This window comes from Malaya genurostris, chromosome 2 (genome assembly GCF_030247185.1).
Source record: "Malaya genurostris strain Urasoe2022 chromosome 2, Malgen_1.1, whole genome shotgun sequence".
In the NCBI taxonomy this organism is placed as follows: Eukaryota; Metazoa; Arthropoda; class Insecta; order Diptera; family Culicidae; genus Malaya; species Malaya genurostris.
Window position 1 is genome coordinate 29,901,270 of NC_080571.1, and position 72,089 is coordinate 29,973,358.

A 72,089-nucleotide genomic window follows, 5' to 3' on the forward strand; every position below is an offset into this window, starting at 1 on the left:
TTTTATTGTGAATATACGGGTAAAAAGGAATTATTACTGAACATTTTAAAATTTCTCCGGATTTTTTAGTGAAATTGTCATCCAAAGAACACTCACACACAAAATAGTTTAATAATTCAGAAAGGCATTGATTATATAATTCAGGAAGGCATTGATTATACTCTGTACACAGGACTCTGAATCCTGGATTTCAGACACCGGACTTTGAACTCGCGACTCTAGACTCTATACACTAAACTGTGGACTCTGAGTTCGGCATTCTTCACACTTGAAAAACCTTTGCTTCTAAGTATAAGGTAATCTGGGCTAGGGATTCGCTGCTCGTGATTTGTGCCTCCGTAATATGAGATGAGGTCAATGCTGATCAGACTCGGGATTCTGGACTCTAAATTCTTCACCCTCTCCTTTACTCTGCAACAGAGCTAGTAAAAGTCATTTTCATTGACTCAACGTACACGAAAATGACGAGAAATAACCTCCACTTGCAAATTAAGGGAGTAGGGTCTAAATGATGAATTTTTGAGAATTCTTTTTAGAATTACCGCTCAACAAAATAAATTCAAGTGTTTTGCATGATAAAAAGCATTATTTGAATAACATTTTGTAATTTTATCGTTAAAAACTAGTGAGAAATAAGTCGGCGAAGAAGTATTTTCAAGGACGCTTCGTAAAAATCATGATTGGCGATGTCCACTGTATTTTAGCGCAGACTAATCAGAAGTGAACAAACCAAATCAGCATAGTTAGCGTTTTTCTAGACCCTAACATTTTTTTAATTTAATTTTACTTTTCTGAACTTTTGGTGGTTGTTTAAAGTGAAAACTACGACAATAGATTTCTACTTCGATTGACTTCAAAACTTGACAAAACATTCTTGAAATGTTTCATTATAATAAACTAGCTGAATGACCCGGCGTTGCTCGGATATCCAAACCTCCAACCTAGTTAGGTGTGGTGAGTTTGAGTTGTTTTGGAGTTACGTTCGATTATATTAACAATTTGAACTTTGCTCCTCCTTTGGATAAGACTCTTACTTTATCCACCCGCTCCCACTCTCTTCTTTAAAATACTCTTAGGATCATCTGAAGCGCAAATAATATCTGTACTCAGCAAGAAGTATCGTTTTATGGAAAATTCTATAAACTTCACATTAAACTTAATTTTTTATAGGCACTCATTATATCCACCCCCCACAAATATCCTTAAATCCATATTTGAGTTTTTCAAAATGTATGTATGGTTTTAAAAAGTAACAATTCTCTTTAAATAAGATAAATTTCGACATGGCCTCCTCAAATTAAGAACGCTTGCTACACACTCCTCCCTCCCCTGAGAATGTTCTAGTGATCATCTCTGAAGAGCAAGAAGTACCTATGCCAAGTTTGATTGCAATACATTCAGTAGTTTTGGAGTTATGCCGTTAAAAACATTACACCCCCTTTTTAAAGGTACATCCAACCCCCATATAATCATACCTACGGAATGCAAAATGTTTCTATGGTTTTCAAAAAGTATCGATTCTCGTCAAATTAGACACATTTTTTCATGACCCCCCTCTGTTAAGGACACTTGCTACGCTCCCTTCCCCACGAAAATACCCTTATGACCATCTCTTAAGAGCAATAAGTGTCTGTACCAAGTTTGATAGCAATCCGTTAATTAGTTCCGGAGTTATCACATTACAAACATTACACCCCCCCCCCTTTTTAAAGGCACTTGCTACATCCACCACCCATATAATCAAATCTAATATATGCAAACTGTTTCTATGGTCTAAAAAAAGTATCGACTCTCGTCAAATTAGACCAATTTTTTCATGACCCCCCCCCCCCCCTGTTAAGGACACTTACTACGATCCCTCTCCCATTAAAATACCCTTATGGCCTTCTCAGAAGAGCATAAAGTATCTGTGACCAGTTTGGTGGCAATCCGTTCAGTAGTTTCGGAATTATGCCGTTTTAAACATTACACCCCCCCTATTTAAAGGCACTTGCTACATCCACCTCCCATATAGTCATATCTGAGGTATGCAAAATGGTTTTACGGTCTTCAAAACGTATCGATTCTTGTCAAGTTATATGAATTTTTCCATGACACCCCCCCCCCCTTGTTTATGACACTTGCTACGCTCCCTCCCATATAAATATACTCCCTAAACCATCTCTGAAATACAAGAAGTACCTGTGCCAAGTTTGGTGGTAATCCGTTCAGTAGTTCCGAAGTTATCGCGTTTCAAACATACAAACTTACATCCATTTTTATATATATAGATTAAATATGATTTCGAAAGTTTTAGGTCCTACGTGCTCCCTGGAGTAATACCTTATGCTCAAAAAAGAACCGAAATTTTCATTTTAAAATTCCCACGCTTGTCCAATCGGTAAACTTCTATTCTCTCACCGTTGGAAACACTTTTATACACATTCTGTCAAATTTTGACGCATATCGTACGATTAGTTTTTGTTTGGCGTCTATACAAAGAAGTTGAAAAATTTTCGTGTGGCGATTTTTATAATGGATGAAAATTTAGAACAACGGCTCACCTTCGAAGGTCCATTCGGTGTAAGATGGAATTGCCTTACGTAGTTGCATACGTACCACTCGCACGCCATTCCGGATACCGGCGAAAAATTCCGCCATACTCCTCCTTCGAAGGAAAGGATTTCACCGTAGCAAATCCAATTGCATCTCTTTCAAGTTTAAACATAATATACACACAGTTAGACGCCTTGTTGAATTGAATCTCAGTTACATCATTAGCGTCTACATGCATTCGTTCTTTAAGTAAGATTTCAATTTCATTCGCGGCTGATCTAACTTTACAGCGCTTGAAATCAATACAAATTGAATTTGGTCTTGTAGGCCAAGTTTCAGGCTTTGCAAAATCGTTTTTGCCCATTTTGTACACTCTATTGTTCACTACACTGTATTGTTTTTGTTTCTGTCGTCTCGACCGCAAACAATTTTCGACTGTGTCGGATGAGATGCGAGCACGAACTGGAAAACAGCTTTTGATAACATAGATACCGTTATGTGGCATTAGCAGTTCTAACACATAAACTACTACGCACTGATGAGTCGACGACGAAACGTAAAACAAATGCAAAAATGGGTATGTGCATCTAGCATACGTTTGGGGGTAAAAAGGTAAGCTTGTTTTCCCCTTCAAATTTCTAAGGATTAGAATTTACATGCTACGCGACTACTAGGTTAAAGCCGGGTCAAAATAAATGATAAATTTTTTTATATACTCTACTAGGTTATACGACTGAATTACATGCCAAACACTCGAACCCAATCCGATACAGAACGCATGTCAAATTAGTCAGTGCACGATTGTTGTTTTATAAGGATTCCTTGATTGATATTTTCATTCTAAATCCACGCTATGGTTTCTCATGTCCATCTAATTCACATGCCCTCAACGCAAATATAGGGAAGGAGAAATTTTTATTGAACCCGGGTGACCTAAAACACCCGACCTTGCTAGTGGCCAACAGCATAACGGAAATTACCTAAATCCCACAGGAACACGCAAAATCCGGCTTTCGTCGTTCGGCATCGCGATGAAACCCGGTAACCGAATTGCATAATTTTTTGTTTCGTTATGAGCAGACACTGCCGGTATCGAAATTAGCCCGCGACTTCTGGTCAATATTTCCGCGGACTAGTTAATAGAAATGGGGTAGAGATGTCGATTGTGGAACACGGGATAAACTCACAAACGTTTCGATATGAAACTAGTTGGTATTTATTTTGAAAGTGTTTGAATTTAAGTTCAATTCTGATTAATTCAATTCGTATGTGAAAAATTTCTTCCACTTTCAAAACCTATAAAAGAAAGTAGTCGACACTACCCTACCGACCGGGAAGCAGCACGTGCTGAATCGGAACGCACGCCGGACTGTCTGGATACGAATGTAGGCTCGGAAGTCCCACAAGTTTCTCGACCTGCTTGGACAGCCAGGGACGATTTGTGTTCTTGACACAATGATGCAATGTCCGGCCGGGATTGACGGTGACTGAACTGAACTGAACTGAACATCACCGGACTAATGCGGATAATCAAAGACGTGGTCAGTATTAGGAGGCAGGATTTTGTGGGTTTCGTGAGCAATTGCGTGACATGTTGGTATCGATTATTTGCTGTTTTCATATTTCAATTTGTACGAGCTACTGAAGTGGACTCGGTTTAATTGTTTTTTTTTTTGAATTTGTATTTAGTTCCAACGTTAACTAAATCGCACCACAAAAAATACTCTGCAAAACTCTCCCATTCAACGAATCATACTCAAACTATCAGGGCATCAAATCAAAAATATCAATTTCAATTTGGAGGCAAGTCTTTATGAAGACCTGCCCTGGAGTACTCTGCATTCCACAAGAGCAAACTGCTTACCAAATCATGTATTGCTGGCAAACTTTGACATCTTTTGCTTTCTATCGTCTTCTGGGACACCGAACTACTGATGGGTAGTGAAAAACATTAGCTCCAGGAGGCTGCCAAAAGTCTGTTTTCACGTGCGTCTCGTCATCCATCATGAGACAATGCGGTTTCGTCAATATCTGGGTGTACTTTGTACGAGAGTAGTCCTCCGGTTTGGCAGTTTTTTCGCCACATCTCTTACAGAACATTTTCGATTCATCTGGAAAGCTTGAACTACTCGCTTGTGATCGTTTTCACTAGATGGGAATCCATTTTGGCCATCGCTTTTTTCCTTCCACTAAACAGTCAAACTTACATTAACTTATCGTTTAACACAAATTCCAGCTCTCTGCCGATGGCACGATGAGAGAGATCCGGATTTTCAAGGTACTTGTTCAAATCTCTGCAACGATTGAGCTAGTTTCGCATAAAATTCTAATTGAAAATACCCAATGGGCAAAAAGTTACAACCATTCGGAAGTGGGAGAATCGGTGCATCAAAATTCAATCATCCATTCGGCAGTTAGTTGAATTTTATATGTTAAAATTTACTCTGATTGATTCAGAGTTTGGTCATATAAAGCGGTTGAAAAGTTCATTCGATATCATTTGATGAGTGATTAGTTCAAATACTTTAATATAAGGTATCCATTAGAGTGGCACAAAATTTTGTTTCCTTATACTAATCGTATTCCTTATGAAAAAGAAATAAGAACTATTTTTGCTTGAATCGGTATTTTTGCACCTGAAGTTTCAAGTTTGTATGAAATTAAGTATGTGAAAACTGACTATTTGCACAAAAATCATCTTCAAATCACCCTATGGACTGTAAAAATCAGTGCATGTGTTTTTTTTCGCAGGAAATTTAACGAGGAAGAAAACTTTTGAAGACCGCAAAACAATTCTTCAGTTGTAGAAAAAGGTATTAATAGAAAACCAACACAAGGTTCGAACAATGGCTCATTCCTTAATAAATCTGGCACAACTGCTACTAGTCGTCCGTAATACGTGAAATTCTTGGGAGATGAAAATTGATCTACAATACCTTCTTCTCCTAGTTTAAATACTCCTGCATTTAGCCCAAGTAACCAAAAGTACGTGAAAAAGATTTGTCTTAAGCAACATACAAAGCATTCTGAAGAGTCCGTTTTTAAGGAATTGCTCATACTTGATTGTTCACCCGACGCAACAGAACAAACTTTGAAGCAGTTCCTAATACAGTTTTTAAACAGCGAGACAGTATCCTCAGAACTTTTGCTGTGCGTTCAAGTTGCCAAAAAGTGATACGCGAATTTTAGAGCTCTAACAAAGTGAATATTTTTCAGGCACTGTGGAACTTTTTGTTGCTTAGATAGACGACGTATTTGGGATTGATCTTACCAATTTGAATAAAAAAAACTTCACAGAACATGAAATAAAAAATTGCAGTCTCTATCCATTATTGTAACCATCTTGAACATTGATCTAGTTGCCACTTATTACGTGCGCTTTGTGTAATCTTATTCATCCGAAAGCAAAATGAAAGAAAAATCTCTTAGTTTGGCTTTAGAGCTTCTACAACTCAATCTTTTCATTGATTCATTAAAAAAATTTTCAGTGCAAATTTCAATAATTTTTGTTGTTGCAATATTGGAATAGCAAAGGGGTGTTACCGATATTTCATGTAATAATACCATGATTTAGCATTAGGTAGCACAATGAATAAAAAAAAAATGGAAATAAAATTTGTATCGTCTTTTTCTCGACATGCCGATTTTTCATATGGGACTGATGTGCAAGTATGGGCAGTACAGCGGTCATACAGTCATATGCATTCCGCCATTAATTCATTTATGTCGTATTCACTTGATTCTAAACCTAACCCAGTTTCCAACCCAACTTTTGTCAAACCTTTTGTTTAAAGTCAGTTTCGAACCTAGTTTCAACGTTGTTGAACTGAAAATCGTGTCAGTTTCGAACCTGGTTTTTATATCAGGTTTGTTCAAGCACCCGTTGCTAAGTGTGAACCCAACTCAGTTTCGTAAAAAGTGTCTGTTTGATGAAACTACCCTGGGTCAGTTAAAACAGTCCTGTGCATTCCGCCATCCGGTAATTTTTCAAGCAATAATTTCGATACCCAATTAAGCACGTGGCTCGAAATAACAAATCGCATGGATCAAGTTTGCATGTGAAATCTCCACACAAAACTACTCGTTGCGCGCCAAACGATTTTTTCAACGATCTAGTATTCTTTTCTTCGACGACCAAACACTTATGCAACTCGTTGCGCGCCAAACATCAATCGTAGATCTAGCAATCATTGACGACTTTATAAACGGAAAATTCCATTGTCCATACAAAACAACTTTATGAATTTTTCCCACTTTTCCGGTAAGTTTTCCTAATTTTTCTGATATACGAACCCGGTGGGGGTAAAAACTGATCAAACAAAAAAAGAATCATGTAAATTCGTCCATCCGTTCTAATGTGATGCGATTACAGAGAATGATCTCTGCATTTTTATATAACAGATCGGATGAAAAGTTCGTATCGTTTCTATGAGAGGGCGCCACTAGAATTAAATCCATACCATTTTCAGTTAGTACCAACCTTCAAAAGATACGTGTATAAATTTGACAGCTGTCTGATTATTAGTTTGTGAGATATTGCATTTTGAGTGAAGCTACTTTTGTTATTGTGAAAAAAAATGGAAAAAAGGAATTTCGTGTGTTGAAACACTACTTTTTGATGAAAAAAAGTGCCGCCGATACCAAAAAATGGCTTGGTGAGTGTTATCCGGGCGAAGCAACAATTCGTAAGTGGTTTGCAAAATTTCGTACAAGTCATATGAGCACCGAAGACGATGAACGCAGTGGACGTCCAAAAGAGGCTGTTACCGATGAAAACGTGAAAAACATCCACAAAATGATTTTCAATGACCGTAAAGTGAAGTTGACCGAGATAGCTGACACCCTAAAGATATCAAAGGAACGTGTTGGACATATTATTCACGAATATTTGGATATGAGAAAGCTTTGTGCAAAATGGGTGCCGCGTGAGCTCACAATCGATCAAAAACAACAACGAATTGATGATTCTGAGCAGCGTTTGGAGCTGTTATATCGAAATAAAACCGATTTTTTTCGACGATATATAACAATGGACGAAACATGGCTCCATCACTTCACTCCGGAGTCCAATCGACAGTCAGCTGAGTGGATTGCATGCGATGAACCGAACCCAAAGCATGGAAAGACTCAACAATCGGCCGGTAAGGTTATGGCGTCTGTATTTTGGGATTCGCATGATATAATTTTCATCGACTACCTTGAAAAGGGAAAAACCATCAACAGTGACTATTATATAGCGTTATTAGAGCGTTTGAAGGACGAAATTAAAAAAAACGGCCTCATTTGAAGAAGAAAAAAGTTTTGTTTCATCAAGACAATGCACCGTGTCACAAGCAATGGTGGTAAAGCATCGATTCCGAACACGCAAAACGTGTTCGTTCCGAACCAAAAAGCGAACCACCATCGCGAGTATGAATTTGCCGATACCATCGTTCGAGTAAGCATCGCCGAACAAAGAAGCGATGCTGATGGTGAAAGAACCGATGCTTTAGTTTGTGAGCCTATCGTTACTAGTATGTTCATGAACATCCGATTCGAGTACTATAGGCTGTTGTTTTGGATGAACCGAACTTTGTCAGCTGCGGCTGGAAGATTCAGTGTTTGGGTAGCTTAGCAGAGTATGGCAATTTTGTACATTTCCAGCGAGCGTAGGGTTGCTCAATATGATGAATTGACAATGTTTTAACATTTGCAAATTCGATATTGAATAAATTGGTGAGTCAATAGCAATTAAAATTGAGTAATTTTGGGCATTTACAACGAGCGTAGGGTGCCTGTATATGGAAAATAGAAAATTTTTTGACTAATCTCATTTCGATGCTCTATTGATTGGTGAATAAATAGCAGTTCGAATTGGAAAATTTTTTACATTTTCAGCGAGCGGGGGTGGCGCAATATGAAAATTTGTAATTTTTTTGATTTTTGCTAATTTAATGTTTTATTGAATATTGATTCAAAAGCAATTAAAATTTAACAATTTTGGACATTTTTAGCGACCGTAGGGTGGTTCTATTTAAAAATCGACAAAAATTGTATCTTAGACTAATTCTATGGTCTGTTGATTCTGGAAATAATTTTTTACATTTTTATCGAGCGTAGGGTGGTTCAATATGAAAATTTGCATATATTTAGACTTTTGCTGATTTCATGTTCCATTTAATAGTGAATCAAGAGCAATGTAAATTTGATAATTTTGGACATTTTCGACGAGCGTAGGGTGGTGCTTTTTGGAAAATTTTTAAATTTTTGACTAATGTCGATTCAATGTCCTATTAATTGATGAATCAATAGCAGTTCCAATAGGATTTCCAATTTACAGCGAGCGTAGTGTGGTCCTATTTGAGAAAGATTAGTATTTGAATTTGCAGATACGATGCTTTATTGATTGATGAATGAATTAAATTCGAATAGAATAATTTTATACATATCTTGTGGGCGTGGAATGGCTTAATATAAAAATTTGGGAATACTTTACCTGTTGCTAATTCAATGTTTAATAGATAGCAATTGGAATATTAGAATTTCAAGCATTTTATTCGGTGGTAAGGCAGCTTTATATGAGAAATTGCGAATTATTTTTCCAAATCGGATGCTGTATTGATTAATATATAAATAGTAGTGGTGGTGAACCATCGGATTTAAACATGCAAATCGTCAAAGTGCCTATGATTTTGATTGTAATTTTTAACGCGCTATTGCTTTGCTCATCAACTGAAATAGAATTTAGTTTTGATGCTATAGGTAGGCATTTCATCGAACCATAAATAATAAAACTACGCATCGAATAGAGCTTCGCCGATGGTCTGTCAACTGAATGGTTTGGTACATATTGCTTCGCCGAACAGAAGGCGAACTTTACCATAAACCGAATGAACAGCTTTTGCATATTTTTGCAAGGAAAACATTTCTAAACAAATATGTATAAAGCATTGGTGCTCGGTTCCCGCTTTACCGCTGGCATGAAATTGTAAATAGTTTATGAATTACAATTTCTATATTAAGCCATCCAGCGCTCGCTGAGAGTATCCAAAATTAACAAACGTCGCTCGCCCGCTAGAAACATCCAAAATCATCCAATTCTACCTGCTACTATCTATTGAACATTAAAATACCAAATTGAATCTATTGAACATTAAAATACCGAAAATCAAAATATTTTCAAATTTTTATATTAAACCACCCTACGATCGCTGAAAATGTTCATCATGAAAATCATCTTATTTGAACTGCTATTAATTCATCAATCAATAGAGCATCCAATTGACATTGGTCAAAAACTTTACCATTATACAGATAGAACCATCCTATGGTCCCTGAAAATCTCAAAAATGAGCCATTTGTAATTGTTATTAATTCACTATTAAATGAAACATTTTATCAGCAAAAGTCAAAATACTTACAAGTTGTCATATTGCGCCATCCTACACTCACCGAAAATGCCCAAAATTATTCAATTCGAACTGCTATTGATCCAACAATTACAAACCATCGAATTGGTATTAGTAAAAAAATTTACAATTTTTCAAATAGAAAAACCCTACGGTGCAGATAATTTCCAAAGATTTTTTACTATTTAATAAATCATCGAATTAGTAAAAAAAAATCAAAATTTTCAAATTTCGCCACTCTACGCTCTCTGAAAATGTCTAAAATTATCCAAGTTGAACTGCTATTGATTCATCAATCAATACAACATCAAATTTAAATACGCTCGTTGAAAATACCTGAAATTACTTAATTTTCTTTGCTATTGACTCACCAGTTTATTAAACATCGAATTTGCAAGAGTAAAAAAAAATCCCTTTTCATATTGAGCCACTCTACGATTGCTGAAATGTTAGAAAATATTCAATTCTTATTGTTATAGATTCTATAACCAAAACCATAAAATTTGAAAAAAATCCAAAACTTACTATTTTCCATATCCAGCCACCCTACGCACACTGATAATGTCCAAAATAATACCATTTGAATTGCTATTGATCGATTTATCAAACGAACAAAACAATTTTTTTGTGCTGATCACGTGTGCATTGATAATTTCAAAACCAGGATGCGAGAATTGAAATCAACAAACCATCGTATCGAACGCGGTTTACTCGGCCCTCGCCGATGGTCCGCCAACCGAACGGTTCGAAACAGATTGCTTCGCCAAACACCGAGCACAGAACACCTTCGCATTAACCGAGGGAATAGTTTTCGAACCTATCGCATGCTTACACTCGGTGAACATTTTTGAGTAAATTTGCAGAAGCATCGGCGTTCGGTTCGCAATTTACCACCACTGGTCACAAGTCGATGAAAACCATACTGAAATTGAACGAATTGGGCTTCGAATTGCTCCCTCATCCACCGTATTCTCCAGATTTGGCCCCAGTGATTTTTTCCTGTTCTCAGACCTCAAGAGAATGCTCGCTGGTAAAAAATTTAGAAGCAATGAAGAGGTAATCGCTGAAACTGAGGCCTATTTTGAGGCAAAGGACAAATCGTACTACAAAAATTGTATCGAAAAGTTGGAAGATCATAGCGATATCGCTGTATCGCCTCTGATGGCAATTATTACATATTGATTATTACAAATTGATTACCTCTGAGTAGTGTACAAAGTATATGTGCTTTCCAAAAAATATCGATTTCCACCTTTGGTACATGTGTCAAACATGATGGGGATTTATTAGGATGTTTCGTATTTACTATTTAGACTGAAACTCATAGGCGATAAAGATTATTGTCCCTTAGTTCTTTGAACTCTCCGGAAACATGAAACTAGATCTTGTTAAGTTATTTAAAAAATTACAATAAATATCCCTCCACTCTTTTGATAATCTGTGCAATGAATATCTGCCAAGTTTGGTGATAGTTTACAGAGTTGTTATGGAACTTTGCCGATATATACAAACAATTTGGCCTCCAGCTTCATTATTTGCGGCACTCGTTATCCTTTCACGCGCATACCTATACTTACGACCATCTTTAAATATTTTTATAGCAACCAATGAACAGCAGTACAACTTTTGCCAAGTTAGGTGTGGTAATTTATTGATTTGTTTTGGAGTTATGGTCGATCATATAAACAAATTGAACTTAGCACCGCCCTTGGATGAAACCCTTGCTTTATCCACCCCTCCCACCTTAAAAATACTCTCAGAATCATGTGAAGTGCAAATAATATTTGTACTTTGCAAGATATATGTTTTGTTTTTGGAAAATTATACCAACTTCACATTGAACTTCTTTTTTTGGAGGCACTCATTATATCCATTATAACCACAAATACCCTTGAGACAATATTTGAGTTTTGCAAAAAGTATGTATGGTATCAATAACCCCCTCCCCCTTTCCTTCCGAAAATGGCCTTATGACCAACTCTGAAGAGCAAAAAGTATCTATGCCAAGTTTGGTGGCAATTCGTTCAGCAGTTCCGGAGTGATGCCCTTACGAACATACAAAATTACATCCCGGCTCAACCGATTTTCGCAAACTCAGATACAAATTCCATGAAACTGTCTGATAAATTCTTCTAATTCGCAGAACTTGTTAGTTGGTTTGATATAAAAACTTAATTCGACACTACTGGTCCCCCCTTTTCCTGTTCCGGAAGCACCGAAAGTGGTGAAGATATACTCCAAAAATAAAATTCACTTCGATTTCACAGCGCTGCTTCAGCCGATTTTCACAAATCTTGATTTAAATATAGCACATATTATCTTTAAAGCTACTGTGAAATTTCATCCGGATCCGACCTCCGGTTCCTCAGTTACAGGGCGATGAGTGTCAAAGTTTTCAAATCGTCATATAGAATGACAATATATACAACATCGGTACGTGGTGGAACGGTGGAAACACAAAACGAACGATGCGTGCTTTGTTCTATTCCGAACACGCTATAAAGAAAACGAAACGGTTACGGATGTCTGCTACTGGTGTGTGATATTGGGAAAAGACGGTGCTGCGATTGATAAAAATTTTAGCTATTTTATGATTAGGTCGACCGAAAGAATAAAAGACTGTAAAGCTGAGGTAAAATAAATTATATGAAAAATAAATTTAAAAAATGTCAATGAATTGAAGTTTTTGTTTGAAAAAATATGCAATTTACACAGCCGGTCACCATTTCATCAAAAATATGATCAGGAATTTAGGATAATATTTTGAACAGTGTGAGATAACCACAAACAACTCAAATATTAAGTTTTCTCAAATTTTGAAAACAACGCGGAAAACTCTTTACTTTTGCTTGGTTTTTTCGCGCAAGGACGACGATTTTGAGGTAGTCAGGCACATATCTTCAACTGACTGCGTATAAAAGGGTAACCGTGGTCGAAATTCGATCATTTCTTCTTGTACGTTGAATGGAAGCGGACGTCGTGGGAATGATTTAATCAACCAGCAGCTTCTGAAAGTGCACCTTCTGCGTGGTTAAAAACCTCAAACGCTCAGGTCGCAACTCTCATTTGGACTTCAGTCGTCAGGTGGAGCAGTCGTCAATGAAAGCAGACTTTTTGCGTTGTATAAAGCCTCAAACGCTCAGGTCGTGCTCTCATTTGGACTTCAATCTTCAGGTGGAGCAGTCGTCAATGAAACAGAACTTCTAAATTCAGTTCTTGAACTCAGGTCCAGTTCCTTATTCTAGAATTCTATTCGGTTCTTTTTAGAACCATAATAATACTCTCAAAGAATTATGCGAAATTTTACTTTACTGTACTCTATACGGCCCATTTTTATAATAAAGAACTATCTAGTTATTTCATTATATTTGATTGCGTTTCAGAATGTTTAATGTAACTAATCTGTAATTTAGTCTAGGTGCATCGTTTGAAATTCTAGTAGTGAAAAAGGGGAAAGTTGCACAATTCACACAATCGATCAAATACCAATTTGAATTCGGAAGTATAAAGAAAGTGTGTCAGTTTTATTCGTATTCACGAAATCCAGTTATGTCTCTGATATTACACACCCGTACTTTTTTTTAAATTAATTCAAATTAACTGCAGAGTAAAATTTTGAATTTGAAACGAAAGGTAATAAAAACGATCCAAAAAATTTTAAACGTCGAAATGAATCCTAACTGTTTTTTTTTAATATCGTGTGTTGTGTCATAGTTGGGATTAGGCCCTTTTTAAGGAAAATTCTGACATTTTGAGCCTGAGAGTGTAATAGTGCAATATTTTGGTTTTGATTGCTGTCGCCATTGCTGATTTATGGAATGAAAAAAGGACCAACGATAGGATGAATATAAAACCTTTGAGATGATATTAGGAGCACAGTAGTGAACATATCAGAAGTGTTTTTAGCTGATTTTTTAATTATCATTTTAATTTCCAAGGAATGTGAATCAATTCCCAATGTGGAGTAAGCAAATTAAGCAAAATTATGAAAAATTCGTAGTGATTTTGGTGGCTAAACCAGGTTTTTAGGGTAACGTCCTTACAAATGCGATGAAATAGGAAGCCCTTACCCTAATTTTACTTTAGTATCGAGGATTTTTTTTTTTTCATAAATACGTTTATTTCTTAAGGCAGTTTACATAAGTTTTTCTTCGCCGTAGCATCACTTTTACATAATATTCTTATCCTAATTTAATTCTAACATAGTCACAACGTTTTGCATTTATTAAAACATATTCTCTTATTACTTAAATATCATCTTAGGTAACTCGTCATTAATTATGAAATCTACTCGGAAATATTATTTGAACCAAACGATTAACTTCTATAAATTATAAAATAAGCTGTTATTTTCAGACATTTTGTTGATAATTTCATAAACTGTTTCGAGTTTGTTTGTATCATTACATTATTTTTATTCTAATTTAGCTATTGGTTGAACTCATGGACGCAGCTGGGATCAGAACTAAGTCTTGAAAGGGGCCTTTATTAAATTGAAACTCCAGTTTTCTTTATGAAATGATAAATAAGTTTCATGTATGAAAGGTCACGACAAGCAAGAATGTCTCGAACTGGGATATTGGATAGTCTACCTTGGGTACGCAAAGAATTTATTAGTTGAGATCTGACATCACGATACTCCACGCATGTCCAAACGACATGATCAATATCTCGATAACCTTCGCCACAAGCACAATGATTAGTCTCGGAGAGCCCAATTCGAAGGAGATGTGCATCTAACGTGTAGTGATTGGACATGAGTCTGGACATCACACGAATGAAATCCCTACTCACATCCAGTCCCCTGAACCATGACTTTGTCGATATTTTCGGAATAATTGAGTGCATCCACCGACCCAGATCATCTTTATCCCAAGAAGCTTGCCAGCTGGCAAGTGTTCTTTGGCGAGACGAGCTATAGAATTCGTTGAAAGCAATTGGTCACTCATAAATTTCACCCTCAATAGCACCACGTTTGGCTAAAATATCGGCTCTTTCATTGCCAGGAATGGAGCAATGAGCCGGGACCCAGACTATAGTGATTAGATAATTATTGTTCAATATGTCGTTCGGGCACTGTTTTATTTTGCCCAGGAAAAACGGTTCAGTCTTGCCAGTCATGTTTGAGCGAATGGCTTCAATTGCACTCAGACTATCTGTGAAGAGGAAATAATGGTTTGGAGATAATGTGACGATTACACTCAAACTATAATGAACTGCTGCTAGCTCTGCTATATAAACAGATGCAGGTTCTTGAAGCCTAAATGAGGCCGAAACATTATTGTTGAACATACCAAACCCTGTCGCTTCTTCAATTCGCGATCCGTCCGTGTAAAACATTTTCTCAGAGTCAATATGCCTGAACTTACTTGAAAATATTTTTGGGATTTCCGTCGAGCGTAGATGGTCCGGAATTCCACGCACTTCACGCTGCATGGAAGTATCGAAAAATAAAGTTGAGTCAGGGACATTTAGGAGGCTGACACGGATAGGAATATATCTTGAAGGGTTGATTTCCTGTGACATATGGTTAAAATATACTGTCATGAATTTTGTTTGAGATCGAAGCTCGACTAGTCGTTCGAAATTATTAATTACCATGGGATTCAGCACCTCACATCTTATTAGCAGGCGTGATGAAAGCTCCCAAAATCGATCTTTTAATGGAAAAACTCCCGCCAGAACTTCAAGACTCATTGTATGTGTCGAATGCATGCACCCTAAAGCAATTCGCAAACAACGATACTGAATTCGCTCCAGTTTGATAATATGAGAGTTTGCAGCGGAACGAAAGCAAACGCATCCATATTCCATCACTGAAAGTATCGTTGTCTGATACAATTTTATTAGATCTTCCGGATGAGCACCCCACCAAGATCCTGTTATTGTTCGAAGAAAATTTACTCTTTGTTGGCATTTTGTTATCAGAAACCTAATGTGTCCTCCCCACGTGCATTTGGAATCGAACCACACCCCGAGGTATTTAAAAGTTAAAACCTGTTGGATCATTCTTCCCATCATATGGAGCTGAAGCTGCGCGGGATCATGCTTTCTTGAAAAGACGACTAACTCTGTTTTCTCCGCAGAGAATTCGATACCAAGATGAACAGCCCAATCGGACAAGTTATCTAAGGTATCTTGCAATGGTTTATGCAGATCAATAGCTTTGGGCCCAGTAACTGAAACCACGCCATCATCTGCCAATTGTCTTAGTGTACATGGGGTTACTAGACAGCTGTCAATGTCATTTACGTAAAAATTATAGAGGAGCGGACTGAGGCATGAGCCTTGCGGGAGACCCATGTAACTATTTCTGAGTGTTGCCAAATCGCCATGTGAAAAATGCATGTGTTTCTCTGACAAAAGGTTGTGCAAATAATTATTTATAACCGCTGGGAGTCCATTTTGGTGAAGCTTGTCTGAAAGAACATCAATGGAAACTGAATCAAATGCTCCTTTAATGTCTAAAAATACAGATGCCATTTGTTGCTTTTGAGCGAAGGCAATTTGGATGTCAGACGAAAGTAATGCAAGGCAATCATTCGTCCCTTTATTTCTACGGAAGCCAAACTGAGTATCTGACAACAAACCGTTCGTCTCGACGTCGTAGAATAATTTTTTCGAACAATTTTCTGATGCAGGACAACATCGCAATGGGTCTATATGAGTTGTGATTGGAAGCTGGTTTCCCCGGTTTTTGAATGGCGATAACTTTCACTTGTCTCCAGTCAGGTGGAACAATATTTTGCTCAAGAAACTTGTTGAACAATTCCAACAAACGTCTTTTTGCGAGGTTGGGCAGATTCTTCACCAAGTTGAATTTAATTCTGTCCAACCCTGGAGCGTTATTGTTACAAGACAAGAGTGCTATAGAAAATTCCATCATTGAAAATGGGTTATTAATAAAACCATTATTTGGAGGAGATTCCCGTATAATGCTCTGCGTAGGAACAGAATTTGGGCAAACTTTCCTAGCAAAGTCAAATATCCATCGGTTCGAGTATTCATCACTCTCATTGCCCACGTTACGATTTCTCATTCGTCTGGCCGTGTTCCAAAGAGTGCTCATTGAGGTATCTCTTGACAAACCTTCGACAAAATGTCTCCAATAGCTACATTTTTTGGCTCGAAGTATGCTCTTGTACTTGGTTTTTAAAACCATAAGTTTTTCAAAATTCTGAGGAGTTCCTCCACAGACTAACAGACATGACAGTATGAGTAAATTCTTATAAAAATTATTTTTCGTGATGCACTAGTTCCACCTATATTGTACTGCGCGAACTATTTACTATCTGTACACCCCTTGTGTTATGTAAAAGTTTTTTTACTCGTTGGTTTCCCCTCGTTTGTCAACACCGATCAGCTGCTTGCAGGGATGCCTGATTTCATCAAAATATTTGAAAATGAATCGTCACAATAAATTATTGGATTACGTTGATAATATATTTCACTTATTCGCGATGTTGGAAGGTAACCATTTATTTGACTCAACGTTGTTCATCTAGACTATTTTTTATTGTGTTGGTAGTTTTCACCCGAAACTAAGTGGCGGCAGACCAGAAGCAAGTAAATATTGTAACAAAACGGGTTCGATTTTGTATTGCGTTGGAGGATGAGAAGTAGGCACAATTATGTATATAGTTTTGGCAATATGTAATAAAATCTGTATCCTGCATGAAATTCGCATGGACGTATACAAATCAATACATTACAGGTAATTCTGTATGAATGGCAACTCTGTTGGTAAATGAAAAAAAATAAACACAGTCTAGATGACAGACAGGATGTTTTTGATAGGGTAACGTGGCGCCATCATGACACATGTGAGTACTGTCCCAAATAAAGAAATATTCGAAATGACCGTTGAAATGATTGAAGAATCTAATTTGAGTGTCCTGTCTGTTAGTCTGTGGTTCCTCCTCCCCGTTTTAGAAACGTCTTGCAAGCATTTTGTTTTGCGAGTTTAGCCTCTGAGCACTCTTTGTCCCACCAGGGGGATAGTATCGAGGATTGTATTCGACGAATGATCGTGATCTGTGATATCTTTTCCACATTTGCTAAAACTGTCTTGTCATATGCATTTTCCCGTCCACTGCCTAGTAGGCTAGTGCATCATTCTGAGCATGAATTGTGGAAAAAAGGAGAGATTGAAGAAAAAAAAAGAAAAGTCATCATCGCCACCGGCCGTCTGTGTGTGTCATGAAACCTTTTGAGTCCGATGCTATAATTCATCTTCCACTCAATTACTGCTGATTCAATTAACTACCAATTTGTTCACTTTGCTTAGTTGAGTGCGACGATTGAACGACATGTTATTCGGTCATTAAAACAAATCGGGAGGTATTTGCGCCTTTTTGCTGCTCTCCGCCTTTTTCATTCGTATTTCGAATTCCCTCCGATCGCTGAGTTGGTCTGATTTGTGTAGGTCAAAAACTGCGGCACACACCCCGGAATCGCCTGCGTTTGATGAATGCCGCTCTTGTTTCACAGCTGATAAACACACGGCTACTGTGGTTTTTTTCTTCTGTTTTCACTGATAACCCACTGACATCGACGGACGGCGCTGAAAACACTGATAGCAAAAAATTCAAATTTGACAGCTGATTGCCATTCGAAACTTTGGTTTTTGCATATCCCGACTTCGAAAAAGGCCGGTGATTTTAGTCAAAACAATCCGCGAATAAAACGAAAACCAGTAGCGTTTCGACCGCGTGTCTAATCTGCGTACCTCCACCTAGTGTTTCGTTCATCATAGGACCAATTTAGAATTCCCCAATCCGCCCGTGGTTCCCCTGTTCGTCGTTCGAGTGCGCGAACCGTCATTCGTTCGGTTGAGGTTGTTTTATGTTTTTTTTTAATACATAGCGCATCGTGGCGACACTCGGCCAGTACTCGACCGGTCGCCACCAGAAGCGGGTGTTGTGCCATTCTATTCTGATCGTTGCTCTGATTAGCCGGTTTTCCATCCGACTAGTGGAACTGCTCAAGTGCGTACTTCTGAATCGTTCCGGGAGACATTTCGAAAAGTTGTTGAAAGATAACACTGTTTTCGTTTACAGTCAGTGAACATTTGCTGCCGGCTGCCGGTGCTCTCGGGTTCGGTTGACGACGGTTGGATTTTCACGTGGGAAATTGTGTTATCTAAAAAAAAACCGAAACTCGAACCACGAGTTCAGAGTAAATAGAAGGAAGTGAAGTGTTCTGATACTGAATTGTGCGTAGAAAAGATCACCACAACTGACGATCACTCGAGCGCGGAAGAGCGGCGGATCAGTGTTTCCATGGCGATAAATCAGAGGGCAGTGTGCGGAAGTTGATGCTGTGACACCCGCCATTGATTGCAGTGTTTGTGTTTGTTTTTCTGTTGCTGCTGCTGCCAAGCTATAGTCGAAAACAGATGATTTTACTGGACTCCACTGCAAACGCCGCCTTTACATTGTTGCAATCGTTCGCTAATTTCGGCAAGCTCAAGGTCAGTTAATTAGTGGAAATATTTGATTAATTATTATCAGGTGGATTCAACCGTTTTTTTTTTCGACTGTATTTTGACTACTCGCAGAAAAAAAATTTGGGGTTCACATGCTTCGCTTATCTAAATTGCATGTGTGTAGTGTGCTGATTACCGTAGCATTTCGTAATTACATTATTCAGGAGAACTGTGTACCAGCCAGGGTTTTGCAGTAATCTTTTGAAGTGGGGTGCTTCAGAGGTATGTGCTTTATCGCAATCTTTATGAAGATTATTGTTATGAGCACCTACTTTTTTTAACCACACAAACCACAATTCTCTCATAATTTCTAGAACTCAGTATGATTTATTTGATTGGAATCTAATAAAGGGTTAACATCAAACCGATAACCGAATTTCAGAGACTGAAAAACTACTAAGCAGGCCAGGCAGACAGACATTCGTTTCAAGGAACATATCTCAGAAATAGCGAGAGCATCCAAAGAATTGGAAAAGGGACTACCACATCACTTCAAGTCAAAAGTAGCAGAACATGCCTCTTTTGAAGATCATGAACTCACTACTAATGACATAAAAATCTTAAGACAAATTTCCAATCCATGGAAATTAGATTCAGTAGAAAGTTTAGAAATATTAAAAAACAACTCCATCTCTTTATTAAACCGAGACCAAGGAAATAGATCTTCTTGGCTTTTCCAGTTACTACCCATATCCAAGATAAAAACAAAAATAGAAAACACTTAACTCTTCCAGTTTTCTATTACCTGTTTTTACCTTTCAATTTTTTTTTGTTCCTTTTGTGGTTTACCTACTTACGTTTGTACCTACTTACGTTAGTATAAAAGAAACTTCACTGCAGCATTCTTTCAATAAACTTATAAAACCGATACACTGAAGAAGGATGCAAATAGCATTCCGAAATACGTATCTGTATTATAACGTTTGATACACTTTCGGAAAAATAGTGACTGTGAAAATAGTGACTTTGTGAGAGTGTAATGACGTGATATAGTGGAATTCAACGGTACAACAGTACTATTAGTGACTGTGGTCAGGTTTTCAACACTTACAGCTGAGTCTATTTTGTATCAATTATTAATATTATTTTATCATTTGTTTGGAAATAATTCTAAGATTCGATTTGAATGTATCAAGCCACGTATTTTCAATTATAAATGATTGAAATTTTGATTAGTAGCGGGCAGTGTGCCTATTTTGTTAAGCTTCTCTTCGCCAAGCTTGTGTTCAATTTTTGTATGCAAGCAGTTTTTTTATAGCGTTTAGTTTCTCTACCATTCTGCGATTTCGGTTGCAGCGATAAACTTTTTCTCATTATCAATCGATTTCATCTTATATAAATTAGAAATTAATTTTAAGCAGTCAAAATCTACCCTAGAGTTGTTGTCAATTTCTCAGGCGAGACGACATAACATGGAATTTCATCCGAGCTTGCATGACACAAGAGCAGAGCGTACCAAAGCTTAAAATCGTTTTATGGCACTTTTTGTCTTGCTGTCAAGCAACAACTTACTTCTAGCATGCTTCGCGTAGGACTGAAACGTTAGCTATGATTTCGTTTCTATTTATAGATTTGAGTGCTTCCAACAGCTTCGCTTTTGCATCGATTGACCAATCAGAGCGATGGATTCCCTTTGATATATCGCTTACTCCTTCAAAACCGTCATCTACGTTAGGGAAATCCGGTAAATCGGAGATTTTTAGCATACAAAATAAAACACTGTTATCGCTCTTGTTTGGCGGTCTCCATGTGTCTCCATTCATGGATTATCATAGACTGAAGTTAGCAAACGTACAACTATATGTAGATTCGGTTGATGTTTTGTGTTTGGACCAATTTGGTTGTGATGTTTTGTGTTTGGACCAATTTTTTCACTATTTAAACAATGCTTACGTAATAAACGTTGTATTAACAACAATCTTACATACCTTATGATAAAAAAGAACCGGAATTTTCATTTTAAAATTCCCGCGCTTTTCCAATCGGTAAACTTTTATTCTCTCAACGTAGGCAACACTTTTATACACATTCTGTCAAATTTTGACGCATATCGTACGATTAGTTTTTGTTTGGCGTCCATACAAAGAAGTTGAAAAATTTTCATGTGGCGATTTTTATTATGCATGAACATTTAGAACAACGTGCGTGCATCAAATTTTGTGTTGCAAATGGATTTAAGTGTTTCGAAACGTTGAAAATGTTAGAAAAGGCCTTTGGTGAATCGTGAAATACACAGGCATTCGAGTGGTATAAACGCTTCAAAGGTGGTCGTACAAGCTTGGATCATGATGAGATCCCTGGCCGCCCAACAACATCTCTTACTGATGAAAACATTGAATCGGCGAAGCAAATCGTGTTGCAAAATCGTTCTGTACCGATTAGAGAGATTGCTGTGTTGTTGGGCATCTCTTGTGGATCAGCCGAACACATTTTAACTGATGTTTTGGGTTTGAAACGCGTCGCTTCTCGGCTGGTGCCAAAAAAGCTGAATTTCACGATAATGCGCCGGCTCATACAGCGTTGGTAGTGTCGCAGTTTTTGGCCAAAAACTCAACCAATATCATCAACCCAGCACCGTACTTTCCAGAAATGGCCCCGTGTGACTTTTTCCTCTTCCCCAGACTCAGCGTTGGCATGCATGTATTGCCGCAGGAGGAGAGTACTTTGAAGGCGATAATAAAGAAATTTATTGAAAATTGACATTTTGCGTTTTGCCTTTCTCATATAGAAAGGTTATGCAATCACTTGAAAAACCGACTAGTGAAAATTGGCCCGGAGGGCCAAGTTTCATATACCATTCGACTCAGTTCGTCGAGCTGAGCAATGTCTGTGTGTGTGTGTGTGTGTGTGTGTGTGTGTGTGTGTGTGTGTGTGTGTGTGTGTGTGTGTGTGTGTGTGTGTGTGTGTGTGTGTGTGTGTGTGTGTGTGTGTGTGTGTATGTGTCAAATAATCTCACTAGGTTTTCTCGGAGATGGCTGAACCGATTTTGACAAACTTGGATTCAAATGAAAGGTCTCGTGGTCCCATACGGAATTCCTGAATTTCATCCGGATCCGACTTCCGGTTCCGGAATTATAGGGTAAAGTGTGTTCAATATTGTACACCGTCACTTAAAATATTTTCGGATACAACAAACATTTAAATCGTAATTTAGAGTGCGTACTAGTAGAGTTTGTGTGTCATGTTAGTTGGTGGTCGGTTCTTTGGTTTGTGGAAATGTGGATGACTCACGCTATCAAAGCATTGTTTTATTCTGTATGTTACACTAGTTAATGCACAAACAATCTCTTGGTTTGTTTCAAAAATGGAAGAGATAAATTTTGAATGGAAGACCACAATATTATATGTACATGAGAAAGGCATCATTACACCACTAGGTGGATTAAAACAGGTTTTTTAATAAAATTCCGGTTCTTTCTTGATCATAAGGCATTCCTCCATTCGTTTCGTGAAAAAAATAGAAAAAATACTCAATCAGGAAAAAAGTTATTGAGAAATCGAATCTTGAATCTTGTGAAATTTTGAAAATGCACCCAGGTGAGCATAGCAGAGAAAGACCTAGTCCTACGTCAAAATTTCGATTTCGGAATTTCATTCGAATCCAACTTCCAGTTTCGGAATTACAGGGTGATTAGTGTAAAAATTCAAATTTCAAATTATTTTCTCACCTTTCTCTTGAACCTAAGTTTCTCTACTTAGGTTCAAAAGAAAGGTCTCATCATCCCATACAAAATTCCCACATCTATTTCGGATCCGACTCCCGATTTCGGAATTACAGAATGAAGAGTGTTGAAAATTTCAAGCAGTTATACAGAGCAGTGATGCAAAACACAAAGATGAATTTCAAAACAGGGCACAAATTAATTCCAATTGTTGGGTTTTGTCGGTTGATAGCCAAGCGAATCAACTTCGGCTATACCGGTTCCCGACGTCCGGTTTCGGAAGCTTCGGTAATAATGTTTACAAACTCTAAAATCGAACTCACTTTTCTCAGTGATGGCTTGACCTAGTTTCGCAAAATTAGTAGATTCAAATGAAAAATCTAATGATTCCAAACGAAATTCTTTAATCTTATTTCGAACCGGTTATACGTGTTAAAAATTTGAAAACTTCATATGAAGCGCTCCGCACTTGCATGCCCTGGTACGGAAGAACAAAACACAATACCGCCACTACGAACGAAGCACACAGCGTGCTGTGTTCGTTTTCGTACACACGGTAAAGAAAACTAAAACCTACACCGATGCTCGTGGTTGAAAACACTCGCGAGAAACTGGGATTGAGACAAATAATAGCTACTTTTTTCAGGAAATGTGGCTGATCCGCAGCAGATTTTCGGATACCGCACAATGAATTGATGTTTATTTGAAAAGACATGCATCAAATTTCCATGTTTCGTGATGTATAGAAAATATAATAGCTTTGAGACTGGATGGTAAATGACAAGGAAATTTTGTATGATGTAAAGATTTACATACAGCTTCTAAGTGTACATAACATTGACGCACTGTGAAATTCACTAGAGGATTATAACTAGACGAGAGAGGAATCAGAAATCAGGAGAGGAAGGATCAGGAATGTCTGAAAAAAATAACGATGACAATTTCAAGCAACACATACCTTAGCTTCATATACATATCGAACGTACTTCCAGTGTCTGTGACCTGACCGTCGAACACATTTCGCTCATTCCTAATTGATTTAATTAAATCCATTTGTAGTGATATTAATGCCTCGTGTGGGAATCTCTTTGTCCACTTGGCCATGCGCTGACAAGTTGCTATTTCTGTATCAAAAGGAAGAATGCTTTTATTAGTCGAGTTGCATTCAAATTTCGGTGTTGCTTCATGTGAAATGAAGTCTCTTTCCGAAGTTGCGAAAACCAGATTAGACCATATTCAGTCGAAAGTCCCGAAACAATCGTTTCTTACTTAGTTGCAGAAAAAAAAACAACATGACGGATTTAGGTTAGGAATCGTTCTAATTGGCTTTGTTTATGCTTTGGTTCTTAATTGGTTCGCTGTCTAGCTTAACCTAGCGTATATTCTTTACAATCTAGTCCGCGAAATTACTACTGATAGTGTTATCAGCTGTGTTCATTCAGAGTGCATTCGATCGAACCCGTCAATCAAAAAATCAATAAACGCATAGCCATACACAATGAGGAAGAGGTAGTGCTACCGTAAAATTGACGGTGTTTGATGTGTTTAGAAATGTTTAGCCTTTCGCAGTGGTTCATGTTAAACTGTTGTGTTATGCAGTTCAATTCGACGAATCGGAAAATAATTATTATTAGATTAGTTACATCTTCGGACATCAATTCTCGAAGATAGTTCTTAATTTGCTACCTTCTTCGTTCCGGGCAAATCGTTCTGACAATCTTGCTACATGTCGTGATTCATGTTTCTACGCCATTCTCCATTCTCTTTTCGAGCCGATTTCATTAATCTTCCAAAGTTTGGAAATGCACTCCATCGATAGAATGAGGTTATAATTGGAAGGTGCCAAAGCTGGTGAATATAACGGGTGCGATAGAAGTTTCCAATTAAGCGTAGAAATGATTTCTAAAGGCCACTTTGGTTGAATGTACGATACGAATTGGTTTGGTACTTGACGTTGATGACTGTGTTGGCGTTAGCCATGCTTTTTGAGTTTGTTGTTTTTCAAAAATTATGCATTGAGTTTTTCGCTTTTCTCAATGTAAAGTGCTACGATTTCTGCACAGAAACTTTCAATGTTGGAATACAGTAGTACACCTAGATAGGCTCTACTTCACCAAAACAAAAGTTTGATTTATGAAAGATGAATGCTTAGATCTTCCCGGATTCGTCAATCGCTATTAGCTATTTGGTCAGGTGTGTCAGGTTTAATCGATGGAATCAAATCGTGCCTCGTAATGCACAACTCAATTTATCTACCGACCGACTATATAAACATTCCATCGGCGGAAGAGTCAAGTGGTTCTAATCGCACAGTGATAATGGTTATCACTCCGCTATCCTGATAACTTGTGTGTAAACGATCATACAATTGAATTTTGCAGGTGTACAATGGAACTGAATGTTTGTACGAATTTAGGCTCTTCTGAACCACGTGCGAGATTGTGTGAGCAGAGTTCCAGATGTTTTTTTTGTCAAATGACTGTAATAACGGCAGATTGTAATAATATTTCTTTTGTAGGATCCTGAGTAGAATCTTGAGTAAATAGTAGATCTAAATGGTTGTCGTTTGGACGTGAATACGTCTTGCGTTTCTATGGGGTTCCTTTTCCAAATTTACCCTCTGGAAGAGTGATGAGTTTTTGATTGTGAATATCTCTTGTTTTACCAAACGAATCAGCATAATTTTTTCTTCACGTTAGCGGAGATATTATCACCAATTTTGTGATAGAATTTTTAGTAGTATGAGATAACCACAAATAACTCGAAATTTAAGATTTCTGAACTATTTGATGTGTAAAGAAGGTAAAAATTGGATGCTTTATTCTTTCTAGCCTGCGTAGTTGTCTCTTTCAGCTAAGACCAGAATGCAGGCTCAGAATCGAGTTCCAGAGTTCAAGTCCGAAACTATGTATGAATCCTGGGCCACACGGGTGAATATCTATTATCGGTGCCATAATTTTTTAATCATGAACCTTCTCATGAATTTTCATAAGCAAAATGATTGATACCATGAAAATTTTCATGAAAGATGTGTTATTGTTTGTGATATCAATCGTTTTGATCATGAAATCAGGATTTAATATTCATGATAGTTATGATTCATGATTTTTAATCATGGTTCCGGGAAAAATTTTTTATCCGTGCAGATGGAACATAAATCGAATTCTAGAATTTTATTTCAAACCAAGATTTTGGAACCGAAATCTGGAACTGACTCCACACACTTGAAAAAAAAAATCCTGTGATTTTACATCTTATTAGATGCACATAAATGGAGCGTCGCAGCTCACGTAAATTTACGTGAAGGAACATTTAATATTATGTCTAAAACTCCATGTCATGAAATTTATTGAAATAAAAAACAGAATACTGATAGCAACCGCCGCGACTTGAACCGAGAATCATTGGATCGCATGTACGTCTGTTAATCGACTGAGCCACAAAAGCATGCATCTGCTTGGCTGGTAAAAGGTGCATTTAAATTCATACAGTCGTACCTGCTAGCAGAACGCAGGTTACAGTCGAAACCAGCAAAATTCAAGCTCATCTAACATTAAGTCATTACAAATAAAATCTTCCGTCATTTCACAAATTAGGTCTTTATGAATTACATCGTATGAGGGATTAAGTCACCTGTAAAATTCAAAATTTTTTTTAGTGTGATAGTTTCATTGAGATAAATAATAGGGTAACGGCTCCCTATTTGATCTGAGCTCCTATTTCCATCTCATCCCTTCACCTCATGACTTTGAACATGAATAATATTTTAAAACCTACCTGAACCAAACTGTGAAATGTTTTAAAATGATTATAAAAGCTATTGTCACACTTTCCTATTGAAAGAAATGATTTTAAGTTCTTCGGTTATCGTTTTTTTCATTTCAAATAAACTCACTTTTCAATTTAGGACACATTTTCGTCTCAAGATTTACAGTTCGTCTTGTTTCTTAGTATCTACTAATCGATTCGTCTCAAAACATGATCACTTTTTCGTACAAATACACTACCATTGAATGTTGGATGACTTCATAATTAGTAATGTTCACTTGCTACTTGTTTAATTAACGATTCAATACTTCAAAAACTACCCGACAAACAATAAAAGTCTTGAAAAATATGAGATGAAAGTTTTTCACTTCGTTCACTTGATTGCGCTTTGTTTTCATCTCATTTGGTTTCACAAAGTTGCCAAGTTATCTCATAATGTTACAAAACAAAAATTGTTTTTCTTCTTCAAAATCTCATCAAAAAGTATGTTTTTTGGTATCCGTGACATTAGTTTAATTATATTATTGATATTAATATTTCAATAAAACTGTTTCTGCTTCGAATATTACCAGAAAGAACGTGTTAAATACTAATGAAATAACCATTGTGGCAAATCTAGTAGCACTGGTTTCATTCCTCTATACGCCAACATAACGCTGTGAAGTGTGTGTGTGTGTTTCATCGGCTGTGCACAGAGATGCCAGATATTTTCATAGAAAATATGTATTACGTTGCATGAAAATTCTATATCTGGTCTATCTGTTTTCACTAATAAAATGATGTTAAATCTGTTTTCACTAATAAAATCTGATAACATCATTTTATTAGTGAAAACAGATAGACCAGATATAGACTTTCTATGCAACGTAATACATATTCTATGAAAATATCTGGCTTCAAATAGTTCAAATTGATTCCAAATTTTAATATAAATGTTTGTCAGTGTTCATAATCAATTATCTGCATAAAGGATATCCACTTTAACATGTGATTTGTCCGTTGATTAGGAAAACTTTTAAAGAATCACTGCAATCAAATACTAATAGATACTCATAGAGAAAAGTCTATTTTTTTACTTCTTTCTTTCTATGAACCTGTACAAATCTGTATTAAATTTAAGAAATCTTTACAAAATCGGTACTTTGATTTAAACCAGTATGCGAACGCAAAAATCTATACAATACATATAAATCTGTATAAATGGCATCTCTGGCTCTACACTTTGTTTTAAGAAGGGCTAATGAATAAATAGTAACAGTTCACCAATTCAACTTTTCAGTAAAATTTTAAATTTAAAGCGAAAGGTAACGGAAACGACTGAAAAATTTTTAAACGTTGAAATAATTTCAAACTGGTTCTAAAAAATATCGTATATTGTCTCATAGTTGGCATTAGGCCGTTTTTAAGAAGAATTCTGACATTTTGAACCTGAGAGTGTAATAGTGGAATATTTCGTTTTGATTGCTGTCGCCATTGCTAATTTATAGGATGAATAAAGGATCAACGATAGGTTGGATAAAAATCCATTGAGATGAAATTAGGAGCAGAGTAGTGAACATTTCATAAGTGTTTTTTGCTGTTTTATGAACATTATTTTAATTTCCAAGGAATGTGAATCAAATCTCAATGTGGAGCAAGGCGAATGAAGCAGTAATATGAAATAGTTATAGTGATTTTAGTGGCTAAATCGAGGTTTGAAGGCGACGTCCTTACAAATGAGATGAAATAGGGAGCCCTTACCCTATCTGGTGAGTGTTTTTTTTCAAATGAAATTTCCCGCTGAACACAAATCCGATACTTTTTTGTGGATATTTCGAATCGAAATTGAGATTTCGAGGGTCAAGTGACAAATGTGCTTTGGGGCAATGTTGTAAACTATTGATAATATTCTTTTTAATCAAAATCAACGTAAGATATTAAAGTTGTGTGAAATACGACGCTCCAGTTATGTGCATCTTATGAGATGTAAAATCACAAGATTTTTTCGAACTGTGCAGGTACTGTTGAACAACATCGTAAACATTCAGCTATGTATGCCCATTTATCTCTGTCCCGACTAATTTTCTCCTATCGCTTGAGCTCATCGGGAGATAGTAAATCGATCAGTCAGTCAGTTTAGCGATAAGCCGATATGATGTGATGCGTAGCGTGTAGGACACAGTCATCTTTAACCCTATTCCGGATAGCAGTTGGGGGTGTTCGAAGTAAGCTGATGTGGATTATGCATTTAGGCTGTGACATAATTTGATAATTCTCTTCATATCTATTTATATTGTTTTAGTGCAAATAAATGCTTCTGATTTGTGTTTGGAATCTAATATAAATGTTGAGAAAAAATCATAAACAAGTAGTTCGACTGACACTAAACGAACGTTTAAGTATGGTTTAAAAAAATAGTAACTTTTTGTGTATATCAAATAAGAAACAGTTCTCAAAGTATTCCCTAGAAACAGGACCGATCCTGCAAGTTATTTCGAATCGATGAAACTGTTCTACCGTTAAGCTATTCTGGAGGTGTGAAGCCATTTTGCCAAAAGAGTAATTTCGTCTAATCGTATAATTTTTGTAATACCGCATTGGAATTGATCTGAATATAAAGTTCACTCCCGTTTTGTTAACCCCCCTATTCGGTTCAGAAAAAATATTCTCTTGTTTGAAATTTTCAGAATCATTTGACACGCAAATCAATAAGTCCCCAGATTTACTAAGAAAAACCTTCGTTTTTTGACAAAACTCAACTTTATTCCTCAACATAGTCTTCTTCAATAGCAACACAATCAGTTAAGAGCTTCTCAAGCTTTCCAATACCTTTCTTGTGGAACGATTTATATTTTACTTCGAAATAAGCGTTTGTTCCAGCGATGGCTTCCTTATAGGAGAAGACCCAGGTAACCAGTAAGCACTAATAATGGCATTAAAATAGCGTTTTATGAGCACCAAAAATGTTTATTTAGATTGCAGGTAGATTTGCAATCTAAACCTATACCTGCAATCTAAAAGCTCATCTGTTGTAAATCAATCAGAATTCACCTTTCAGAATGCACACCAGCCATAAATAAGCATTATCTATGAATAGCCGTATATTTTGCCAGAGTTGAGCCTAATTCAGTCTCAAGTGCGCCAATTAGCGATTTTTTGCTGTCATAATGCGACATTAGTATGCGCTTATTTGTTACCGGACTGTCGTTCCTAGGAGCATTATTTTGAGGTCTGCAAACAGATAGTGTTTGCAATAGGTTGTCGTTGGGGGCCAAATCTGGTAAGCATGGTGAGTGTGGTAGCAGTTCAAAGCTCAATGCTTGAAATTTCGTCAAGGTTGTTGTTTTCGTTCCACCGTGAGCAAACACAGCAACAGGTTCCTCATAGCCCAATATTCATGCAAAATTGTGTACACATCTTTGAGATGTCAGCAATTTCACGCAATCTTATTTTTCGAGTTTTGAAAATGATTGGATGGACTTTTTTCACAGTTTCCGGTGTAATTATCCAATTTTTAGCGGCCTCGGTATCTTTAGTACAAGGACCCTGAAGCACTTTTCAAGTCATTGCACAGTGGTGCAAAAGCCCAATTTTGCGCTATTAATTAATAACACGTTAAAAATGTGAAATTTTGGGGTACAGTGCCTTCAGCAAAGTTGCTCAGATTGATAGGCGCCATCTTTTAAAAATTTAATTTATGTGATTAATACCCCTGAATATGAGAGAAAAATATTGGTTAAGCTCAGGGTTGACATAGGGGCTGAGTAACTTGGACAAAATAGTGCAGAATTTAATTTCAAACAAATCTGAAAAATATAAATTAAGTAGAATTCATAATATAAAGTACTTTTGATAAGGAGACCCTAAACCAGTTTTAGTAATAAAATCTATATATTTTTAATTTCTATGAACTTATTCATCATTAAAAACTATATATCTTTCTATAGATGTAGTCCAACGCCAAAATGGAAGATATTAGTGGGGTGAATAGTAGTACGGAAATCTATGCACACGCACATTTGATTAAATTTGGAGTTTCGGAAATGGCAACCCCTTTCAAAGAGATTTTTTTTGGAGGAAGTGAAACCTTCCTAATGAAGAAATCAATAACAAAAGATGTTTTTTTTTATCCAAGCTAAGCTTTCAACATTCACACTGTTGAGGACGCCCAAATCAGTGGAGTTTTTTTTGCTTTCAAAAAATCTATGCTCTTTTAGTGGTTCGCAAGATTGTTCTCTGAGAATCCGTCTTTCCAGTGTATGGAAACCAAAACTAAAAAAAAAACAATTTTTCAATTTACTGATTTAAATTTCACGCGTTTGAAATCAACAAAATGAATGCTGTTTGACAGTTACTTTTCATTGATTATCGTATCTACCGAAATTCCGGCAATTGACAGTTAATTTTATCATATGAAAGGTATGTTTTTACCGTACTCGATGACTGTCTTGATTTGCCGTGTCAATTGTATTTTTATTTACAGAATTCCTTGAAAAAACAAGCGATTATTCGGAAAAAGTTTGGGTAGTTTCTGTAAACTTAAATTCTTGTACCAAAAAAATCGATTATATCTGATGTTCACCGTAAGTCAACGAAAAAACTAAACCAAATTTCTAAATCAAATCGTAGTGTGTATGCCTGAAAATCATATCTAGTTTCATGTGGATTCGAAAGATCATTTTTTTTCTAAGTGCAATGTGAATCGATTTTTTTTTTCATTTTTCGTGGTTTTAGCACAGACTAACAGACATGACAGTATGAGTAAATTCCTTTAAAAATAGTTTTTCGTGATTCATTAGTTCCACCTATATTGTACTGCGCGAACTATTTACTATCGGTACACCCCTTGCGTTATATAAAAGTTTTTTTACTAGTTGGTTTCCCCTCGTTTGTCAACACCGATCAGCTGCTTGCAGGGATGCCTGATTTCATCATAATATTTGAAAATGAATCGTCACAATAAATTATTGGATTACGTTGATAATAGGGTAACAGAGGTATTTTGGCCCACTTTAGGATTGATTTTATTTTGGCCCACTTCATAAAAATATCTACCAAATATTGTAATATCTTTAAAAACCCCTTCCGCAATAGGTAATTTAATGTGATTAGCTTCAAATTGATGCAAAATGAGTTACTTAACATCAATAAAATCCGATGAAATCGATAAAGTTTGTTAGGTGGGCCAAAATATATGAAGTGGCCAAAATACCTCTGTTACCCTATATTTAACTTTTTTAGCGATGTTGGAAGGTAACTATTTATTTTTCTCAACGTTGTTCATCTATACTAGTTTTGATTGTGTTGGTAATTTTCAACCGAAATTAAGTGGCGGCAGACCAGAAGGAAGTAATTATTATAACAAAACGGGTTCGATTTTGTATTGCGTTGAAGGATGAGAAGTAGGTATCCTGCATGAAATTCGCATAGACGTATACAAATCAATACATTACAGGTATGAATGGCAACTCTGTTGGTAAATGAAAAAAATAAACACAGTCTAGATGATAGACAGGATGTTTTTGATAGGGTAACGTGGCGCCATCATGATATATGCGAGTACTGTCCCAACTAAAGGAACATTCGAAATGACTGTTAAAATGATTAAAGAATCTAATTTGAGTCTCCTGTCTGTTAGTCTGTGGTTTTAGGTTTGATCGTTTATTGCAATCGCAGAGCTTGCTTTTCTTGCAAATATTTTTCGTTTGCCAATTTCAAATTTTATGATTTTACAACTTGATAATGCTTGCTTTCCGAAGGTCTCTATAGTAATAACCTTTTTTGTATTCAGCCTATCCTGACAAACACTGATTCATTCACTACCTGCGAATGACTCACACTTCGACCCCAAATTTTGTGAGTAAAAAATGAAAATCGCCCATAAACTTCTAAACGTGTTTCCATACGATAGATCACGATAACGTTCAATCCTTATCCTAACCAAACAACAACGATAAACAATCCACAAACATAAACAAGTCTCAACTTTCACTGACCGGAATCGTATCACAACAAGAAATGCCAATGTATTTGTGATCGGCTGTGTGTGCGTGTGCGTGTGTACAGTACTCGGCAAAGATAAGATAAATCCGGTGCGCCGAAATCGAAAAGAGTCCCGGTCTTCTCAGTCTCGGATCGGATTTCGCAGTGAGAAGAAAAAAAATACGGTTCACGGTTTAGAACGGCGATTCGCATAAGTAGGTTGTTTTGCAAACTGGAACTATTGCATCGCGAATTGCAGGCAGCAGGCAGTGTCTCCGCAAGTGCTCTTAATTGGTTTATCGGTGGAGTAAAGTTCAATTGGCGCATATACTCTTGTACTCGTTTGGCCGGGCTCCCGCCGAGTGTTCCTTTTTGTGTGACATGTAAAACTTGAGCCTAGCCTAGATTGGTGATGATTCCGGCAGACTGGCAACGGCAGTAGATAGTAGGCCGGGATATCCCGAAGTGCCGACAGTTCGTTTCTTGTGCTGTCATATCCAACGTTTTGATTAGTTGTCAACGAGTAGCTCTTCGTGAGTAGTTCGACTTGTCGGTGGAATTCCAGATTGCTCTGGGTACGTTGGGGACCCTTTGCGGGTGAGTAGTGTTTCCGTGTTCCAGTGTTTGTAATCAACACCTTCAGGGGGAATGTGATATTAGCAAGCGGAATTATTCCACTTTCTCTGCTGGACCCAATGACTTCACGGGTTCGCGGGTGTTAATTGGCCAATTGATTTAAATGTTCTAATTCGTTTGGCACTGCCCCTTTCACGGGGGTTGATGAATGAAAGGGTAGTTTCGCTTCGAAGCCGAACAAAGAGTAGTTCATCGTCGACCTATCATAATGTAATCATAATCAAGAACAAATGGGTCTTTGTTTACTTTTTCTGCTCTCTCCAAAACTGTTTCTGGTTTTTACGATGACCAGTAAAATGTTTTCAATGTTGTATAGGGGAGAGGTGGCATGAAAGGGACATTTTTGATTTTAAGATCCTTGTAAGAGATTGATGATATATTTAGATTAGGTTAGAGTCGAATAGAAAGCATTTATCATTAAACTATTAAAGTGAAATGCAATAACTGCCAATAGTCAAACCTTGGTTATTTAATTTCGCATTTTTGAAATATGTTTATTTTGTCCCTTTCATAAATTGACCGTATTGAAAGGGACGCAATAATTTATGAAAGGGACAGTAGTAATTCGAGGGAATATGTTGCAATAATTACATAAAAATCAAGCTTAAAAGTGGCTGGAGCTAATTGTTATGGCGCTTTTATCTTAAAGATTGATATAATCAAACACTTTTTTATAAACTGAAATCAACTTTATAATACTGTTCTTCTCAGAAATAATGAAAAAAATTATCCTTACTGTATAATGAAATATATTCAAAATAAAAGACTAATCAACAGTTTCATACCTTTTTTTTAGATGTAGAATGCACTTGGAAAATATTAATTGTATTTTTCTTTGAATTATAATCAACAGCCTCCATAAAGTTTAAATTACAGTCTTATAAAATAAACTCAGAATCATTGTATTTCCTAATGACAGAGTGAGCAAAAAAAATTGAAAACACCTTCAACGCCACAGGTTTCGTGCACCCATTTCGAGCATAATTTACATAAAAACCAATCTTCAGTGCTTTCTGAATATTTTTTCTTGCAAATATAACATTTTTTATCATGTCCTGTTTTATCTTATGCTACGCAACGTTTTCTCAATATTGGAGTGGCTTCTACATTATCAGAGATATCATCTATTGAGTCAGAATCTTTATCTACATTTGACAACGCTTCGCTGTTGCTGCTACTGTTTGCAATTTTTTGTGCAATTTTGATCTTTTGGCTAACTTTAGGATTTTTTTAAATAACGGTTTTTGTTTTTTTGTCAATTTTGTTACTTCTGGGTTTGTTTGGTTCCTTATCGGTTATATAGCTTTTAATAATTTGTTTCCCATGTTTTAAGATTCGTTTCTCAGTCTTGGATGTTTTTTTCTTTAAGATATCCATAATGTTTTCTAAAAGCAATCTATCCTTTTCAGGGATTTCAGTTATAATTGTGGTTTTACCTTTACGTTGCTTTTTGGTGCTTTTTCGAGGTGAAGCTTTAGGAAACGGTCGACGCCAGCAGCATTTGCGAAACCCAGCATAGTTACAAGCGAGCCACGTTCTGTTGAGCAGATTTGACCAACTCTTTTAACACCTGCTTGGGCAACTATCTTCGGTGCATTAGTGACTGTCGTGCATGCAGTTTCGTCTAAGTTCCATATCATACTTGGAGGGAAATTATGCTTTAAGTAACATTTCTCTAAGTTATCGAAAAAACTGTGAACGTTGTGTCTATTGAAGCTCGTAGTTCTTGCTAGTGAAGTATTTTCTTGTTTTTCTTACGCTCAGCGAATCGTGCCTTTTTAAGAAACATTTAAGCCAATCTAGACTAGCTGTATTATTTTTCCCCAAGAAGATGGTATTGTAAGATTTAATCGAACAGCATACTGATAAGCTAGTTCTCTTACTTGTTTAGTCGTCAAGCCATGGCACATGTTAGCAGATATCTTTAAGTAATCTGCCAAAATGCATTCTTGGTTTACCGTGAAAATTTTTTTATTGCCAATGTTTGGTTCATAAACAAATGAAGTACATCCCGAAGCTTTTGCTTTTGTGACCAGTCTGTGCAAATGGGATTTGCTTATATTTACTATCTTCGCAGCCGATCTCAAAGAAATGCCTTTTTGTAACACTTCATTAACTGCCTCTTTAATTTTGTGTGCATCAACCCGAATTCTCTTTGTAGGTGGCATTTTTAATCTTAAAGGATGCAAAAACTTTATTAGAAACCATGTGTAAAAAGCAGTTTTGGAAGGGACAGCTATGAAGGGGTCGTCCCATTCATAGTCGTGTGTTGTGCCCCTTTCATAAATATCATATTAAATTTGAAAACTCAACCACAAAATCTAAAATATTAAATCAATGTTTACATACCTTACGTTTTCGTATCTGTAGATATTCAGCCTATCTTAAACAGTAATTCACAGGTAAATAATGAACTTGCAGCACTCGATAAAACGTTTCACAATAATTACAGTAAAATTACTTTTAATATTCTTTATCAACACTCGCAGGAATTCGCCATGTTTGAAATGACAGAAATATAAAGTTTACCGCGAACGATCCTGTGTCAGGGTTGCCATACGATAGAAATAGTGTTGTTTTAAAACTGTTTTCATTTTACGGGTTATTCGAATTGTCCCTTTCAATACGTGTCCCTTTCATGCCACCTCTCCCCTACTGCCCATACTTGTATATCAGTCCCATGTGGAAAATCGGCATGTCGAGAAAAAGACGATTAAAATTTTATTTCCGATTTTTTTTTATTTATTGTACTACTTAATGCTAAATCACGGTATTATTACTTGAAATATCGGAAATATCACATTTTACTCAACTTTTATTGCAATTTCTGAGAGTATATTGAGGATAGATTTCATTCCTCTAGCTAACTCAATATTGGCGAAAATCGATATGGGACTGGTCTGCGAGTATGGGCAGTATAAATGTGTAATAAATGCAAAAGATTTAAAGTTTACATGTTGTAGTCAATCGGATGCATTTAGCAAGTTCATTAGCCAAGCGTACACTCTTAAATTTAGAGGGTGTTACGATTAAATAGTTGCCTAAAATAAATGTGTGTAAAATGGTAAAATATTTTAACAAAAAAGGCGGGTGGGTAATGTCAGAGACATAACTGGATGTCGTGAATACGAAAACAACTGACATGATGCTTAACACTTCCGAATATCAATTAGTTGATCAATTGTATGAATTATGCAAGCATTCCCCTTTTTCACATTTTTCGCAAAAACAAGCCTTCTTTGTTGATCTCGATTACTGCGAATTTCACACAGCGAAAAGTGCACAAATCTAACCAAACTGTTCTAGATTTGCACTAAACTGAGGATATTTCCTTTTGATTTGCGAACAACAAATCCTAATAGTTCTTTAGAAAACTTTTAGAGCCATTAGAACGGCTGAGTTTGTGTGATGCTCTCCACCGTTGTCCTCTTTTCGTTGTTTTTTCACCAATGCAAACAACTGTGACGTAATCGCTCTTGTCGTAAGCGAAACTAGCTTTGCAAACGACACACAATATCGCCCTTATTCTGAATAACGACGTATTGCTTTTTCGACCGAATGTGGCTCGATCGAATCATAGCTACCTTTGATTTTGCTAGCGTTATGGGGAATACAAATAAAATACGAATCCAATTTTTGTTATGAGGTTTCTTTTTACGTGATTTCGTCTGTAGCTTTTTCACTAATGAGCGATCCTAACGGCTATTAAAATAGCAGCATATAGAATGTTTATTTCGATTATTTCATTTCGGATTTGCATATCATTGAAAGAAACTATCAGGATGCTGTACGGGATTCATTCCTGCCTTTCAAAAGGAGCGAATTGTGGAACTCACTACAATATTAAACACTGTTCGGAACATTTTTCTCGAACCATTTGTTGTAGAGCAGCAGATATTTTGTTCCTCAGAACGCGTTCTGATTGGCTGGTGTTGACATGGGTCAAATGAGACAGGTTTTTCAATAGTGTACTATTGAAATACTTTAATGCTTTTGATATACACGTTTAAGTTGAAAAATTTCGATTCTACTGGTAGTTAGATTAAACAAATCCTTTCACAGATACGAGAAAGGCAAACGCGCCGTATGAATTATCCTCTTTGATACTCGTTTATACCAAACATTCCAAACAAGTTTAATTTTGAATTATTTGAGATTATGTCACACAACTGAAAATTTTATTATGAAATTGTGATGCCATGGCATGGCATGTAGCAAAAATTATGTTGATTCGTTAGATACAAGAGATATTCACGATCAAAAACTTATCACTCGCTCGGAGGGTAAATTTTGAAAAGGCACCCCATAGTAAAGTAATGCAACTGGCAATGCAACATCGAAGTTGCTACGATACGGAACTAGTTTGTTTGCTGTTTTTCTGACTTTATGTATTGTTTCGTCGTTTTCGCTTGATACCAACCACCCTAACTGCTGTTAGTTTTCGGTAGTAAGGAGTGTATCGAAAAGTAGTTAGCAACATTGATTATTGAATAAAAAAGCGAAAAAAAAACATATTTTGACATCAGTTTTCGATATATTGTAGAAAAATTACATTTTTATGCATATCCCTGATTATAGATTATAAAATCTTAGTTTCTGTGAAACGCTCGCACTTTGGACTTGACATTCTTCATTAAATTCTGCACAGTTACTTTTGTGACTTTCCTGGTGGCAGCTGTCCAGTTTTTTTTAACTCCTGCATGTTTTGGGACACTGTACCTTCCTTCCGAAAGTGCCGCTTGACAATTGCCCAATACCTTTCAATTGGCCGAAGATCCAGACGGTTCGGTCGGTTGATGTCCTTTTCCACGAATTGTACATTATTTTTTGACAACCACTGTAGAACGGAGTTGGCGTAGTGGGCTGATGCCAAATCCGGCCAGAAGAGAGGAGGAGCCTTATGCTTTCTGTACAGTGGCAGCATTCTCTTCTTCAAACATTCTTCCTCGTACACCTTGGTGATAATTGTGAACTTCGTGAAGCATATCGACGACCGCAAACCACAGGTATAAATTGCTTGCTAGACCAACACCTACTGCCCAAACTGCCACCGTGGTGTCAGCGTCGTCCAGGTTCTGGTACACCGATTTCGTATAATATTGCGGTCCGGGCAGCGCTCGAGAGTCTTCCTTGGCGTAGGTTTCATCGTCGATCAGGATGCATCCGTCTTTATTCGGTAGAATCCGGTTATACAGTTTTCGCGCTCTTGTTTTGGCCTGAACTTGCTGTGCCAGGGACTTTTTCGGCACCTTCTGTTTCTTGTACGTTTTCAGGGAGTTCCGAACTTTGATCCGTTGAATCATCCCGATGCTGGTGTTGAACTGCTTGGCCAAATCCCGCATCGACGCCGATGGGTTTTTCCTGATGTACTCAACCACTTTTAAGTCCCGGCCGGGCTGACTGGGACCCGTTTTCCTACCGGATCGGGGTCTTACCGAACTTCTCGATAATATTTTTGACACTGGTGTGGTGCACTTTCACCCGTTTTACAATTTCGTTGTACGCGCACCACTTTCTGGGCACCAAGTGTGCAGAATTTTCTTTCGCGTTTCCGGATCAATTCGACTCATCATTGAAACGATAAACAGTACCGAAATTGGCTGTTATTGACATGTAAACAAACATGTCACCGCAAAACACGCTGCAAAAAATTAGGCCATTTCAGAGTAATAACTGTTTGAATGTTGCTAACTACTTATCGATACACTCCTTATAAAGGTCCATAACTTCCAGAGTTTCATTCCAATAGGCTTGAAAAATTCACAGAAAATTCTTGAAATGTTTTACTATAAGAAAATATAAAGAAAGTAATGAATGATTTTTATAAAGTGTTAGACCCTACCTGCCCCCTAATAGCCACTAGGAGAAATTCTCTGCCGGAAACCGTTGTTGCATTGTTGCCAGACTCTTTCCGGAACCCTGACAGAATGCCTGCAAAAATGGTTGCCAAACATAGTCAGCCGTCTGGGGGAAATGAAACTGATTCCCCACATTATCCGATCCGAATCAATTCCGAATCGTAGAGAAATTTTAATTCGGGATCTCATGCGAAAATCATAATTTCGAAAATCTATCGGAATTGAGTGAGAAGATGCGGACTGAATTGTCAATTCGAGTTCTTCTTATTCTTCCCTAATTTTCACATTATTTTTGCAAGAGAAAAAACAATAACAAACCGTTCCAGAAAACTGAGCGAATATTTCGTGCAGTATGTCGTTCAATAAGCGCTCAACGACCAACAAAATAGAACCGCCTGTTGAGAGGGATGTCACTGTCAATTGGGTTGATCGAGCACCCAACTCAGGCGAAAATTCTAGCACTGAAAAATCATGCAGTCGAGTAAGAATTCAATGCTCATTCCGTAATTTCGATAATCTGGGTTCTTATTCACTTTTATCCAAACTTCGTGGCACGCCAGAAAGAATTATACATGATAATCAATATGAATATGTTATAATTTCAAGTGCTCTGACCGAATCTCTAAACTCATTATGAATCTTTTCCACTTACTTTCAGATCTCAACGGCTGAACATTCTCCAAAATAATAACGAAACGTAACTCGTAGTCCCCGTAGAAGCCCCCGCGCTCAAAAACCATGATGCATTTCAAAGAGGCCTGCAATCGAAGGTGCATGCTGACTTCCGGCGGCGTCATCCTGGTGATGTTTGGCATCTTTTTCGCTTTCTGTTTCCACGCCGTTTTCCTGGATGTTCTTTATGAGGTAATAATTTCAAAATGAAAAATTGAAACACATTTACTGCAGTACAAAGCGCATAGTTGTTTCGCAGAGAGTTTGCAGCATGTAAGCGAAACGAATTTAATTATCGACTAGAATCAAATGGAAAATTAACCCCTATTAGAGAGTGCGTCACCTATCGCAACCCGAATCGGCAGTGCGACTCAAGACTCAATCGATTGTCAGCAATTAGTCAGCAATAAATTCGAAACACTGGCCTGCATATTGATGTGGAACTGATTCCCGTTGTTCATTTTTTTTTTTTTTTGTTTTTCTCCAGGAACTCAAACTCCGTCCAATGTCCCGGGGGTACGATGCCTGGGTCAGCCCTCCGTTTCCACTGTCGATGGATGTGTACTTCTTCAACTGGACCAATCCGGAAGATCTGAAGAACCAGAGCACCAAACCGATTCTGGAAGAACTGGGCCCGTACCGGTTTACCGAGCGGCCCGAGAAGGTGGACATCGTCTGGCACGATCACAACGACACCGTCAGCTACCGGAAGAAGAGTGTGTACTTTTTCGACGAGGAAGGCAGCAACGGATCGCTGGATGATGTGATCAGCAGCATCAATGTGGTTGCTTTGGTGAGTTTTTTTGTTTTTTATTTGGGTGGGTGGTCAGAAGTGGTCAAGCAGACACCAAAAAGCGTATGCATGTTTCCTAGTTTCGGTGGATATTCCGAATAAAGGAAAACGTGACTAACGAATTTGGGAGATCCCTAGCAAAACCAGTTTTACTCGATTCTAATCGAAGTGTTTGGGTGAAATACGTAAGAACTAAACAACGTGAAACTTTGCACGTACAATCCGTAACAAATCGAACCGGAATTTCGGGTTGATTCGTAGATTTCTAGATTCTACTTCAATTTTGCAACACATTAGAATTGTTTGTTTCCTTCGTCAGCTTTTATGTAGGAGGATGTAGCGATCGTAAAAAGCGTCATTTTCGCACCAGTGAAGCGTGAAGGTTGTGTGGAAGTCGACAAAATTCTCCAATAAAAAAAAATAACAAGTGGTTTTTGGTTTAGTCTAACGTCAGACCGACTGTAGATTAGATAAAAAGTCAATATTGACAACACGCTGGTGGTACTTATTTGTCGCAGCTGAGTATACCTGAAGGCTGATCAGGAAGACTTTTGTGTCGGACAATTGAAGAAGTGTAACGTCTAAATGAAACACATACCCACCTGATTGCTTGACGTCGTTTTTCTCAATTGGTCTCCAAATAAACACTTTTTCAGATTGGATGTCACGCAATCACGCTAGAATGAAAAAGTTTTTTTTCTTCTGAGTTGCAAGTCACGAAACACACCGCCTACTCATTCTGAAGAAAATGAAATGTCATTTGTGTTGTGAATTACGTATTAATTGATCATTCGAACCGTGGAGATACTTATGTCGTTTTCGCTTGAGAAAACTGAAACTGACCCAAGGTAGTTTCATCAAACAAACACTTTTCACGAAACTGTGTTGATTTCGCACTTAGCAACGGGGGTTTGAGTAAAACTGATTCAAAAACCAGGTTCGAAAATGACTCGAATTTCAGTTCAACAACGTTGAAACCGACGACACGACCAGACACTCCGAAGAAAAATCGGAATAAAAAGTGTTCGTGAGCGATTTACCACCAGTTACCATAAATATAGCGACCCCTTGAAAATGACAAAAACTAACTATTCGAGCAACACTGTTTAAGTTGCTATGAACTCGTTACCAAGGAGCACCAGAATAAATAAACAAACAGTTTGAAACAGTTGTGGAATAATTTCACATTTCATGGTTATTAAAAATCCTACAAAAAAAAACAGCAAAAAATAACAATAATTCATTCGAGGGCTGAATTGTATATAAAGTTTGTCAAACGCCGATGCTTGGTGAGTGTAAATGATATTCTAATTCGTATAAATAAATTTCTAATCGCTTTGTATTTTTAGTTCAATCTCGAAAAAAGTTCTCTGGAACCAAATACTTAGGAAGCAAAGCTAAAAACTTTAAATGAGTTGATTGAAAAGTCCCGATTGAGTACGCAAATGCTGGAAGTTCTTGGGACATATTTACTTTTAGAGAGTTATTTCATGGAAGAAAGCGTCCTGAAAGCGATAATTTTGTACAGCATTGAAACGGGCAGCAATGCTCCAGTATGTTAGATGATGTATTTTTCATTATTCGGAAGTGCATTCGACGTGGAACGCAATCGCTAGACGGAGTGTTTGCTGTTGTTAATAACGCTGTTAGTTGCTTGGAACTAGACTTAATAAATGTTTTGAAATCACCTCTGAAATCTGGTTACCCTACCGGTTACATAGATAGCCCAATCGGCACTTCAAAGTTCAATCCAGCAAGGGCGATTACAAACTAGTGACGTTGAACAGGCACGTGCAAAATTTTTTTAAAACTCGTTTGCATCCGTGGGTTGACCAATTTATCAATCACAATCACAACCTCGCTGAGGAAGAGTTGGCATCGTATGAAGCTGGGGAAACATTTATACAATTCCTTATAGTGCAAGTCGACGCCTTATTAATGGCATTCAAAACTGCCCTCACACCAAGAAATTATGATGGATTATGACTATTCGGTTAGTATCATTACTAGTGAAGTTACAAGTCGCCTGGAGCGAGATATCAAAAAATCTACATTCAATCGGCTTGGTGGACTAGTTTTAGTTTTTTTGTTTAGTTAAATGAATATATTCCCCCTGAAGATAACACACGAGAAGTTTTTTATTGCCTTAAACAACCAAAATCAAATATTTAGTAGTGAATAATTTGCGTTGCCGGTACGGTACGCCACTACGAATTACATTTTCGTTATGAGACAAGTACTCCAAAAGTGTCGAGAATACAACGGGCCATTGACTTCAAAGCGGCATACGACACAATCGCTATGGCAGATTATGCAGCTATGGCAGATCTCTGAAAAAATAAATTTAATACCTGCCAGCGGGCCAACTACACTCAGTGGTTTCGTTTTAAGTGAGAATCTCTTGTTTTTGTTTACATTTCTTTTGTGGTTACCAAGGCTACTGGTAACTGTTTTTCAAAATCAATAATTTACCAGCTTGTGTTGCCAGTTCCAACATTTTCCCAAGCGATTCTATTTTGACATTACCAGTTACTGAGGGGTAGCTCGATTTACGATACAGTTTTAAAAGCGAGTGGCAGGTCGTGTCGTCGTTGAAACTATGTTCGAAACTGGTTTCAAACAAACGGTTTGACAGCAGTTAGAGAGGAAACTGGGTTAGGTTTGGCATCAAGCGAAAACGACATTAAAAACTTCCGGAAAAAAAAGAAAAATAATTTGCTTTGCAAAAAACTGATATGTTCTAATGAGCAAAAGAAAATGATATGAATTTTATCGGGGGTGTTCGGTTTGCTGAACTAGTGCAAATGAATATACACCGAAAATAAAAACTACCTATTATTTGAATCTTTTCTTCCACCCAACGGCGAGAGCTTCGTTCAATAAGCTAAAGTAAATTAAATCATATCAACCTGAAATTGAGTCAATACGACTCAACTGTAGAGTAAATATAATTAATCTGTAAGGATTTTTTTTGCACATGCCTTACGGAAACTACCTAAAGCCACTTTACCTAAAATTAGGTTATTGAATGGAACCCCAAATTGGGTGGAATGTACTTAAAATTAGGTTGTTTTGCGGTTCCGTGTAGGTTCGTCCTTAATAACTCAGTAGGACTGTTTACATGGACTTTGCCATATGTTCACCTAATGTTGAACCATGTAGCCTTACGAGGATGTAGACAATCCTTCTGAATGGTCAAAAACATTAAGGTTAGCGTCACAACTAACCAAAAAAAAAAGAACTGAGTGGTGATTTGAAATAGTCAAAGTAATGATGCCAGACTTATACTACCAAAATTTCATTCATATGCTTTTCATCTTCGTTTTCAAGCATAGTTCACACTGAATACTGAATGAATAATGAATAATTTTTAGACCAAGAAAACTTGCCGAAAACATAAACTTTTTGTAATGCATTGATGTCGAAATGTGAAGAAGTGTTTACTGGAAATTCCTAGAATAAAGTTTTCCCATCATAACTTGTTTCAACAATTTTTCAGAATTTCCAAATGTTCAACAAATATATTTTAACTATCCAAATACGTAGTTTTGTTAAATTTTCTTCGGTATACAGGTGAAACTACTCACAATTTTGTGTTTATTTTGTCGTGAATACGACTTACTTTACTATAGGGCACCTTTTCAAAATTTACCCTCTAAGAAAGTGATAAGTTTTTGATCGTGAATATCTCTTGTTGTATCTAACGAATCAACATAATTTTAGCTACATGCCATCGAAAATATGATCACAATTTTATGATAAAATTTTCAGTTTTGTGACATAATCTCAAATAATTCAAAATTACTTTTTTCTGAAATGTTTGGTATAAACCAGTATCAAAGAGGACAATTCACAAGGCGCGTATGCCTTTCTCGTATTTTTAAAGCTCATAGCTCAGTAATCTGTGATAGGATTTATATAATCTAACTACCAATAGAATCGAAATTTTTCAACTATCTGCTGCTGTAAAACAAATCGTTCGAGAAAAATGTTCCGAACAGTGCTTAATGTCGTAGTGAGTTCCACAATCTGGTCCAAGGCAGGAATGAATCCCGTACAGCTTTCTTGATAGTTTCTTTCAATGTAATGCAAATTCAAAATGAAATAATCGACATTAAAATTCTGTATGCGGCTATTTTTATAGCCATTAGTGAAAAAGCTACAAACGAAGTCACGTAAAAAGAAACCTCTTAACAAAATTGGATCAGTTTGGATTCTATCGTCGCTGCGAGCAGATCTATTGTATGTCGTTTGCAAAGCTAGTTTCGCTTCCGACAAGAGCGATTGCGTCACAGCTGCCAGTTGTTTGCATTGGTGAAATGCAAATGAAAAGAGAACAACGGTGGAGAGCATCACACAAAATCAACCGTTCTAATGGCTCTAAAAGTTTTCTAAAGAACTATTAGGATTTCTTCTTCTCAAATCGAAGGTAGAAAACCTCAGTTTAGTGCAAATCTTGAACTGTTTGATTAGATTTGTGCACTTTTCGCTGTGTGAAATTCACAGTCATCGAGATCAAGTGAAGCCTTCTTTGTTTTTGCGAAAAAGGGGAATGCTTGCATAATTCATACAATTGATCAACTAATTGATATTCGGAAGTGTTAAGGAATATGTCAGTTGTTTTCGTATTCACGATATCCAGTTATGTCTCTGACATTACCCACCCGCCTTTTTCTGCGTAAATTACTCATCACCTTTTTTTTAAATACCTCTTCATCGTATTTATACAGACCTTCACTCCTACACTAGATTTACAAAATATTCAGCTACTAACACACATTTTCTAAAGTTACATAACGGTAACAAAGTTGTAAAGAATTGGAGTAGATTTGTGGTAACTGATCCGCCCCGGCATGAATCATTCCAAATATAGGGGAATGTCGTCAAGGCTGGACCACTTTTTGAATTTACCCTGTATCTTTTGTTTATACTGGAATAATCTCAATATTGATGTCTTATTTAAAAGTTGGGTCCGCCATAAGAAACTTTTTATTAGGGTGAATTGCTGTGCATCATATAAAAAAAAGTTATTAACAAAACGAAAAAATAAAAAAGTAGTCTAGGTTGAGTCCCTATTGATTCTGATCGAAATATGTACTTAAATAATTTCAAGTGATCAAACGTGGAACTATTTATTGTTATTTTAATGGAACATCAATCAGTTTTAATAGACTATCAATAAGAATTTGAAGGTCACTGAAGAAAAAAAGAAACTGCGATTGTGCGTATCCTCGAATTTCTACAATTTTCAAAATGGAATTGAATTTATATTAACGAGCTTGCATTAAATTCTGCGATAAATACGGCTTCAATGGTGCGACGACATTAGAAATGTTAGAAGAGTGTTTCGGCAACGATGCTCTGAAGAAAATAGTCGTGTATCAGTGGCACGAACGTTTCAGAATTGGCCGAGTGTCAGTGAATGATGATGAGAGAAGCGGTAGACCATCGACTTCGAAAACCGACGATAACAGCAATAAAAACAAAGAATGGGTGACCGTAAACCACAAGTTGACTGTTTGAAATATTATTTTGGGCGTTATGAAACGTTGGCCTGAAGTAATTCGCCAAGGAAGACAGGATTTGTGGGCAAACAAATCGTGGATCTTGCACCACGATAACGCACCGTCACACAATGCCATCGTTATCCGTGAACCTTTGGCTAAAAACGAAACGAATACCATTCAGTAACCACCGAATTTACCTGATTTGGCTCCCTGAGACTTTTTTTTTTGATCGACTCAAGAAACTCAAGAAACCGCTCCATAGAACGCGTTTCAGCACACGAGATGAGATTATGAAAAAATCGCAGATGGCTCTGATGGCCATACCGAAAATTGAATATAACAAATGTTTCGAGGATTGGATCAAGCGCTGGCATTAGTGTGTCGCAGTCGATGGAGAGTACTTTGAAAGGGACAATATCAATTTTGATGAATTATCTTGTATTTTTAATTTTGTGAATAAATTCCGGGAACTTTTTGATCAAGGTAGTACAGTGTTGCGAATCCTATTCTGTAGCAGTTCGCTCATTTTCTCCACTATACAAGCGAAGCAAAGGCTTGGTATTACATTCCTGTAGTGGAATTTGACCTTCTGTTTCAACAGACTTCGCAGCCGATTCAAAGTGTACAGAACCATTACATGGCTGGTGCTACGATCCTATTGACACTACGAATCCTTCCAGGTCGGGGCTCGAACATACGACAACTGGTTTATAAGACCAGTGCCCTATGCATTGAACCGTCAAGCCGGGATATTCTCCACTATACACAGCTTGGATAAAGTCAGAATCCGCGAAAATATCAGGATTATATGGACATATCCCTGTAGCAATAAATCCTGCTTTCACCTTGTACCGCCCTGCAGCAGCTTTTATGGATTCGTTTTCGAAGATTACAGACTTGATAGCTCGAGAAACGTCGTTCACATGAAATTTACCCTTTTTAGATGTACCGTTATTCTGAAAACAAGCGAAAAACGGTCTCAAGGCACTAAACGAAAAAAAGTGATGTGACCCAACTTAGACAACAAAACTTTGAAAAACTTGTTAATGGTTAACCACGTAATGGCAATAAATACTTACTTTGGAGGTGTCATCATTTTTGTCCAACTTTGGAGCTGTTGGTAAATCTTATATAACTTGGCACGAATCGATAAGTTTTGAAGACCATATAAACATTTTACATACCTTAGATATGACTACACGGGGGGGGGATGTAGCAAGTACAAGGGGGGTGTAATATTTAAAACGGCATAATTCCGAAACTACTGAACGGATTGCCACCAAACTTGGCACAAATACTTCTTGCTCCTCTGAGATGGTCATAAGGGTATTCTAATGGGGGACGACACAACTAAACCGCCCCCAAGTTTGGCACATGTAACAAAGTTGGGAGTCGATATTTTTTGAAGAGCACAGATACTTTCTACACTACTCAGGGTAATCATGGAGAAGATCTGTGGTAAGTTCACTAACAAAAGGGGAGTTAAATGTAAAGTTTATTCGATGAGATACGATTCTTGACTAATATAGACATCAATAAAGCTTATAAGGTTATTTTGAAGGAGAGCGAGCGTAGAAAATGCCCCGAACATGGAAAGTGTAAGAGAAAATTGATCGGGTTTTACGAAAAATTGACACTTCTTTACGAGTACAGTATATTTCTAGCAACTAAGTGAGATTCACACAAATATTCACAAGAGGGAGGGGGAATAAGTATTCTTAACATTGATCTGAATTGACGAAGAAATTATACAATCAATGTGCAACGTTTCAGATAAATTAAGAAAACTGTCGACCCAAGGTGATGATAATAAGTTTATGACTACATTTGCATTAACTGAATCGTTACTCTATAGGTTCTCCTCCCCGGTGAACGACCAAAATTTATTCTATAGTACGAATGTAGGGTATTTCATCTCAGCTCCAATTTCCATCTCATTCCTTCACCTCATAACTTTGAACATTAATCTTATCTTTAAACGTACCTGAACAAAACTGTGGAACGTTTTAAAACATTTATTCTAGGTTTTGCCACACTTTCCAAATGAAAAAAATAGTTAAAAAATCTTCAACGATCGCTTTTTTCATTAAAAATAAACTCACTTTTTGATTTAGGAATCACTTTCGTCTGAAGTTTTACAATTCATCATGTTTCTGTATATTTACTAATCGATTCGTCTCAAAACATGATCACTATTTCACATAATTACACAACTATTCAATTTTGGATGACTTTATAGTTAGCAATGTTCACTTTCCACTTGTTTATTCAACGATTAAAGACTTCTGGAATTACCTGATAAGCAATAAAAGCAATGAAAAATATGAGATGAAAATTTGCACTTAATTCACTTGATTGCGCTTTGTTTTCATCTAATTTCGTATCGCAAGGTTGCCATATTTTCTCATAATGTTAAATAAAAAAAATATTTTTTGGTATCCGTGACATTAGTTTAATTATATCATTGATATTATAAATAAAACTGGTTCGGATTCGAATATTACCAAATAGAGCGTGTTGAATACTAATCAAATAACTATAGTGGCAAATCTAGTAGCACTGGTTTCTTTCCGCTATACGTCAACATAACGCTGTTAAGTGTGTGTGCCTCATCGGCTGTGCACAGAGATGCCAGATATTTTCATAGAAAATATGTATCTGCTCTATCTGATTTCACTAATAAAATGAATCAAAATCAAATTGTTTTTTTTTTTAATTTTAATATAAATGTTTATCAGTGTTCATCATCAAACATTTGCACAAAAGATTTCCATTTGAACACATGGTTTGTCCGTTGATTAATAAAATTTGAATGAAGTACTGTAATCAAATACTAATAGATACTCAGAGAGAAAAGTCTAACGGTTTACTTCTCACTTTTTATGAATCTGATTTAACGAACGCGAACGCAAAAATCTATACAGTACAGATAAATATGTATGAATGGCATCTCTGGTTCTACATTTTGTTTTCAGAAGGGCTAATGCCTAAATAGTAACAATTCTTTTTCTTTTGTTTTTTTTTAAGTTCTCCAAATTAACTGCAGAGTAAAATTTTAAATTTGAAACGAAAGGTAATAAAAACGATCCAAAAAATTTTAAACGTCGAATTGATTCCAAACTGTTTTTTTAATATCGTGTGTTGTCTCATAGTTGGCATTAGGCCCTTTTTAAGGAAAATTCTGACATTTTGAATCTGAGAGTGGAATAGAGCAATATTTTGGTTTTGATTGCTGTCGCCATTGCTAATTTATGGGATGAATAAAGGACCAACGATAGGATGAATACAAAACCTTTGAGACGAAATTAGAAGCACAGTAGTGAACATATTTGAAGTGTTTTTAGCTGATTTTTTAATTATTATTTTAATTTCCAAGGAATGTGAATCAATTCCCAATGTAGAGCAGAAATATGAAAAAATCGTAGTGATTTTGGTGGCTAAATCAGGTTTTTAAGGTAACGTCCTTACAAATGAGATGAAATCGAGAGCCCTTACCCTAGTTATGATGATGAACAGCCTTTTGTTATAAAATAATTATTATCAGATGGAATATCTTAAGCGATAACGTGGAAATAATGATATCATAAGAATATTATAACGAGGAGGGGGTAGCAAGTGTTTATAGTCATGGATGCCTACGGTATTGAAAATCAAATGTGACGAAGAACTCAAAGGTTACTAAGATGGTACGTAAAGAGAGAAAGGTGTTTTAAATGTTTCTAACAAAAAGGTTCAAATATGAAGTTGACCCAATTTGTCGAGAATGCCATGAAAATTATGATTGTGAGATTACTGAACATTCGCAATCTAAACATGAACGGAGTATTGTTCAATCGGGTTGCCGTTTAAGCTGTGTTTCATTACAATCAGAGTGTCAATGGGCAGGACAATTTCTGGATTTTATTTCGGCATTGCCTTCACGAAACATTTTCGAGCAACACCGGGTAACTCAGCTAGTTATGAATAAATTCTTTTAGGACGCTTTTTGCTCTGTTATTTTGAATCTCGTTCGGTTTCATTCCGTACCTACAGTCTAGATCGATGTCCAAGTTTTCGAGATAGATCATGTTGACACACGGAATCTGCTTGCGATATACTTGAATAACAAAGTAGGTTGACGTTTTTGTTTGCTTCTGAACCCAACCCAGTTTCCACCTTAATTACTGTCATACAATTTTGTTTTGAAGCCAGTTTTGAACTTAGCTCCAATACCATTGAATTGAAACTGGGATCAGTTTAGGAACCGGATTCTAACATCGAACGAAATTTACCCCATTTCATCTAAATTGTTTGTTTGAAGAGACTACTGTGGGTTCGATTCAGGTTTCTCTAGCAGAAACGACAACAGAACGAACGATCGAAGTCGAGCAAATCGAACAAATAGATATTTAAACGCTATCAGTTTTGGTTGCTTATTTGTTGAAAAAAAGTTAATTTTTATAGATGGAACTAATTCACTTGGAAATAACAACGCGCATCTCCCAAGCACCATTGACGTTTTGGGTTTAGCGTTCGAAGCAAAGGCAAGACCAATTCACATTCAGGCCAAAAAGTTGAACGATAAATGCCCTCTTATTTAAAATATTTACCCACGAATAATTTCATGCTTGATCTCATTTCAAATGCTCCATCAGTCGTAAATAATTCAGCGATCTGTTCCCATTACTACATTTTTTTTTCAGTCGGCAGCAAATCGGGCCCGGACCTGGAACTACGTCAAGCAGAAGGGCGTTTCGATGGGTTTGAACCTGTACAACCAGGATGTGTTCGTAGTGAAAACCGCTGGCGAACTGCTGTTCGATGGCTACGAAGACAACATGGTTCTGATGGGGAAACAACTGTTCGACGCCAGCGAGGTGCCGTTCGATCGAGTAGGCTGGTTTTACACGGTAGGCATGGTAATTTTTATCGGTTATTTTCCGAGATCTGAATACGTCCATTTTTTTTTCAAGTAGCGCAATAACTCAGCTGATCTGATTGGCCACTATAACGTACATACGGGAGTGGATGACATCGCAAAAATTGGATCCATGGCCGAATGGAACTACAAACCACGAACGGACTTCTTCGCGGATCATTGTGGAATGCTGAATGGTTCCGCTGGAGAGTTCTATCCACCGAATTTGAGCAAAGATGTTCCGATCCAGCTGTTCACGCCCGACATGTGCCGTAGTTTGGCACTGGACTTCGAACGAGAGGAACAGATCGGTGGCATCACGGGGTACAAGTATTCCGGCGGTCCACGAACAGTGGACAACGGATCGACCTTCCCGGAAACAGCTTGCTTCAGTGCCGGTGAAGTTGTGCCTTCCGGTGTGCTAAACATTTCCTCCTGTCGCTACGGAACACCGGTGTTCATGTCGTTCCCACATTTCTACGGAGCCGATCCGTACTACCTGGACCAGGTCGAGGGGCTGTATCCGGATCAGAACAAACATCAGTTCTATATGACACTGGAACCGGTAGGGCGTTCGCTTTGGTTTTTGATTATCTGATTATTGATTTTATTTTTCTCAATTGTAGACCACTGGAATTCCACTGGACGTAGCGGCCCGTCTGCAGTTGAATATTCTTGTGGAGTCACATCCAAATATTGCGTAAGTTGAAGAAGCAAAACAATGATGAACATAACCACTCATTGTCATTCATCCCGTTTCAGCCTCTACGAGGACGTCGAACGGGTCTTTCTACCGGTGCTGTGGTTCGAGCAGCACGTCACGATGCAACCGGAGTTTTCCGACGAGATCGCTCAGGCCCTCAGCATTCCGACGACGGGCCGCATCTGCGGAATTGTGATGCTTGTCCTCGGAGCCATAATGGTAGCGTGGGTTCCGATCGAACGGTTGGTGTTCCATCCGAAACGTCGGCGTGATGCGGTCAAGGATGCCGGTACGGAAAAAGTATTGCTACAGCAGAATCTAGCCAAGACGACAATTTTACTGCCGATGGAGAAGGAAAAGGAATCGTCGGTCGAGAAGAAAGCTTACCAACCTGCCGAAGCGCATCCACTGATCGAAGCCAATCCGGTTCGATTGATTAGCGAAAATGGAGTCACAAAAACGTGAGCCAACTGGCTACCTGTGCGGTTGCAGCAAACGGACATCCTACCAAAAAAAAAGACTTTCTTCCACTACCGATAAGTTCGGTAGAATAAGCAAATCAGTTCTCTAATGTTACTGCTAGGAGCATAGCTTGTAGGTGCCTTATTGTATTGCCAATGTTGACGGGCAAAACTGACGACCATCGACTGTTGGCGTGTTCGATCCGAGCCAAAATATAAAGAAGAAAAAACAACACACTATTAAACCTCCGTGGACGCTATGACCATGGGCGGCCATGAAGGGATTCCTCATTTAGGTTTAATGAAAACTTCGGTTACCTTGAATTTATAAGAGCCATTGAAACAAAGAGAGTACCAAACCAGCAAAATGTATAGTTAATCCATGTAATTAGACTTACTATTCCATTGTAATATTAAATGGTGATGCATGTTTTTTAAAAAAAAATGTTTTCTTGTTTGTAAAGCATAACTGTGGTAAGTTCGAATCCGAGTATACCAACAAGCATTGAACTATCCAAATCATCCAATCGGTTAGTCGTGTAATTTGAGGAGAAAATCAGTAGGTTTCCCCATTTTAAAATCTGTTCTAGTTTTTAATACTTTTTAGAGTTTATTTGAAGTAATAATAAAAGTAATAACGATACCAAAACTGATTTTGAAAACAGCTTTCTAATGTGCACTATTTATGACAGCCTCAAACTTCTCAAACCTCAATGTGGATGCCTGAGGCTATCTCCCTTATTCTGAAAATTTCATTTCGAAGACGCGGGCTACTCTGACTCCGAGTAAAACGAACACGTGGTACGCGCCCTAAACAACAACTCATGAAAAAAAGAAAAAATAAACAAACTCGGCTGGATGCGTGGTGCGACCCGAGAAAATTTTCAGAGCGAAACTACGCGATTGGAGTCCGATCTAGAGCGACCTCAGGTTACGAAAACAAACATATCAAACGTTGTTTGGGCGACTCTGGGTCAGCTTTCGGGCTGCACTGATCAATAAACGAAAACGGTATTCAATACACTGTTCTTGTTCGTGAACTATCGCAGTAGGCGTGCGCGTTGGACGTGAAAAAATGCCGCTCCCATCAAATATTTCTTATTTAACTAGAAAATGTAATGAAGAAAGTCTGTTTGTAGGCTAAGTAGAAGTGAATATTAGTTTTCTTCTTGCTATGGAAGCGTCTTCCGGAATCTGTGATTTATTCATATAGACTGGCTCATGAAGTCTTTTCTGAGTAATAGCCTGTTCGCACAATACCGGGACGACCGGGACTATCCGGGACCTTTTTTTTTTTTTCCTCATCGGCTATGACTGAGCTGCCGGCGTGTGTCTTTTTTATGCGGTCTTTTTATCTGGTTTTTTTATGCGAATTTTCAGAGTTATGCGGTTTCTTTTTATGCGGTACGTAAACTCACATAAAAAACTACAAGGATCAGCCCATGGGGTTGTTCGAGCTATTGATGTGGAACAAGGCAACCAAAATTTCTAATGATCGACATTTTCAATTAATCGTCACACTTTTGAATCCGCAAATGCACGAGAGTCTGCTTAGGGGCTGTCCATAAAAGACGTCACGCCGCAAGGGGGAGGGAGGTGTTTCATAAAATGTGACCTTTTGTGATAGGGAGGGGGGGAGGTTTTTGGAATGTGATGTCCAATATTTTCAATGAGCGCATTTTTGAAATACCTAATTATATTACTGCTTTGCCCTATTTCCTGAAAAAATCTCCACAATAAACGTTTACATTCTATAGGAAAACGTGTATTTATTGATGTAAAAGCTTCTTCTTGTAAATTCGGAAATGATTGATGCAGGAAATCATTTCTGTTGTGATCAGCAAAAGTGCACGGAGGTGTGAGTAAATTAGCGAAATTAATAAATGTTGCCTAATATGAGTAAAAAAAAGATGCCTTTAAACGGTTCAACTTAAGTTATGCACTGACATTTTTTTCAGTAATTTGATTTCTAGCTTTGATGATAGTATATCATAAGAATTTCTCTTATCTGATTCTGATGCAGTTTATTCAATTGTATTCCATTTGAAAAAGGGCGGGAGATCAATGATTTCAGACGTAGATCATGTCATGTCTTATCTTGATCATATGTGGTTTTCCTCCACCAACATCAAACCTTATCGAATCATCCAATGATTGAACTTGCATAAATCAAGAATCATTTTAGCTCAAAATCACTACCCATTGTGTGACGGAACATCAGTAACGATATTTATCGATGTGATTTAAATTTCACTAATCAACTGATAATGTAAAGATTCTCCAGCAGTGATCTCGTTTTGATGAGGTTTTGGTCTTTATTTTCTCAGCCCTGTATGCTACACTAAGGAAATATTATTCTTTACCTAAAACAATAATATATCTGTGTACCCCTAGGAGGAATAAAACAGATGATTTAAATGTTTCATCAATTCCAACCAAATAATTTTGTTAATTTATATAATTTATATTAATAAAATAATTCCGATGTTTTTTTAGTTTTAGGGATATTTTTTAATCTAATGACAGCATGTAATAAATCGATTTTCCCTCATATTTGTATGGTTTGTCATACATGTTGAGAATGTATTGAGATGAATTTTATTTATTTTGAATTCGTGACATGTGACATAAAGGGGGTGGGGGGTCTTTGCTTCTGTGACAATTTGTGACAAAGGGGGGATGGGGAGTCAAAAATCGTCAAAAAAGCGTGACGTCTTTTATGGACAGTCCCTTAGTCTTTGTTATGAACCAACACCGAACGTTGATTTGTCATGATTTGTATTTGTTTTTTAGCCGAAATTACATCAATAGCCCAAATGTAGGCAATTATATGTTTGTACATGCTTGCAATACGGATATCGATATTTAAGCTTCTTTTCGCCAAGCTTGTGTTCAAGTTTTGTGTGCAAGTAGTTATTTTTATAGCGTTTCTCTACCATTACTACCATTCTGCTATTTCGGTTAAAGCGATAAACTTTTTCTCATTATTAATCGAGTTCATCTCATATAAATAAGAAATTAATCTTATGCACTCAAAATTTACCCTGGGGTAGTTGTCAATTTCTCAGGCGACACGACATAACATGGGATTTCATCCAATCTTTCATGACACAAGATCAGAGCATAGCAATTAAAGCTTCAAATCGTTTACGGCACTTTTTGTTTTGCTGTCTAGCAACAACCTGCGCTTGCTTCCAACAGCTTCGCTTTTGCATCGATTGACCAATCAGAGCGATGCTTTCCCTTTGATATATCGCTTACTCCTTCAAACCCGTCGACTATGGCAGGGAAATCCGGTATGCCGGAGATTTTTTGCAGACAAAATAGGACACTGCCAGCTATTATCCAACATTTCAATGATATACAATTAAAAATACATGGCTATGAACATTCAAATCAATACGTAGATATATTTCCAATCAAATGGTGACATGATATTAATAATTTATACATAATTAACTGAGCTGTAATTGTCCAAAACCTGACCACATTTATACGTGTATTTTGTTGTCAAAGTATACTTTAGGAGGACTACCTCAATGCAAGTATTTGCGTGCATTCATGGAGCGAATAATGGCCGAAATCGATATGCAAGTTCTTTACATGAAGCACATGAGCATCGCTACCATGATTAAAATCAACGGTTTAGGGTTCCGATTACCGAAACCTGCATAGCCACAGTAAGTATGACCATCAACTAATAAGGCCTACAAATGTAGAAGATGCTTTCCGTTCTCCACGAATCGACCATGTGCGAATGAAATGGCATGACAGTAAACGTTAAGAAATGTAATACAATAACCTTCTGTTAGTCACAGTCACAAATTTTATTTAAATACTTAATAATGATCGTTCCAGTGGAAACGATTAAAGTGTCTGTTAAAATCGCCGGTAGAAGGTGCGTCAGAAAATTAGGTACATAAGTAATCTTCAGTAACATTATTTTTTATCTGTGGGCCCCTCCCGCAACAAAATCCTGGGAACGGGCCTGACCAGCGCTCTATGCATTGAACCGCCAACAATTAGTTACTAGTTTTGAAACCACCCGTAAAGAATTATGCAACAACCTTCATACACTCACTTGATTTTACCTATTCCAAGTATCACGCACAATGTAGTGCGTCACTTTTAATAAAACTGCTGATGTCATTTAGTCTATATGAATTCTTTAATTCAATTCATTTAAAAAAAGAAGATTGCCTCAGAACACTGGATACGCGTACACTAAGTTTTGTGACTTACTGTATGTCAGTGTATAGTTTTCTCCATTCGCCACACGCAGCACGTGGCGCAATGGCGACTACAGTGCCATCTCGTAATGAAAGGCGTATACTAACGTAATCGAATACATCAGTTGCATAGCCGTCAGGCGTAACGTGGCAGTAGCGAGCCGCAAGAATGTGCAAGAATTTGCTGCTTCCTTATGCTATGCTTTTTGGATCTCATCACATACAGTTGGCAAATTTTATTAGTGGAATTCTGAACATCGGAAACGGAAGTTAACTCAGGATTTGACGCACAAACAAAAAACAAACGGAAACTTCTTTCCACTGGAGGGACAAAATGTCAAATTTTGTCATTTTGTACAGAAAGGATTTAGAATTGTTAAAAAAAATTGACATTTGATCGGAGCATTGGAGACTGCTAGTATTATATACCATTCGGATCCGAGCTCGAAGAGGTCGGAAAATGCTTTTGAGTGCATCTTCCAAGGATTTTTCTTCTACTAAACTAGACTCGTTTGAAACTAGGGCCATTGATCAAGTTCGGATATCACATTACTGACACTTCCGGTTCAGGAGATATAATGGTATAAGAGATATGACCGACAATTCACGCAATACTGATACTTTCGTTTTCGGGAATGTTACCTAATTACAGTATCCAATACTGGAAATAGTTTTACACATTAATTTGATTTGATAAATCTTGGATTGATTTCTTCCAATAAATCACAAAGCAAAGTCTTCCAGGAATTTGGCCTATTTGTTTCAACAGACTTTGCAGCCGATTCTTAGCGTACAGAATTCATTGCATGACTAGTCCAACGATCCTACTGACACTAAAAATCCTTTCAGGTCGGGACTCGAACACTGTGATAACTGGCTTGTAAAACCAGCGCCCTATGCATTGAACCGTCAACTCGGACTCCAAATGAAGAAAATCAATGTTTTTCACGGTTTTCTCAAAGAATATTTTCATTGATTCATATATGAATTGTAAATATTGGTATTCCAAAACATAGCATGAATCTAGTGATGTCTGATTTTTCGTATTAATCGATTATTAGGTATTCGATTAATAAAAGAGGAGTCGATTAGTGTAATCGATTACTATTAAGCATCAATCGATTAGTGCAATTAATCGATCAAATTATTCTGAACAGAATCAGAGCTGCCAAATGAAAATCTGTGTTGAGTAACGAAACTGTTTGTAAATTTTTAAATTTGATTTATGATGATTTCTAACTAGAATATAATTGTTTTGAACGATTTTTCCCTTCCTCATAAACAATGTTCTCTGTTTGATTTGAATCAAAATTTTTGTCTAATCAAATGAAAAAAAAAATTTTTTTGGCTGATTTTGTTTTGAAATAAACAAACTATTTATTACAAGTCAACCAAAGTTTAGTTGATGTTATCGTCAATGTCTTTATTAATTCAATTCTGTTATACCTTTATATCACGACAAAAATTGGTTCAATTTATCTGTGTGGTGTTATGGTACAACAAAGTTTACTATTTAAATGGACAATATTAAATTTATTTCTTTAGAGCAATTTTTTTCCGCGTGAATAAATAGCGTTTTTTCTCTCGCGAAAAAAGACTTTGCGCATTTTGAAAATAAATTTTATATACTTCTTTCATTCCATAATGGGTTTTAAACAATCCAAGCGTATGTATTGAGAATTTATAATATTCTTGAAATTTGCATGTCATTAAATAACACATTTGTTTACAAAATAATTATTTGATGCAGATATTTTGACCGGACTGATGAAGAACTAAAACATTAGAAACTAATCAAAATATTCGGGCTTCAATGTGAAATTTTTTTAGCAATTCATTTTTAAAACCAAACCAAAATATGTGATTATAACAAACAAAAGCTCATTTATTTCAACTAAAAAATTTGTAAATTCAAACCGCCAAAAATAATTACCTTAAACTAGAGTTCGTTCATTACAAACTATATTTTCAAATTGAATTTACTGTGAAATTGTTTGACAAGCAATTGACAGGAACGCATATGTAAAATATTTGTTATTTCTTTCAAAATATTAATTGAAACAAACTAATCCACTGAGAAAAAATAATCTTCTTGTTTTGTAGTTTCAAGTAGCAATATATGCAATATCAACCAAGATTTTCTTTTGTCACTATTTCAAAGAAAAAATTTTTTTGTATAATAACTGAATTTTTCTATTTTTACAAGTGAGCGCGAGAAGCTGAGCTGAGCTTTTTGCTGACCAAAGTAGGAAACGTACTTATAGCAAAACAGAGGGACCCTGTCAGAGTGAAAGCTAGGCCGATATCTCATTTGTACTCTAAAAGAGTCCTTTTGATTTGCTACTAGTATTATTCCCGCTTTTGATTTTCCAATGTTAGTCACCTTCGCTTCTCGCGCCCATCTTTATAAATCTCGATTAATTGATTGCTATTAATCGATTAGCTCGATTAGTGGCACTGTCGTTAATCGATTACAAATACTCGATTGCTTTAGCCTTTTAATCGATTATTTCGATTATTCGAGTAAAAAAATACATCACTACATGAATCTCATATTAATTGCACCAAAGATCACGAAATTATTTTAGTTTCCTGTTTATAAAAAAATTCCTTGAGTTTATGAAAAATATGGTACACGCAACGCGAAAGTGCTTATAATCTAAGGTGAAACAATTGGAAGAACATTTCCATGGATTAAGGTAGTAACTAATAAAACTAATTTAACTACGACTTTTAAAAAATGTGAAAAGTGACTATTTCCCGTCACGCACCCAGAGCGGAAACAGAAAATAAAAAATTGTGTGAAACATATTATGGGGATAAACAGCGGCAGGCCCTACGAAGCAGAACAGGGTCAAAACCACAGAAAATGGAGGAGATGGTGTTACGAAGTGTTATACGTCGCTCTTTTGTAAGTTATAGGCCTTACGAAGCGTAACATGCGTTACTTTTTTGTAAATTATAGGTGTTATGAAGCTTTACATGCGTCACTTTTTTGAAGATTCATAGGTGCTACGAAGTGTGACATGCGCTACTTTTTGATAAGTTACTGGCGTTACGGAGCGTTACGAAGCGTTACATGCACTACTTTTTGGTGATTTATGACGCTACGAAGCGTTACAAGTAGGCCCGTGCGAAAGGGGGGGGGGGGGGGGGGGGTTGGAGATTTTTCATCAGTAAGTTCCCCCCCTTGGAAGATTTTTCATCAGTAAGTTCCATGAAAAATAGAGTACACTAAGGTCTCTTTTTACACGGGGGTTACGTACCGTGTTGAAAAAATCCGTGTAAAATAAAACCGTGTTAATTGCGGTAACCGTGCAAAAAAAACCCGCGTGGAAAATTTGTCGTAATAATTCCAAAAACCGTAGATTTGAGTATTTGTTTGTTTTGTTTTTGATAAAATGTAACTGTTTTTTTCACAATAAAAACGGAAATCTAAAAATCAGCCTGAGGTTACGAGAAGGTCTAGCCATACTTGATAAAACACATTGGATAACAAATTAAAATTAGAACACCCAAGAAACACGTTGTACGATAAGTAAATTAATATAAATGGCTCATGCCTTCTGTTTAATGAATTCGGTTTTCAAAAGAACGATAATACGTACAATTTAGAACGTTCGACTAAAGAAGTGCTAGTAATACCACCCATAAACACTTTCACTACAAATAAAGTTTGAATAAGTTCTTTTCAATTCCGAAGCTGCGATGTTTAGTAAACATTAACGATCTTAATAGTCATTTTTTAAATTAACACATGGATCAATAAGTCCCGAGACTAAAGCAGAGATGGCGCTCGTAGTAAACCAGTAACCACGTCTTTCTAGAGTACTAACCTTTGCTTGAAACGGGTCAAAATTTTAAGTCGATCCGACCAGAAACAGCTGAGTTATCGAAGTCGTTTTGTAGTTTGTTTAAAAAATGGAAAAAACCGAGTTTCGTGTTTTGATAAAACATTATTTTTTAATGGGTAAAAACACCGTGCAAGCGAAACAATGGATTGAAAAAAAGCAACGATTTTTCGGTGGTTCGCCGAGTTTAAACGTGGTCGTACCGACACAAATGACGCGAAACGCTCGGGTAGACCTGTGGAAGCCGTTACACCGGAAAATGTGAGTGAAGTTACAAAAATTATAATGAAAGATCGTAAAGTGAAGCTCCGTGAGATTGCTGAGATGACACAGATATCATATGGAAGTGTATTTACTATCCTTCATGTAAAATTGAGCATGAAAAAGGTTTTTCGAAGTGGTGCCGCGATTGCTTTCGATGGAACAAAAACAGCAACGAGTCGATGATTCAGAAAGCAGTTTATCGCTATTTACTCGCAACAAAAAAGATTTCTTGCGTCGTTACGTGACCATGGATGAAACATGGATACATCACTACACTCCAGAGTCGAAGCGGCAGTCATCTGAGTGGCGCACAGCTGGCGAAAGCCGTCCGAAGCGTCCGAAAACGCAGCAGTCAGCTGGCAAAGTCATGGCGTCAGTTTTTTGGGATACGCATGGCGTTTTTTTAACTGACTACCTCAAAAAGGTAAATCGATCAACAGTGATTATTATATTGACTTAATGATGCGTTTGAAGGAGGAAATCGCAAAAAAACGACCGCACATGCAGAGAAAAAAAAATGCTTTTTCATCAAGACAACGCACCCTGCCACAAGTCGATGAAAATAATAGCGAAATTGAACGAATTGGGCTTTGATCTGCTTCCCCACCCCCCATACTCGCCAGATTTAGCCCCCAGTGGCTACAGGCTCTTTGCTGATCTTAAAAAAATGCTCCAGGGAAAAACATTTGGCTCAAATGAGGAGGTCATCGCTGAAACTGAAGCTTATTTTGAAGCGAAAGATAAATTTTTTTATAAACATGGTATTGAAAAATTGAAAATCGTTGGAACCATTGTATCATCCTAAAAGGTGATTATGTTGATGAATAAAAAACAAATTTTGCAAAAAAAAATTTTGTTTCCATTGTTAGTCTCGGGACTTATTGATCCATGTGTTAAACTGAGTGGGAAGACATGGGTATTGGATGAAGATCTATGCACGAAGCGACCGAATTGAAGGGGAAGAAAAGGTATTACTATGTGTCATGCTGAAGAAATTCATTTCATCGGCGTAAATCATAATACTACTAGAGTTATATAATTCAAATGGGTATAAAATACTGTACTGCTTGACATTATGAAGAGTTGAAGAGATTAGTAAACCCGACTATTTCTTCAATGCTACGAAATTATCGATGATATCAATGACGATGCTGACATCATACACCAAAACTGAGCGGAAGAGACGTTTTCGTGTAATTCACAACAGGGATTGAAGATCTGAAGACTGTTTAATCATTTTATGGAGCAACAGTCAATGATCTCGTGAATTGTTGAGTGAATGATTTTAGTTAACTTTCAAACTTGAAAATAGCTCTCACAATCGTTTTTTTTACAGACAACCTGATCCCTTTTTTAATATTTTTCTCAAGAAAACAAATGACAGTTCTTTTTAAACTCTCAACAGAAACCGTGTTAATTGCGAATACCGTGTAAATAAAAACCGTGTTAATTCCGGAATCCGTGTGAAAAAATACCGTGTAAAAAGAGACCTTAGTGTACATTTTATGTAAAAGTGCAAATTATTTGCCCTTTCTTTCAAAGTTTTGCACCTTCCTCATCTTTTGAACCCCCCTCCTTTCCTTGAATCCCCACCTCCTTTGAACCTTCTCAACCTCCTTTTGACCACTCCCTTGAACACTTCCCCTTGAACCCCTCCCCCTCCCCCCTCCTGGAATGATTCCTGCGCACGGGCCTAGTTACAAGCGTCACTCGATTGTAAGTTACGAAGCCTCACATGCGTTACTTTTTTGAAGTTTTGGGTGTTACGAAGTGCTACATGCATTATTGATGTTACGATGCGTTACAAGCGTTAGTTTTAAATAAGTTTCAGGCGTTACGAAGCATTACTTTTTGCAAGTTGCAGGTGTTACGAAAGTATTTGGCGTTACGAAGGGTTACATTCGTTATTTTAAATAAGTTTTAGGCGATACGAAGTATCACATGTGTTACTTTTTTGTGTGTTATTGATGTTACAAATCGTAACATGCGTAACTTTTTTGTAAGTTTCGGGTGTAACATTTTCGAAAGGTACAAGCGTTACGAGGCGTCACATCCGTTACTCTTTTGTAAGTTATACGTGTTAAAAAGTGCTACAAGAGTTTTGGCACCCCAATTTTAACATATTGAAGAGTCACCTATTTATAAAATCTACTGAAAATGTTAAAATTATGAAATGATTAGTAATGATTCTACAACGACAAGAAAAACACTGATCCAAATTAATACGATGAAATAACAGTTCGGCTGAAAAGCTCGTATCGTTTAATAGAAACACACATTTTTTTGCCAAAATTCGTTTTTATTATTCAACATAATTGCCATCAGAGGCGATACAGCGATTATAGCGATCTTCCAACTTTTCGATACCATTTTTGTAGTACGATTTGTCCTTTGCCTCAAAATAGGCCTCAGTTTCAGCGATTACCTCTTCATTGCTTCTGAATTTTTTACCAGCGAGCATTCTCTTGAGGTCTGAGAACAGGAAAAAATCACTGGGGGCCAAATCTGGAGAATACGGTGGATGAGGGAGCAATTCGAAGCCTAATCCGTTCAATTTCAGCATGGTTTTCATCGACTTGTGACACGGTGCATTGTCTTGATGAAACAAAACTTTTTTCTTCTTCAAATGAGGCCGTTTTTTTTAAATTTCGTCCTTCAAACGCTCTAATAACGCTATATAATAGTCACTGTTGATGGTTTTTCCCTTTTCAAGGTAGTCGATGAAAATTATACCATGCGAATCCCAAAATACAGACGCCATAACCTTACCGGCCGATTGTTGAGTCTTTCCACGCTTTGGTTTGCAGTCCACTCAGCTGACTGTCGATTGGACTCCGGAGTGAAGTGATGGAGCCATGTTTCGTCCATTGTTATATATCGACGAAAAAAATCGGTTTTATTTCGATATAACAGCTCCAAACACTGCTCAGAATCATCAATTCGTTGTTGTTTTTGATCGATTGTGAGCTCACGCGGCACCCATTTTGCACAAAGCTTTCTCATATCCAAATATTCGTGAATAATATGTCCAACACGTTCTTTTGATATCTTTAGAGTGTCAGCTATCTCGATCAACTTCACTTTACGGTCATTGAAAATCATTTTGTGGATTTTTTTCACGTTTTCATCGGTAACAGCCTCTTTTGGACGTCCACTGCGTTCATCGTCTTCGGTGCTCATATGACCAGTACGATATTTTGCAAACCACTTACGAATTGTTGCTTCGCCCGGTGCAGAGTCTGGATAACACTCATCAAGCCATTTTTTGGTATCGGCGGCAGTCCCGTACCCAGGATTTGGTTTCGGGAGGGGCCCAGAATGAAAAAATAATGTTACTGAATATTGCTTAAGCAGATAATTTCCGGTGTGCCATTTACTGGCGTTTTTAACAGACACCTTAAACTTTTACACTGAAACTATCATTCTTAGATATTTAAATAAAATTTGTGACTAAGGAGTGTATCGAAAAGTAGTTAGCAACATCTATTATTGAATAAAAAAGCGAAAAAAAAACATATTCTGACATCAGTTTTCGATATATTGTAGAAAAATTACATTTTTATGCATTTCGCTGATTATATTGAAGAAAATCCTAGTTTCTGTGAAACGCTCGCACTTTGGACTTGACATTCTTCATTAAATTCTGCACAATTACTTTTGTGACTTTCCTGGTGGCAGCTGTCCAGTTTTTTTAGCTTCTGCATGTTTTGGGACACTGTACCTTCCTTCCGAAAGTGCCGCTTGACAATTGCTCAATGCCTTTCAATTGGCCGAAGATCCGGGCAGTTCAGTGTTTTGATGTTCTTTTATATTGTACATTATTTTTTGACAACCACTGTGGAACGGAGTTTGCGTAGTGGGATGAAGCCAAATTCGGCCAGAAGAGAGGAGGAGCTTTATGCTTTACAGTGGCAGCATTCTCTTCTTCAAACATTCTTCCTCGTACACCTTGGCGTTAATTGTGCCCTTCATGAAGAAAATCGACCACCGCAAACCACAGGTACAAATTGCTTGCCAGACCAACACCTTCTGCCCAAACTTTTCCATCGCCACCATGGTGTCCGCGTCGTCTAGGTCCTGGTACACCGATTTCGTATAATATTGCGGTCCGGCAGCGCTCGAGAGTCTTCCTTGGCGTAGGTTTCGTCGTCGATCAGGATGCATCCGTCTTTATTCTGTAGAATCCGGTTATACAGTTTTCGCGCTCTTGTTTTGGCTTGAACTTGCTGTACAAGGGACTTTTTCGGCACCTTCTGTTTCTTTTATGTTTTCAGGGAGTTCCGAACTTTGATCCATTGAATCATCCCGATGTTGGTGTTGAACTGCTTGGCCAAATCCCGCGTCGACGCCGATGGGTTTTTACTGATGTGCTCAACCACTTTCAAGTCCCGGCCGGGCTGGCTGGGACCCGTTTTCCTACCGAATCGGGGCAAATCCTTCATGGAAAGGGTCTTACCGAACTTCTCGATAATATTTTTGACAATGGTGTGGTGCACTTTTACCTGTTTTGCAATTTCGTTGTACGTGACACCACTTTCTGAGCACCAAGTGTGCAGAATTTTCTTTCGCCTTTCCGGATCAATTCGACTCATCATTGGAACGATAAATCGTACCGAAACCAATCGATTGCGCAGCTGTTATTGACATGTAAACAAATATGTCACCGCAAAACACGCTGCAAGAAATTAAGCCATTTCAGAGTAATAACTGTTTGAATATTGCTAACTACTTATCGATACACTCCTTATGACCGAGAGAAAGTTATTATATTACATTTCTTAACGTTTAATGTTATGCCATTTCAATCCCACATGTTCAAGACCTTCTAAGGCTGTGAACCATTTCGCGGTTAATTTTAACTGTTGGTTAAAATCTGACACTTGAGTGGTTATTTTGTGTCTACTAGTTAAGTTTAATTAAAACTGCGGCCCATTTTAAATTTTGACAGATGGAAAGTTATTTGGGTTTATTTTGTACTGGAAATAATCTTGACTAAAGAATTGATATTAGAATTTTCTTTGCAAGATTTTTTTCAGTGTCGGAAAATAACCATCGATCTGTAAAAAATAACCATGCTTTCGAGCAGGTTCATTTTTGACAACATCAAAATAACCATTCGAGTGTTAACCAAAAGTTAAAATTAACCACGAAATGGTTCACAGCCTAAATGTCCATTTCTAGAGCAAAAAAAACCAGGACTTGTGATGAATTTTGAGAAGTGGTCCGAGATAGATCCTTTACTTCGATTCGTGGAGAACGGAAAGCATCTTCTAAATTTGTAGGTCATATTGGTTGATGACCATACAAACTTACTTTAGCTATACAGGTTTCGGTATCAGGTTCCGAAATTAGCGGTCTAAAATTCCAAAACGAAATTCACATCGATTTCTCAGAGATGTCTTTAGGTTTGGGAATAGATAACAGTTAGAGTAGACTAAATCAGGTGAACAAGGTGGATGGGCAATTAATTGGAGCACTAAATCGTTGATTTTAACTATGGTATCGATCAGGTGCGTACTCAGAAATTTTTTTCGGGGGGTGTTTAAAAACATGTTGATCAATACGAATAGAAATATGTAATATGTATCATATGAAAAATTTTGGGGTAAAAAGTCGTTTGTTGAATATTAATCATTTTATAATTGACTTAAATATTTAAAGAGAAAAGTATTCATAATATAATAATTTTTTGAGTTTCGGAGGGGGTTTCAACCCCTAAAACACCCGTCTGTATAAGCGCCTGGTATCGATGCTCATGTGCTGCATGTAAGACTCTTTCACAGCGATTTCGGTCTTTAATCAATTCAGTACTCCAAAACTATACTATGAAAATCCCAGAAAACAGGCATCATGATCTTTCCGACCCATTAAGCCTCCCTTCCAGGCACTCATGCCGCGACGACTTCAGTCCATTGTAGTTTAATCATTCATTTCTCTGGCGTATAATAATAGATCCAGCCAAACTTGTACTCGAAGTACACTTGCGCTTGTCTTTTTAGTCCTAAATAAGTATGTGCGAGATCCAGCAACAGGATATCTTTCTAATTTTCAGAATCTTTTTTTTTCAATTATAGATGTTTTAACCTTATGGTCATTCGCCTCTTCGGGGTAGAAAAATTTTCTGATCCTATGTTCGGGTTTGGGAATCGAACCCAGGCGGGCTGCGTGAAAGACATCGACTTACCCATCACGCTATACCCGTCCCTTTGCAGAATCTTGCTCAACTATGGTAATCTCGCGCACTTTCATATTCCAGTCATCCAGAATAATTAAGTGTATTTTTATTATTGTCGTTCATTTTGCCCCGTATTTAATTTTCATTTTATTTAGTTTTGACACTGTTCGCTTCGAATCAAACATTTATTTTATTTCTGTTTCTCATTTCGGGAGGGGCCAGGGACCCTCGGGCCCCCCCTCTGGGTACGTGCCTGATCGGCGGCACTTTTTTTCATCAAAAAGTAGTGTTTCATCAACACACGAAATTCCTTTTTTTTCCATTTTTTTTTTCAAAATAACAAAAGTAGCTTCACTCAAAATGCAATATCTCACAAACTAATAATCAGACAGCTGTCAAATTTATACACGTATCTTTTGAAGGTTGGTACTAACTGAAAAGTGGATTTAATTCTAGTGGCGCCCTCTCATAGAAACGATACGAACTTTTCAGCCGATCTGTTATCTTATCGAACCGAATACTTGTATCGAATTTTGAAGGGAAATGATTATAAATATTTTTTAAGTGAATTAATTGTTCCGTCTATCCAATATGAATCCTGTCCTGTCCTGTCCTGTCCTGTCCTGTCCTGTCCTGTCCTGTCCTGTCCTGTCCTGTCCTGTCCTGTCCTGTCCTGTCCTGTCCTGTCCTGTCCTGTCCTGTCCTGTCCTGTCCTGTCCTGTCCTGTCCTGTCCTGTCCTGTCCTGTCCTGTCCTGTCCTGTCCTGTCCTGTCCTGTCCTGTCCTGTCCTGTCCTGTCCTGTCCTGTCCTGTCCTGTCCTGTCCTGTCCTGTCCTGTCCTGTCCTGTCCTGTCCTGTCCTGTCCTGTCCTGTCCTGTCCTGTCCTGTCCTGTCCTGTCCTGTCCTGTCCTGTCCTGTCCTGTCCTGTCCTGTCCTGTCCTGTCCTGTCCTGTCCTGTCCTGTCCTGTCCTGTCCTGTCCTGTCCTGTCCTGTCCTGTCCTGTCCTGTCCTGTCCTGTCCTGTCCTGTCCTGTCCTGTCCTGTCCTGTCCTGTCCTGTCCTGTCCTGTCCTGTCCTGTCCTGTCCTGTCCTGTCCTGTCCTGTCCTGTCCTGTCCTGTCCTGTCCTGTCCTGTCCTGTCCTGTCCTGTCCTGTCCTGTCCTGTCCTGTCCTGTCCTGTCCTGTCCTGTCCTGTCCTGTCCTGTCCTGTCCTGTCCTGTCCTGTCCTGTCCTGTCCTGTCCTGTCCTGTCCTGTCCTGTCCTGTCCTGTCCTGTCCTGTCCTGTCCTGTCCTGTCCTGTCCTGTCCTGTCCTGTCCTGTCCTGTCCTGTCCTGTCCTGTCCTGTCCTGTCCTGTCCTGTCCTGTCCTGTCCTGTCCTGTCCTGTCCTGTCCTGTCCTGTCCTGTCCTGTCCTGTCCTGTCCTGTCCTGTCCTGTCCTGTCCTGTCCTGTCCTGTCCTGTCCTGTCCTGTCCTGTCCTGTCCTGTCCTGTCCTGTCCTGTCCTGTCCTGTCCTGTCCTGTCCTGTCCTGTCCTGTCCTGTCCTGTCCTGTCCTGTCCTGTCCTGTCCTGTCCTGTCCTGTCCTGTCCTGTCCTGTCCTGTCCTGTCCTGTCCTGTCCTGTCCTGTCCTGTCCTGTCCTGTCCTGTCCTGTCCTGTCCTGTCCTGTCCTGTCCTGTCCTGTCCTGTCCTGTCCTGTCCTGTCCTGTCCTGTCCTGTCCTGTCCTGTCCTGTCCTGTCCTGTCCTGTCCTGTCCTGTCCTGTCCTGTCCTGTCCTGTCCTGTCCTGTCCTGTCCTGTCCTGTCCTGTCCTGTCCTGTCCTGTCCTGTCCTGTCCTGTCCTGTCCTGTCCTGTCCTGTCCTGTCCTGTCCTGTCCTGTCCTGTCCTGTCCTGTCCTGTCCTGTCCTGTCCTGTCCTGTCCTGTCCTGTCCTGTCCTGTCCTGTCCTGTCCTGTCCTGTTTTCACCAACCAGAAGACTGAAAAAACGAATTTTGAGAATAGAGTCAGTCCACTCAGACAAAACAATGCGTGCGTTTCACGCATCGTTGACCTTCCATTGACTAGAGGCCGATCCAAGTACCCAAGGTAACTTTCCAGTGTCACGAATATTGTAGGATTTGAAATGCCGGAAAGTTAAATAATCAACTCTATTTAATTATAGGATTTTTTTCTCCAAATAAAATGGATGTAAGATGAAAAATGCTTTCGATTCATTCTGATTTAGAATTTCACTATGAAGAAGTCGAAAATTGATTTCAGATGGCGAAACTATTGTTCAGTGGCTTATATCTAAATTGTGTTAGAAAACTAAAGCCGGTTCTTTTAAATATATAAATTGAGAAACACCTTTTCAAAACACGATCACTTTGCATAGAATCGTAGCAAATATGCTCCTAAGCCGGTGAAATATCTCGCCCACCATAAAATCATCGCCTGTAAGACAAAGAAAACCAACACGCACAAAACTAGATATTAAAATAGAAGAAAAAACTAATCCCGTTACTTTTCTTCGACGTTCTACTTTTGCGATGCCTAAACCCCTCAGCCCCCCCCCCCCCCCCACCCCCTGCCGGAGTAAAACAAACTCATCGGGGCTGTTTGCCACCTGGCAAACGGGCAGCTGGTCGATCGCGGCGGTGTGAATCGTGGGGTCCAGTTCGGACTATCGCGCGCCAGCAGTAAGGTACGCACAAATCAAAGTGCGTGTAGAGGGAGAGAGAGAGAGAGAACTCAAAACCGGCGAACACGCACACTCACCACACAACATCTCACGCGCAACGCAGTCAAGAACTGTACATTCTGAACATTTGGCCGAAAAAGCCGGCTCCTTCAAGCTCCAATCCAAGCAATCGCGCGGTCGGGACACACGTGTCTTCCCTGACAACGGACAGCCGGTTGGGAACAGCAAGCTCGACCTACTACTGCTGTGTGTTTGTGTTTCTAGCACATGATAATCTCCTTGTTTACAGGTCCGGTTCGGGTGGAACGGTCAAGCAGGCGGTTTTTCAGTTCCTGAAGCAGTGCTGCGATGCTGCGCAATTCTAAAACAAAGAACAGGAAAGAATTTGTACTCTACCAGTTCATAAAGGAAGTGTAGTACTCCCGAATTCCCGAAACAAGATCATGTTGGTTCAGGGTAGGCTATTAAATTCGAGATTCATTCATTGCAGAATCAAAATATGAAGTCAGTTTCCGTTAGCATGGAAAAACGGAATAAATTACTCCCTAAAACCGGTCCGAGGCAACTAAACAAACTCCACCCCGACATTCGAGCAAGTGTTAATATGATCAAACAGTTAAGTTGACACAAACCAGCACCAGCGGTGTGGAAGCTACGGACTGATGCTGGCATCATCTCAATATCACATTGCAAGTGTCTCGAAGATTTGTTGACTTGTTTTTATTGCCACCATCCGCGGCAGCACCCGTGTGTTTGGGTATCTTCATCATCAAAACCACCATCATCATCAGCAACAACAACAAAAACAACAACAACAACAGCAATAGCATAAGTAGCAAGTTGAAAGATGCGTGAGAAAGCCGCTGCACCGTGGCCACACTCGATCATGTCCTGGCCTCATTTCACCGCTACTAACAGCGTACAAACATAGCACTAGGCAGCCGGCCGGAGCCGGAGCCGAAGCCGAAGCCGGAGTTTGTAGCCGGGTTCCCCGCGGGCTAGTCTCGGTAGTGGTATTTAATGGTTAGCCCTTTCGTTCCTCTCCCCGTCCGATCGGTACGTTCCTAGGTTTTGCTCCCCAACCGAGCCTGGATCTAAGCTGTGAGCTGCAGTTTTTCCTTTTTCTTTGTCTTTACTTCCCATAGTACGAATCGGTCGTGTGCTGCACGTGCATATCATTTAAACACGGCTTTTCCCCGGGTGCACCCCCCCCCTCTTCCTCCGGCAACATTACGGTAAACTGAGTCTTAGAAAAACAACCGCGCGCGGGTGCGAGTGTGTGTGCATGTGGCTCAGGTTGAGCCAAGCTGCGCCGGGGGGGAATCAGAAATGCTACAAGTTGCCATCATTATCATCATCAGTAGCGGCGGCAATGGCATCAACAACAAAGCTTAGAAAGGAAAACAAAATCGAGAAAGAGAGAGAGAGAGAGAGAGAGAAAAGTGTGACAACCGGTGAGGCTACACCAGGCTCCGCTCCAACGGCCACGGATGTTCCACAAATGAGGAACGCTGGAATAACGATGAGCTCATTTACTTCCAAACCGATCGCGCATGTTTATGTTTTTTTTTTGTACTTCCGCGATGTTATGCTGGATCCTCAGCTGTGGAAGCAGGATTGAAGTATGGAATCAAGCGGTAGTTGGTAGGATGGCAGTTTACTAGAAAAGATCGTATTTTAGTATTTAAGCCACTTGTCAAAGTTCATTTTGAGTGAGGAGCTGTATCCGACAATTCTAATTTTCAACGAAGCAGGCCGGCAATTAATCACGGCAGTAAGCAAACATCATTTGACGTTTTGCCCGTTTTTTAAAACATGCGCATGTGGTTAATTTTGTCTACATTGATTTCACCAATTTACATCGGTTTTGGTCCGTTGGACAGCAGAGAACGGTCAGTTCGATAATCGTTTTGTTAATGGTTCTCTTCGTTCCATGCCGTACTTGTTTCGGTTGATATCATTATCGTTGATCACCGGTATTCTGTACCTGATCGCTTTCATGGTCAGACTGAGTCGTCTGACATTGGCCTTCAGTCTCACGCTATTATCGTTTATGATGTAGTTCACAAATTTTGTAGATTTGAGGAAATTAAAGCCTCGGCACGACCATTAATTATCCTGTAAAAAGACCTCTCTGAGACTTGTAGAAATCATAAAACATTTCAGATTATCACCTTGATTGTGAATTTCGACCGAGTATGAAATTTTCTATTCTGTATTCCGAGCGAAAGTTGTTTTGGTACAGAAAACTTTTAGCAAACAGTGGTAAAGACAACAGCAGGAAAATATAGAGACATATTTTAGTAAAAAATTATGCATACTTTCGACTCAAAAGAGCCTTTTGATCGAGTAAACTACACCACTATCTACAAAAATTTTATTTGCGATGTCTCAACTATTACATTCTTTGCGTACCCAAGGTAGACTATCCTATGTCCCAGTTCGTGACATTCTTGCTTGTTCATTTATGAAACTTCTTTCTCATTTCATGAAGACAATTGGAGTTTCAATTTAATAATTGATCCTTCTAAGACTTAGTTCTGACTCCACCTGCGTCCATTAGTTCATC

General features: G+C 37.8%; 1 protein-coding gene across 2 annotated transcripts; it reads left to right on the forward strand.

Moving 5' to 3' along the window:
- Positions 1–18,795: 18,795 nt before the first annotated feature.
- LOC131428232 (protein peste) lies at positions 18,796–52,977 on the forward strand. Of its 2 annotated transcripts, none has more exons than XM_058592002.1 (7): positions 18,796–19,395; positions 39,954–40,159; positions 40,455–40,760; positions 50,950–51,156; positions 51,223–51,729; positions 51,791–51,864; positions 51,927–52,977. In XM_058592002.1, exons 2-7 carry the CDS (start codon positions 40,034–40,036, stop codon positions 52,330–52,332), a joined length of 1,626 nt encoding a protein of 541 aa, XP_058447985.1. In that variant the 5' UTR covers positions 18,796–19,395; positions 39,954–40,033; the 3' UTR covers positions 52,333–52,977. The 2 variants fall into 2 exon arrangements, with proteins under 2 accessions (XP_058447985.1, XP_058447986.1); XM_058592003.1 differs by lacking the exon at positions 18,796–19,395 and adding an exon at positions 32,946–33,398.
- The last annotated feature ends 19,112 nt before the right edge of the window (positions 52,978–72,089 follow it).

What these genes read in the sequence shown, in the direction of transcription:
- LOC131428232 (XM_058592002.1), top strand. Translation starts at nt 40,034, where the DNA reads ATGATGCATTTCAAAGAGGCCTGCAATCGAAGGTGCATGCTGACTTCC. An exon ending in TCCTGGATGTTCTTTATGAG is followed by an intron (nt 40,160 to 40,454) that starts GTAATAATTTCA and finishes GTTTTTCTCCAG; the next exon opens with GAACTCAAACTCCGTCCAAT. An exon ending in GAGTAGGCTGGTTTTACACG is followed by an intron (nt 51,157 to 51,222) that starts GTAGGCATGGTA and finishes TTTTTCAAGTAG; the next exon opens with CGCAATAACTCAGCTGATCT.